Raw genomic sequence first — 72,089 nt, 5'->3', positions numbered from 1 at the left:
GGCTGGCTGTCCAGCCACCTTCCAAGGCAGAAAGGGAATTAGCTTTGCCTGCAATTTGTGTGGCTCTCCATGGTCCACTTCGCTGGCTCCCTGAAGGCTCGCCTCTTTGGCATGACTTGCATTTCCCTTTGCAATCAATTTGCAGTATTTTAGCACTGTATTGTTCACCATTTACAAAAGCAGACTCTCTGGGGAAAATGAATAAAGACTTGACCTTATGCATTGGATAGACACAGCTGGGAGGGTTGTTGGAATGAGGACTCATTCTTATTTGTGGTCAGCTTATTAATAAATATTTAATGTTTTGATGACTTTTGCTTTGCTAAGCAATATGGCAGCTTCAGGAAATGGCATAATTAATGTGTGGTTAACAAAGTTCTATTATATTAAATAAATCTGGTGGACTAAATTCCAAGATGTCCAACCTAACCCACTATTCAAAATTTAAAATAAATAATCAACCTGCTTGGCCATCTGGAAGAGTGGAACAGCCTCCCGTGGTCTCTCCAAGGCTGGAGACTGCCCCCACTGTGAGACTGGAAGGCGAACAAGCTTCTTAGTCTTCTCTTCCCAGACCTCAGCTCTTCCGGCTGGTGCTCACCCTTTATCGAGAAGCTAACTTTCCATCTCAGCGTGTCTTGATGACGTGGCCCACTGAGTAAAGTGCCAGCGATAGGGGCTATGGGATTCTTTTTGCCTCCTGGTATTGGAATGGACCTCATGACAGTCATTCCACAGAGAATCTTACTTATTTGCCTCCTAAAGTGGGAATTGGGAGGCTGGTTCCCATGAGAATAGGTAACAGATAGAGGCCACAGTAGTTAACAAAAAGGCATTTTTCTGCTTTCACCTTCAGAAGTTCTGGAGGATCCTAGTGTAAGAAGGCCTCCCTTGGTGGTACACTTTGGACTTGGATGGTTTGAAGGGCCACACCCCAGTTCTGGAGTTCCTAGACAGAGAACACATTCCCTCCTTGGAAAGTATGTGTTTTTCTTTAACTCACAGTCAAGTGGTCCCCTGGGGGATTTCCTTGCCAACCATCTCCAAACTCTGCGTCCCATTGGTTTTGCCCTAATTGTTACTTATTTAAGATATAAGAAAATATAATCCTTATGTACCGTATTCCATAAATTTAACTAATAAAAATGTTGTTTCATAAGACCCTTTTGAAGTCCACGAAAACTTTGGAATAATTTTTATGAGACTTTAAAAATCTTTCTTCTTAGAGACAGGAAGTTCCATTTTGCCAAGAATAAATGAACTCAAATAACAAAGGGATTGGCTTGACGTGAGATGCCAAACCCACAGTGTTTCAGCGGCTCCCTCCCAGGGCTGAGCGCAGTTTCCTGGCCTGAGATTCCGCGCTGGTGTCTAAAGTTTCAGGCGAACATGTTAGTACTTATAAGTCATTATTTTAGTATGCCAGTTGTTCTTAATGTAAAAAGTTTGGCTTCTTTTTTGAACCGATTTGATTCTACAGGCAAGAAGAGAGAGATTATTGATTTTACAAGTCATCCTTTTATTAGAGTTTGTTAAAGTTACATAGGAAACTGTTGAATTTAATTTCCTTTTTGGTATTTCCTTGAATGTTCTTACTTTCTTCCTTCATATTAATTCAAGATAATTTAATTTTTTTTCATAACCGGATTCTGAAACATTTTCTACGAGTGTTTCCCAAAAGAAAAATTATAATAAACAATGTAATTTAAGTTGGCAGCCATTAAAAAAAAAATCCATGGAAACTTCAAAGACAGCATCATATTATGTCATCTGAGGGCTCGTCATTCCCAAAGAAGTTTTTCTTTTTTTTTTTTTTTTTAAAGATTTTACTGATTTATTTGAGAAAGAGAGAAAGAGCACGTGTGCTCGCATGAGTGGGGAGGAGGGGCAGAGGGAGAAACAGACTGCCTGCTGAGCAGGGAGCCCAACACAGGACCCCAGATCATGACCTGAGCTGAAGGCAGATCCCTGGCTGGATATGCCACCCAGGTGCTCCCCAAAGAAGTTTTTCTAAGATGAGTATAAAAATCAATAGCAAATTCTTTTACCATGTTAAGACAAGTCACTCATTAGGGAAAAAGTATGTTGCCCTGTGCCCCTTTTCTCCACGTGTTGACCCTTCGTTTCCCATCAACACAATTGTATTTGCTTATTCTCTTTTTCTGCTAATCCTGAGCTGCCACCATTCATTCTATCCCAGTCTTGCTCACCATTATGGTTGTGGTGCCATTTTTTACCTTCCCCTTGTCATCCTCATCCTCATCACCTTCTCTGTGAGTTCACACCACCCCGCCCTCATGCACCGTGTCCCTTCCACACTCCTACACTCCCCATCTGTCTTCAGCCCTGTGTTCTCCTCGGGGCCTGTGTCCCGGCCAGCCAGGCATCAGATCACTAACTCTAGGTTTCCTGAACGCACCTCAGAGGAGGGCTCAGACACCTTCCTCCTTCCCAGAAGGACTCACCCTGGTCAGTAAGTCCGGACCGCAGCCGGCACTCGGCATCCCAGGCAACAAATCCACTTCTATCTGGTCGTTGTGCAGGGAGGGCGAACTGTGTGCTGGATAGGGGGCGGGGGTTTTGTCGGCAACGATGAGTACACAGGGGTGGATCGCTGTGCCGGGGGCATGGGCAGAAGCCCCCAGAGGAGGCTGGCGCATATGCCACTGCACATGGTTTGGAGGGAAGTCGTCCCCGAGGGACTGTGTTGCACTGGTGGACAAGAGAGGCCGAGCAAGCAAGGGAAGAAGACCACCTCACGCAGTAGCACTTACACGAGCCCGTGGAGCTGCAAACACAAGGAATCACGTCGAGGAAACACAAGTGATCATGTGCTCCAAGCATGCCGGCGGCAGAGGGGAGTCACCAGACAGTCTCCCACCGATCAGAAGCAAGAGTGATGTGACTGACGGGCTTCCTCTGGAGAGGGGGTGGTTGGACGGAGTAGGGAGGCTGCAGAGAGAGGGACTGGGACCACGCTGCCAGGGAGACAGAGTGCCAGACAAGGGGCATAGAGCCTAAGGAGTGACAGTGGGGAGAGGGAGGAGGGGCAGGTTTGGGTGTAATGACGGCGGAAGGAGCCATGTTAGCTCTGTGGCTTACAGGGAGGAGCATGATGGCAAGTTCTGCTGAATCGGATGATCCCAGGCCACAGTTGTATCCAGGCCTGGAGATGGATACTACCCTTTAGTTCTTGTCTAACTTCCACTTCCTCAGGACCGTAGGTCCTGTCTCCTTACCGAGGGCATTTTGGGCCTGGTTCTCTCAAAAATACACACATAAGAACATCTCTATACATATAAAACATACACAATATGTATAATGTGCACACATGAAACACTGCATGCCTGTAGGCATATGTATGTATAAAATACATGTGTGTGTGTGTATTAGGTAGGGCTTTCCAGAGAAACAGAACCATTAGGATGTGTATATATGTATGAAAGGGACTTATTTTAGTGAGTTGGCTTGTGGATTATGGAACTCACTACGTGTAAAATCTGGAAGGTGGGCTGGCAGACTGGAGATCCAAGGGAGCCAGTGTTACAGTTCAAGTCTGAAGATTGTTTGTTGCAGAATTCACAGAATTCATTTGCTGGAGGAGGCTTGTCTTTCTGTCCTATTCAGACCTTCAACTGATTAGATGTGGCCCACACACATTGTGGAAGGTAATCTGCTTCACTCAACGTTGATCATTTTAATTGTAAATCCACATCTAAATGATACCTTCCCAGCAACGTCTAGTCTGTGTTTGACCAAAAAGCCTAGCCAAATTGACACCTAAAATTCACCACTATAGACTACTTGCTTTACTTTTTTCTGTGTTCCCCATAATAGGGGGAGTTCAGGTGTGACAGACAATTGCACAATTCTACATACCCATGTTTGGCTCCTATCATGGCCCGAAGTTGCCAAACTCAGGTTTTGTTTTTTTTTTTTTTTTTTTTTTTTTTGTGCTGTGCAGTTCAAAATTTGCTTTCATGCACACTATTTGATCTTCTCAACCATCTAGACAGGTAGAGATTCTATTAACCCATGTTACAGGGGAGGAAACTGAGGTCCAGAGCTGTATTTCAACTTGCCTCAGTGGTTAGGGTCACACTTAGGACACTCAGCCAGGACTGTGGGTTCTCCTGCTCAGGCCTTCTCCACTCCCCCACCTCATGCAGGTCTGTCTAGACCCTGGGGAATTCAAATAGGCTTAATCAAACAGGGTTCCTGCCCTCAGGGAACTTGTGGCCCCACTCAAACATACATTTGTGTCCAACTACAATCTGACTTTAATTTTAATAAGGGCAAGAACAAAGGTTTTGGAGACTCCAAAGACGGAGGAACTCTATCTGGGACTAGGGAAGGCTCTCCTGGTGCTACAGAGTGAAGAACTCAACTCTTTTGGGTTTCAGGGCTCACTAGCGTGCCCCAAATCTTTGCACTGCTCATGGTGAAAAATCTAATGATTCAAATTCTTGGCCAAAGCCATCTGGGAGGAAGGGATTGAGGAAAGAAAGGAAGGGAAGAAGGAAGCAAACAGTTATGAAATCTTTACACCTTTCATTTTGTTTTAATCATTGAAAAGACAATTTTAAAAGGCGATTGAGGCATACTAGGAGATTTTATCTATATTACTGCATTGGACTTACAAAGAGTAGGGAGCCTTTTGTGTGTGCATATGTGTGTGCCTGTGTGTGTGTGTGTGTCCACGTGTGCATCTCACGGGGGTGAGAAAGTGACCCAGGACTGCTTGTCCTGATGAATTGTCCTCCAGAATCCAGACCAGAACTTCCTACATTTGTCTTGGTCATTTTGTGCTTACCTCTGATTTCAGACTTACTCTCAAGGTCCAAAAATCAAAGACACGTTCCCAAGAATGAGGGAATTGTTAGTGCTGTTGCTTCTAAGCCAATATTAAACATCTAAGCCGCATTTATTAATTAACTGCATCTTCCTAGTTTACCCTTCTACTGGAGTATTTATTAAGTGCTTTATCATTAGTAATTCATAAAGAATTATATCCATTTTTCTGGCAGTGATATTGAGGTTCAGGGAAACGACCAGATCTGACCAGGGTCCCTGGCTGTGTGTGGCAGAGTTTGATCAAACCCTTGTTTTCTGCTTTTATACCAAACGTTCTTATTCAGCCTCACAGCTGCTCCTGCTGATACCAGCTTCAAATTGCTTCTCTTTGTTCTCGACAGTTGGCAGTGTCTTTTAGGACTCAGGAGGTGTTTGTTTTGTATTTGCATCTTCTGGAAGCTTCTGAAGTAGCCCTTGTCCATTTGCCAGTCCTCTTGCCTTTGGAGTTCAGTTTAACAAATTCACTTGGGGAGTTTAATGATGCCTATAGGAAAATGAAGCTTATGCCCCAGATGGACATGGTTATATATCTGAGTACAGTGTAAATATAAATTGGGTGGTTAGATTTTGATGTATGCTATTTGAACTAAATTTTAGTAATGAGAAATAAGGAGAGGCTCATATGGTTTGGAACATAGGTGCCAATTCATATTTTATGATATCTACACAAAGCAAGGAAATTACCAAGGTGGATGCCCATTAGATCTGAATTGGGGAAATTAACTTTAATGTGCAATGTGACCTTTTGTGTACTGTAATCACCAACAGACTAAACTAGCCTGCATGAGGTCATGTTTCGGCAATTTGCTTATGATTATGCATCTTTTTGATGGGAATGGTAACAGTGACATTAACAATTGCCCTCTTAAACAAAACTGTACAGATACATAGTCATTACAGATAACATGCTTTATGGCTTAATTTCTGAAAATATTTTGTATAATATCTTCAGGGAAGTCTGAGTCAAATTCGTAATTTCTAGAAGGTTCTTGGAGAACTAAAACTAGATTTAGAACTAAAATTTTGAAGGATTAACAAATCAATGTGAAGGCCTGCTGACTATAAAAGCAAGTGAAAAACCTTTTGTGTTTAATAACCTAGAGAAAAGACAGCTCAAATATTTAGGGAGTCACATGGGTGCAGAAATGTTTATTTTAAACTTGAAATTTTATAACACTGTATATTATAGCAACTTCGTATTTTCATAATTGGTATAACTCATGTAGCAAAGGGGAGTTTGATTTCTGTTGCGTGTTCTATTGCAATTTTTAAGGATTCAAAGACGCTGTGGGGTGAATTGCTCGGATTCCATGAACGAACCTGTCCCAGAGTGAACACAAGAGGGCGCCAAGCCTCTATGCCAAAGATGCAGTAGCTGATGGAGATTTAATGGACGAAATAAACTCTGGCACTTAAAAATGAAGCCATGTTTATTTTATTCTGGGTAATATATTATGCACCTGCTTGTTTTATTTTTTAGACTGATTCGTGTCAAATGACTTTCCAGAAATATGACACGTGTGCTGGATCCAGGCAGAACTAATCTTTCAACACGCAAGTAGTAGTAGTATTTTGTACAAATTATATTCCGTGTTATAATGAAGTTTTACTTTATTGTACTCACTCTAAAGCAAATTAAGAGAATGTAACAAGTTGTCACATACTTTTTCAAACATTTTTTTCTCTGTAACTCATTAAGAAATAGTTTTTGGCCATAGGCTATTTACTACACACACACATTAACTTTCCTTTATTAGAGGCAAAGAGTAGTTCATCGCCGTCCAGGGGACTCAGTAGCTAATTTAGGGCTGAGATTTCTGGAAAAAAGAGGACACAAAATGGTACCTAAAAGAACGGGAGTTTGTTGTAGGCATGGAAGAAAACTAAGGCATTTTTGCCAGATAGATATTTGGCTTGTGTATTAGACAGAGCTGCCGTACCAAGAATCTACAGACTAGGCAGTTTTAAGCAACAGAAATTTATTGTTTCATAGCAGTGGAGGCCCAAAGTCCAAGATCAAGGTGTGGGCAGGGTCCATTTCTCCTGGGGCCCCTGTTCTTGACTTTCAGGTGGCTCCCTTGTCTCTGTGTCCTCACATGTCCTCTCTACGTGCACCCAGCCCCGGTGTCTCCTTGTGTGTCCACATTTCCTTGTCTTATGAGGACATCGGTCAAATTGGCCAGGGGCCCACCTAAACGGCCTTATTTTAACTTCCCCACCCTTTAAAGGCCCCGTCTCCAAATAGAGTCACATTCTGATCTACTGGGGGTGAGGGCTTCCACCTATAAATCTGGGGAGAACCCAGTTCAGCCCATCCCAACTTGACTTCCTATTTGTGTTAGTTTAATACGGAGATGGTAAGAGTCTTCCTTCTGAGTGTTCACTGCCCACCTTCGAGTGAAACCACCGCGGAGCCCTGCACGCAGGCGATGCCCAATATGCGTTTGTTGGACGAGTGAATTTCTGCCTTGAAAGGCTACACATTTTACTCTTCTCAGGCTTGCCTGAAATCTTCAACTGCCTGACAGGTAGCAATTAACTGCTGAAAGAAAGACATAAATACTTCCTTTTAAACATTGACATTATGTCCATCTGGTGAAAGAAAAGGATAGAGGCAAATAAAGAGAGTTCAGGAAATGCTGAAATTTCTTTGAAATAATTTCACGGAAAATTAACAAGTTGATTATTGTGAAAACAGTTTCCAATTTACACATAATGGCCAATCATCTAGCTTTCTTGGCCTTTGATGAAACCCTTCCTACCCAGAGCGATCTGCTTTTTACCCCTCCATAAACCTTATGGAGGGCCTCTTGGGTTAATTTGCCTTTCAGACTTCACGGGCTTCAAGATAATACACTTAACTCAATTACACGCGTCCGTCTCGGGCACAGTGAGGTTGCTTCCGCCCCTGCAGCCCCTCCCCTAACTCGAGGGGCGATAACCGAGTTCTTTGCAACTGGACAACTTGCACGGGGTGTCCCACACGCAGGGGGCCCCAGGGGCAGGAATCAGGGATTCTACATTCCGCGAGGCGCTTTGCTCTTTGAGGAAGAGTTTCTAGCCGCGTGGACCCAGGCAGAAGGAGGTCTCCTTGGTGGACCTCGGGAGGCTGGCGTCCGGGGGCAACCTCTGTGTACACTGCCTTGAGGGGGGGGGGGCATTTCTCGAGGATCCACGCGCGGCAGGTGGAAGGCTTGCCTGGTCCAGGCTCGGAGGGCTGGCCCGGGCACACCTGGTCACCACTTGTAATCTCATTCCCTCCCTCGAAGCACATTTCTGTTTCTCCAGTTGATGGGTTATCTGTTGATTTTCTAACTCTCACGGTCTTTAAGTGGAGGCTGTGGGCGAGGACGGTAAGGTGTGTGGTTGCCTTTGGGTCTGCAAAGAAGACCTCATCCTTCCAGCCTCCTCCTTAACGTTGCCTGAACCTTCCAATCGAGATCGCTTCTTCCTTTCGTCTCTTGAACTTCCCCTTTTCAGGCTACTGTGATGAAGTTCTTGATACTTTCTTTTACAAAAGCCTTTAAAAAAATCCTTGATGCTGGCAGGGAATTAACTCATGAATAAATGGATAATAATAGTGGCTGACATTTTTGGAGCGCGGTTTGGCAGGCGCTGAGCCGAGGGATTTGCTGGAGTTATCTTCCTTGATCCTCTCCGCGGCTGCACGACGAAGCCCACTGCGCAACAAGGAAGCCGAAGCCGAGGGAGTGCAGGAGCTCGTCCTAGGTCACAGGCTTGAGACGTGGAAATGTGGGATTCAGGAGAGCACAGGAGAAGGGGGGGGGGATGATTTGGCATGAAAATTCATGAAAGTCAAGAAGCTAATGTTGCTTACTTTGACCAAACAAAGGTGTGTTCGTAGCTTCTGAATACCCCGAGGCTAACTTCTGCCCCTGGGGAGGTGTTTAACTTGCTCCAGTGGCTCCCAGACTCTGGGCCCCGCTGGCAGGACCTGGGGATCTGTAGCTCGTGCAAATGCCCGCCGGATCCCAGAGAGTCCTGCAGGTGGCTAGCATGCAGTGTGAGCTGGACAGCAGGAGCGACTCCCGTGACCTTGAGGTGCCATCCAAGTTTGGGAGCCCCCGGGCTGGTCGGGGAGTGGAGCTGGCGGACGTTGTTGGCTGCGACGCGGAAGAGCAGGGCAGCCTTGGCCTGAGGGTTGGCATGTGCAGGAACTTCCATAATTCCTAGGCCGCTGGAATCCGTGCAGCGGACCCTCAGGTGGGCTCGTTTCTGCGTCCCGCACTTTGGTCTGGATGGAACAGACGCTTTGATTCCCGGAGCGTCTGAAACAATGGGTGCTTCGGTCCGTTTTCTCCTAGTCCAGGGTTAAGTAGAGTCTCAGCCTGGGTTTCTGGGGCCTCACTCTCTCTGCAGCCCTACCCACCCTGCATCCCCACCCCCCTGCCCCGCCACCTCGCTTCCCTGGGCGAGCTTTTGTTCTCCACTCTCACTTGTTTCTTTTTGCCCACTTAGATTTTCTCATCATTTGCTACTCCTCTTCTGTCACTCATCCATCTCCCTGATTAAAATTTGACAAGCTCAGTACTTAAAAAAACAACTTTTTTTTTTTTTTTTTTTTTTTTAGAATAAGAAAAGCTCAAGTGTCTTGTGCAACTCATTTGGTTAGGAAATTTACACGTGCTCTGCCTTCCCTTGGTAAAACAGTATTCCATTCACTGGTGCCAGTTTTAGTTTCTTGAGCTTCTGTTCCGACCTGGTCACCTAATTATTTTTCAGCCTGTATCTGTTGAGCTTTCTGTCCAAAGCACCACCATTCCTCTCTCCTTGGGAGTGTTTTAAATGCTTATGAGGATACAGAATTTTCCTCGCATATTACCATTACTCCATTTGGTGTTTAGCTCTACTGAACATATTGAAAGGTTGAAAGAGACATTGCTATTTTGGCTATTTATCTATTGCCGAATGTACATGAAAAGATGTAGCTTTTCTTCCAACGTTCATCAACAGCAGCTAGCATTTTATGGCTATGGAGATTTTTAAAGCAGTTATAGCTATTCATGTACATTTTTCTGATTGTTAAATTTTACTAATTTGGATGATGTTAGAAATATATAAGCATTTTTAAATATTTTATTTATTTATTTGACACAGAGAGAGAGATCACAAGTAGGCAGAGCAGCAGGCAGAGAGAGAGGGGAAGCAGGCTCCCTGCTGAACAGGGAGCCAATGAGGGGCTCCATCCCAGGACACTGAGATCATGACCTGAGCTGAAGGCAGAGGCTTAACCCATTGAGCAACCCAGGCACCCCTGAGGAGCCATGAAAAGATTGTTAGGAATAAAGAAATACTAGAAAAGGAGAGTGAGGATTAAAATATGAAATGAATTTCCCATAAATGTCACCTATGGTCCTGGGGAGATCAAATACAACAGAATGGCAAAGACACACACAGAACTGTGTAGAGAGAAATAATCCTTAGGATAAAATGAGTAAGTAGGCATAGGTTAAGGTAAAATGCCAGAAATTAAAGATAAGGGGAAAGGGGGAAAAGGAAATTAAAATAATTTAGCTGCTAGAAACAATCAAAGGGTTTTCTAGGGACATAGGTGTATTATACATCAAAAGACAAGAGAGAACTTACGTTGTCCCTGCACTGGTTACAAAGGCACAACATCACACTTACTGAAAAAAAGTGCTGTGTTTAAAAACCAAGCTGAAGGTTGTTCATTATCCGAATAACGAACTTCCAGCAGTTGGACAAAAGTAGAACATAGGAATTACTTTATTCCTGGAGCCAGGAGATGGCACTATTGTCAACGTTTGCAGGGAAATAGCCTTCTAGCTCTGGGGCCCCGATAAGGAGCACAATGTATCAAGCTGGTTTCTGTGTGGTTCTGCGCAACAGAATGTACTTAAGGGAAGATTTTGTGTAGGTTTTTGTTATCCAGGTTATCTGTAAATGACAACAAAATATTCCAAAGCAATTTGAAACAAGGAAGGTGAAACAGGGTAGATGTTTTAGATCCTTATGCCTACTACCTCCCTAATGGGCAGAGTAGTTAGAGTTTTCCATTGGCATTCTTTTTGGTTAGGTTTTCAGTTCATTTCTTCCAGAAAGAGCAAAATGTATTTCTAGCTATTTAAGAACTCGAGATAGACTCATTGTATTATATTTTTAAGTATTATTGGATATCTATAGAAATAATTGTATTGCTATTGTTTTAGGATATTAAAAAAAAAAAAAAAAAAACCAACAACAACAACGCCCAAAACCTCTGTTCTTGTTGTTTATTATCCCGTCTTCCATCTGTGGTTACTTACCATACGATAGTGGGGTATATTGTCATCATGCTTTGGACAAAAACTGTACAAGGACAGACACTTTGATCTCATTTAGAGTAAATCTGAAACAAAGCCTGCCTCACTGTTGACATTCCCTTGCATTAACACATTTCTTGGTTTTGTTCTTTCCAAAATTGAAATGAAATTACATACATATCAAGCAAGTTAGAATTGAGGAATAATTCCAGTACCTAAAAGGGCAACAAGAGTGAAACTCTCACACTGTATCTTTACTTTCATTTAAGGGTGCGTGTGTGTGTGTGTGTGTGTGTGTGTGTGTGTTGGGAATATAGTGAGGAGGAAAAATGGGGTGAGGTTTAGGTCAGGAGACTGGAGAGTGAAAAGACATTCTGGCTTTGGCTATTTTAATTCCATGTGCCACATACTGAATTTAATTGCGTTCTATGTGGGACTTTCAAGCTTCATTCTTAAAAGTCACACAATGCTTGAAAAAGAACATAGTTGAAAACAACTTTAAAAATTAATCAATAATTAAAGAATAAGGTTATATTCTGCCACAGCATGGCCTTTTTTTTCCCCCCCAAATCGCATTTGGTATTCTACCAAATAATTAATTCAGGTAAACTTCCTACATTTATTCACACAGGTGGGTACACTACATTGCAATCCATATGACTTAGACTTCTAAAAAGTAAAAACATGACATTTTTGGTTAATAATTATTTCAGCAACATTTCCCAAGCATCTTTTCTATCATAAACAACGTGGATCCTGATTCAGCTCTTCTGGATTCCATAATAACAGATGGATTGCGAGACTGTTTACTGCTGCTTCCCACAAACTTCCTCTTTGTAAACTACTATATTATTTATGAATCAGAAAAGTTTCAAAGAAGCCTCCTATCTGATTACTGCTTACTGATGAACTTGCATCAGAGAAAGTTTTAGTCCAATTATGCCAGTTTGTTATAAAGAACTGTTATTATTACAAAGTCTGAATTTGTTAACTGGTGACTATGCCTGCTTCTCTGTGCCATTTACTCACAAAGACCTTGTCAGATTGTTTTAACTCTATCCGCAGGCAACAAGGAATAGTGAATGTATCGGCATGGGAAAATTAAAGTAGGCTAATAATAAAAACTACTTCTAAGTAGCATTACTACACCAGACACCAAGATAGATTTAAAATATACTTTAGAAAATACTGCAAATAATTTTGGCTTTGGATTGGTTTATCTTCATCCGTGTGGGAAACCGTATCTTGTTTTCTGCAGTGACCCAGTAACAGACATTTATAGACATTTACGGGTATTTCTGGTCACCGGCCTTGACACTTAGAATTGTCGGTTTGAGCGCCAGGGAGGAATAAGTGTGGAAAAGAATGAAACAGAAATATACCTCTTTAAAGTTTATTTGAGCCATCCTGATTTTCCGATTTACTTCAGCAACAGAAGCATTTTCTGTGCTCATGTGAAGTGGGCACAAAGATATCCACACTCCTAGGATCTTAATTAGATGTAAGAGAGAACAAGACAAAACAAAACTAAACAAAGCAAAAATCCCCACTAAAATAAAACCTTGTGAATAACCCTAATCTTGCCTTAAAATTTCCACCCTCTGTGCTACCTACTGAAATGCAGTATGGTGATGATTAATTCATCATGACCTTGACAAGAAACATATTTACAGGGAAGTGTTGTCAATTACGATGGTTCTCAGGCTGAACCTGAGCTAGTTTATGTGGTGAGTGTGTGTATGTCTGTGACAAGGCCAGTTATGTCATCATCTGATCAAATATAAAATTGTCAATATGCCGATTGTGAACTGAGCGAGTTCTTGCCCTGCCCCTCGATGCTGTCCTCACTGGGGACTTTCTTTGCCTTCACGGGGACCTAATGTTGAGGCAGACCAGCTGCACAATCCCTAGATGCCAGACTCAACCAGGAAGGAGCCTGTGACAGATGCTTCTGCATTTTATGCAAATAGCAACTTCATGGATCAGTTTTCCTTTCCTCTGTGGAATATAAGCATCTGGAAAATAGAATTCCAAGAGCCTTAGCACATTAACACATGAACAGAAATGACCAAACAAAACAGGTAACAGGATTGAACGGGAATGTGAAAGAGGAATATGGTCCTTAAAGCCCTCGTTTTATTGTAGTATTTTTCCCCTCACACCACGTACTTTTATTACTTCCTACTACTTTTCTTTCCATAAATCTGTTGTTATTGAAAAGTATATTTTTTGTGTGTGTTTATCTGTCTCCCAGCCACTGTACCGCAGTTTTAAAGTATCACATAGGTCTGGAGCCACAGTGAAGAAATCCACACGTTGGCTGAAGATATGTTTAAAACAAATCTAAACAAAGGCAAAAGCAAAACCAGAACATTCTTTCCCAGAAAAAAAGTTTTTTTCCCCAAAGTAGAAATAAGTTTCAAAGCTTAAGCTTTTAGATATATTTACAGTTTTGTAAGTACTATTTTTTATATTACTGTGTCACTTAAAATATCCTTATAAAATATGATGAAGGATATAGCAAAATTTATGTATATTCTGACATCCAGCTTCAGCTTTCAAATACAGATTACTACCATTTCAGTACATAAATAATTTTGTAGTATCATCCACTTGCTTTAATAAAGCTTTCACATTTTACCTAATTTTATGTAAATGTTATTCAGATTTCAATCCAAGAGTTTTGTAGGGGAGGTTAAAGGGTGTTTATCTTGATTTGTTAAATGCACCATTAAAATTAAGCAGCGACAAATATTATGACTTTTTAAATTGTCCTAAATGGTTGTATTTGTTTATTAGACTTGTGTTTATACAAAATATTTAACTCTTTAAATATAACCTACTTTGATGAATTGTTCATACAGGAGCTGTAATCAGGAACTAGGTCTGGTAATCTTATAAATTCACCAATCAGTTTGATTTCTTAGTAAACCTTCCTTCATGAGTATTGTCTATTGTGATAAGATAGTATATATCACATTTAGAAAAATTAATGAAAATGAAAATAAATCAGAAAAGGAAGCTTAGATTATTTCCTAAATGCTAGCCTTTTTCTAGAGTCATAAAGATTTAGTGTTTAACGTGTATTTCTTGAATATACAGTTTTAACGTTTGGGCAACATATTTATTCAGAATAATTGTAATAAAAATAAATGCAAATTAGGAAAGAATATTTCATTAGTTCATTTAAAAGTACTGCCGAAAATGATATTTTAAGGAAAAAGAGAAAGTGATCAGAATTATCTCTCGGTAAGAATACGACTATTATATTCCTACATGTTACTTATTAAAAGTAATCAGCAAAGATAGCAGATAGATAAGACATGGCTCTAAATGTATCCGTAACCAAAAATTCAAACAGCATTTCAGATTCAAGAATTAATAGAATAAACTTAATTTTAGTTTCTCATAAATGCAGCTGCATTTTCCTATTTAATTACAGGTTTTCAACAGTAGTAATTTTTTCTTGACCTGCTCAATCTCAAAAGTCAGAAAATTGCTTCTTTTTAAAAACTGACAATGGCACGGTATGTTTCCAAAGAAAAAAGACAAATTACAGAAAACCATTAGTTTAAGCATATTTAAATAGCCAGGAAGAAGTTCTAATAGAAAACTTGGTTGAATAGGAGGGAAAGTTACGATTTACTTTTGTCGCATGGCATAATATGAATGTGAAGATACTATATTATTTTCTTCTTTTCTAAAAAATTAAAATAAAAACGTGCTGTATAATTATAAAAAGCCCAAGGCATTCAAGTAATGTTTCTTGCTCTTCGGTAAATGGAATTTTCTTGCTCTTCGGTAAATGGAATTCTTTACCATTGTAAATTCATGGATTTTTCAACTACAGCCTGGGTAGTAGATGACAGAAAAGGTATTTTAAAAGGAAAACTTTACCTTAGTAAGAGTTATGGAAAAGGATAGCAAGAAAAAATAAAAAGCAGAGCCTTAGTCTTTGAAAAGATACTAAGATCGAAGCTCAGAATTTACTGGCAAATACAGATGGAAAACATGTTTTTTTACCCAAATTGTTAAATTGTAGTGCAGCGTGTAAATATTCAGTGTTTCTCTAAATGAGAAATATTCCTGATTTAATAAACTAGACTTCTCAAACATGGAGAGGAGGAGAAGGAATGTTTTGTTTATTCGATACAGAGATTTCATTTAATATGTTCTATCACACTGTTGAGCCTTCTCTTGTGGCCAGGGCATAATCTGTGGGTGAGGGCTCCGAGTCTGACTGATTACAGAGAGAAACATTTAATGGTCAATGGATAATTACTCCTGTTCAAATTTCTTATGCTCATAATTTTTTTGTGTGTGTGCATTGAGATTTTCTTTGACTCTTTACGTGGAATTAAGAGCAAATTACATACAAATGAGTTAAATCTGGTAAAAAGAATATTCTTTCTAAAGCTGAGTTATTAATCTTCCTTTCATCACTGGTGGTGCCAACACAAATTATGTCTCCACGGCCAAGACATGGTTTCACTACACAGGTTAATTGAAAGGGCCAGGTTATAGAATCTGAACCATGGGTACCACCAGCATCTGTTGAGAATAGTACATCCAGCCAGGGAGTTAAGGGAAGCTTTTAATAAAAATCAGGGCTGTCAAGACATTCAGTGCTTTTATCTCTGCTAATTTTGATAGAGTTGATATGAGGGTAATGACCCAAGACCCTCTTCCAAGTGTGTTTCTGCCAAAATCCCAGGTTGCCTGAGAAGTCAGAGGCTCATGTTACTATAAACTTTATGTGGCAACACCACTGACATTTAGCTTATTTTTTTCCCCGAGAGTTTCAGATGGATGTGTTATATTTTTTAATTTACTTAGTAAAATATTTCTTTTACAATTTACCCTTGCTTGTGAGCAAGGTCCAATAAGGAATGGCACTCAGACGCTCGACAGATTCCTCAGAGGCTGTGAATTAACCAAAACTTATAGCTCAAAAAAAAATGAGGCTGCTTCACACTGGAGAAGAATTGAGAGTTGGTCAGATGGGTCAGTGGTGAAAGGTAATCACAACATTCATTTCTGGGATAGAAACTCATGTAAAAAGAAGTCTTTGGAGCAGAAAAAACCATGAAAATCTAAATAGCAAAATAAATACAGATTTACACCCAAATTCTTGTAAATTATCAGTCCGGAAGAGGCTGATGTGTGGGTCATAGTCAGTGACTAAAAATAACCTTACTAGTGGGTGACAACACATTGTATTGTCCTCATGAACAGTTGGGCAGTAAAACAAATGCATAATAATTTCGGATGCTTTTTTTATGGTGTCAGGAATTTCATAAGGAAGTCCTTACAAAGCATAGTCAGTACAGATGCAGTGTGGTAAATATTTACTTCCTAATTTATTGAGATAGAGTAAAATCGAAGTTACAGGTGAAAATGAACCATTGGTCTCATAGAGCAGTTTAACATATTTTCGGAGTCCCATGAGTTCGTTCTAGATCTGAACGAGTTCTCTGTGTCTTAGTTTCCTCAGATATCGAATGAGGATTTGGAGTTAGGTGATTTCTTGGGTCTGGACAAGCTTTATAATCCTATGACTTTTGAAATTGTAATAAAAATACCATTTGATTTTTCTTTTTTATTTAAAAGGTGCTGTTCATATTTTTCAGGTGATTGATACTATGCTACCTTCCGATGTTATATGCTCAGCTTTGGAAAATCAGTTAGAAAATGTATTTTGGCATGCACAAACAAAAGAGTCAATTACAGGTCATGCAGAGAATGTAGAGTAAGATGAATAGTAAAATGACTGCTGGGAGAAGTGGAAGGAAGGAAGTGGGCAGAAATGTATAGGTATTACCCCAGAAACAGATAAATGCTGAGAAGCCATCTCTCACTGAACAGCAGAGATTCTAAAGTAGGTAAAATATTTCCCCCTCCCCACTACCAAAAGAGAGCCAAAGCACAAGAAGAAAAGAAAGTGGGAAATGCTGACTATCCATCTTTGCATGGGAGATTTACCATAGGTGTCCTGTGTAGGATCAAGGGAGTTTTTAATCTCTTGATTACCATATTTTGTATCCACTAAAAATATAGATGCACATTATTAAAATGGTGAGGCACTGAGTTCAAAAACAAATTTTTTTTCATTAAAAAATGTAAATGACTCAAAATGAGTTCAAACAAGTGAGCTCACCACCTGTGAGGTCAGCAAAATGTCAGATAGATGGAGTGGCTTAGTGAGAATGTAAGGAGGAAGTTCAGTGGTAAGGAAAGTAAAAGGTGAGCCCAGCCAAGGGCCGGGTGATAGAAATTGCTTGATGAATAATTCACCACCTTAACTCTTCTTAGCAGTAACCTTAACCCTCTTCGCCTTTAGTCCTCTTTAACATAAAAGGAAAAAACCAGCCACAGCCACTAAACGGGTCCTACTGCGGAGGAACCAGCTGCCTGGGGAAATCCCAGTTGCCTTCTATACCCAGCACTTTAGACTCTAGAGACCTGTGGTATTACATCATTGGCTACCAGTGCCTGGCAGCCAGCTAGATATGACCAGACCCTCACCACCAGCTTGTGTTATTATTTATGTTTGCCAGAAAACATCGGTTGTCAACCAAGCATTATGGTGGATTCTTTTAGCTAAAATCTAGCTGTGAGAGAATCAGCTTAACCCTTTTCCACAGGGGAGGATCTCTTACAAGGCTGTGAGCTTGGACTAAAGTTCTCAGTGTCGAGCGATCACTGACTCTACTGAAGATGCGCTAATGAAGGGCTTGATTCAGGTATCTGATAGAGGCCATGCATGGGTGATACCCCAAAGCCCAATCAGGGAGGCAGGGGACCTAACCATTAAGCAAGATGGCCTTGAACTGTTCACAGGTCTGAGTTCCTAGCCTGTGCAGTGGGCTTCAGCAGCATGGGCTGGTAGCCAGCACCAACATACATTCCTACCAGAATGCTAACTCGAAAAGGAAATGTAGGACCCAGGAAGAATCCTTTATTTTTAGGAACAGGGGATGCTGTTATAGTATTAGTACTATTATTTAGATTAGTATTTCTCTTGATACATTAGAATTGCAGATAGTTTTTATAAGGGTAAAAAAAGGAAATTCAACTGAGTAAATTTTAAAGGTCTTATTGGCTTTATTCAGCAATTCATGAATGGGGCAGCACCCAATCTGGCAGATAGAAAGGACCTATGAAGAGCTTTACGAGGCAAGAGGTTTTAGGGGCAGAAGGCAGCTGGAACAAGGGAATTGCACGAGGCAAAAAGGCTAATGGGTTATTGCAAGGTGACTTTCTTTACAGAGGATGGCAAGGGATTTATCAGGCACATGACTTAAGTAATGCTGGGAAGGTGATTCCTGATTGACTGGATAAGTGTACATTTCTGGAACATCCGAAACTGTGCAATGACGTGAGGCTTAGCATAAGGGACTCCACTTTGGGCCTGTTGTCTTGTCTTTAATATAAGAAAAGATCAGAATTCAGAATTAATTTCTGAGTCATGTAGGAATATTTCAAAGTATAATGCTTATGTGATTTTTTGGGTTTGCTTGAACTTCATGATGCTTAGAAAAAATTAGGAGCAGCGCCTCTGTCTCCCTCTCTCTCCCTGCAGCTTCTCTAGTCCCTTCTCAATCCCAAAGTCACAGGCTCATTACTGACCACGTGTGAAAGGTCTGCTGATTGGCTGTACGCATCTGGGAGGTTGGTGTTCAATTTTCCTCACTTTTCCAGGTTATTCTTCTTAGTTGTCTAAACTTTCATCAGTTTGAGGTTCATAACATATTTTATTCCAGTGAGTCTTTTAAACGCAGGCATAGCAGCTGGATTAACTTTATGAAAGGGAAGACAGAAATATTATTTGGGGGTGATAACATTTTTGCAAATGAGATCTAAATGTCTCACGTGTTTAAGTTACAATTTCAAGAAGTTTTTAGATATAGTTCAAATATTTTTTTTTTCGGATTGAAAAATGTCTCAACATGAAGCTTTTATATTTTTCTCTTTGCTCTACCATCCCTACTTCTTGATTATTGACCCAAAACTAAGCCAACACTTAAATCCAGAAGCACAGTAACCTTGTCTCACATAGTGGTCCCTTGGAACCGGTTTAGTTTTTATCATAGGAAATTTTATAAAATTTAATACTTTAGCCTCATGACATAGTAGCTTTATTCCATTTCTGACACTTTATATTAGTTTAAATTTTTTTGTTAAGGAATCTGTATGAAAAGAATGATTTTGTTCTTTCACAGTATCCAAATGTTTATATAATCATAATTAGGATGTGAAAAATTAGTGTGTTTTTTTGAAATTTTGTAATGATTCATAGCAGATTCAAAAACTAACCTATTCTCATATGTCAAATTAACCATAGAAATGTGGCTTTTGGAATTAGATACTGTGAATCCTTTTCAACTGGTAAATTTGTCATTGGAAGAATAATAGCATAAACTCTTTCCTGATTTCTTTACTTGGTAAAGCTGTTGCTTTAAGTTCAAGTTGCTTTGCTTGTGATGGAGATGATCTTTAATGCCACTGAGATGAACTTTGAACAAATCCATGCAATCTTGTTAAAAATAGCAACAAACTTTGTGAAATTTAATGGGCATCCTGGGGTATTCATACATGTTTTTACAAATACAAAAGCAGGGCATAATCACTATTGCTGGTGTTACTACTATTTATCATATAATTTCCTTTCATAGAAGGAAAAAGCATGGGGAAAATTTAATGTAGGACTTTGGGGAGGAGGCAATAGAGTCTGTAGACCGGGGTTTTGGGTATAGGATTATGTATAGTATTATTAAAATAATACTAAAATTATTTTGGTATTTCCTCATGGTTTTAACTTTTTATTAAATTTCATACTTCTCATTATTTTCTGTGGCATGAAACATTGGGAGGCAAGGAAAACACGGTCCTGGAAATAAAATCCTAAATGCAGTTGCCTTGTACCTAAGTGATAAAACTAATGTAGGAAAAGAAAAGTGGCCCAGAGACCTCTTTGTGTGAAGTAACTCAACATATTGCTGTCTGTTATATTGTACCGAACACATGCACTTCTGTTTAGTAATATTTTGGGGAGCTGAGATTTAGGGCAGGAAAGACTGGAGCATCTCTGCAACTAATTCTAAAATTTTATAGGGCTATTTATTTATTGGTAGTGTGATGAACATGCATTATTTGTAATAACATTTTTAGTTTAACATTCCTTTTTTATTTAACTCTGATTTTTAGACCTTCGAGTTTTTCTTTGCTTGAGCTTGGGAAAACCAAATAAGTGCAAGTTTCCTCCAAGACACCTCATGAAAACATTTTTTTTTTTTAAATAAAATCAAGAGTGAAACGAGTCTATATTTATTTGGAAGATCATCTGACTACTGCTAAATGGAGTATCTCAATCTGAAAGTGAAATCTGTTTCACTGCTAAAAATTGCCAAGAGTTTTTTGACTGAGATTTGGGAATCTGCGGAAAATGTAAAAGTTTTTTTTTCTACAATAATCTGTTCAGTGAACAAGCTGTGAAAAATAGTTCTGTATTTTGTCCATGTGATGCAGCAGACGGTAAATTTCCATTTTAAAGAACGATATGAGTAGCTTCTGGCACGCATCTCTATTGCCTTACTCGAAGCCACTTACACTGAGTTACAACAATGCAGTTTATTACTTCTTTAAAGCAAAAAATCAGAGGGGATCTTATATTCTCTTCTTTTTCTTTCTTTCTTTTTCATTTTCTTTTTTTAACCCACAGCTCAGCTCTATTCCTTTCTCTGGGATCAGTGATGCGAGGGCACTGGGAGGCCTTATCGAATGCGCCTTAAATATCACAATTGTATCGAGAAGATACGGTTTCCTTGCACTGAAGGCTTCGCATTTGAAGAGCTTTAGAATTAATTTACTGTTTCTTTCCAAACATGTTCTTTTGAGGAAGATGGTCCCAGAATGGGCATTTATTAAAAACCACTTAAGGGAGATATATATATTTTTTAATGTATCATTGTGATTTTCATATAAACACAAAATGAACATGTGCTTAAAGGTTTTATTTATTTTTTAACTAATGAGAGAAGCAGTAAGGTGTTATAACCTGCTCAAAGGAAAATTCAGATTTGTATTCACATACAGATAGGCAGACGAAGAATGTTGACAGAAGTGGACAGACATGCGAAACTGGTCAGTATGTTCAGGGCAATAATCAGCTGCGTTCTAGAGGTCCTAACATTTCTATTTCTAAGGGCCAGAGGAATTTTCATTATTGTTAATTTTCTACAACTCATAGAGACAAAAAGCAGTTCAAACACAAGGAAAGGAAGAGACCTGGAAGGATATTCTAGACAGGGCACTTACCAATCTTTTTGATTTATTTCAGAATCTCTCCCAATTTTTACCCACATTTCCCATTAAAAAGTACTTTGGACATTTTCCACACAAATTAATTAATTTTGTTTCCTGGTTCACATCTCCTTTTAAATAAAATGCCTACCTAGGACAGTGTAGGTGACACATGGTAAATGGTTCTTTTATGTTTGTTGAATGGATAAAATTTTACTTGTATTTTCTGCCAGACATTTTTCAAGTAATTCAGTAGTACAGATGAGTGTGGTCTTTTGTTCCTGAATCTCAAGGATGTCAGAAGGACTCTGAAAGAAACTTGGGGTAGCCTTCAAGGCTCTGGTACATACCTTTCTTTCACCTTTGACCATTTTACACTCAGTGATGTATCTTCTGAGAGAGCATGAGACCAGTGAAAGGAAACCAGGCATCAGCTGCCACTGGGTTCCCAGTACCCCCTGGCAGAAATACCAACTTCGGTAGCTCAAATTAACATCAAACTGGCTGCAGGGTGAGTGGCTTCAGAGAGCAAAGAAATCTTACCTCTCTGAGGACCCCGGTGTGTCATGCTGGCTTCTGATTGTTGTGGACCAATCATCACTAATTGGATTTTGACCATCATCAGTTGTCCTTTGAATTTACTTTCACGAAGCCTCAATTTATTTCAACCAGCTGATAACCAGAGGAGTTTGGTTTCAGGGTTTTCATGAGATCTTCAGTGTCACACAATCTTCTTCTTCCTCACTTGTCTGATGCCTGAAATTCTGCCATTGTTACTTCATGCCTTGGTCATACCAGTTGCAACGATTTCAGGGAGGTGTTCGTCCATTTTCTTGGGGGAGGTGCAGTCCTTACCGTTTTCAGTGTTTCGTACTTCACTGGGAAGGAAAATTAGTGATCAGGCTGGGATTTGTTGTCCTATTAAGATTTTGTGTGTGGGGGAGAGGGAAATGAGAGTGTAAGACAACAGCTACCCTATAGGGCTGGGGTACAGGTCAGAGAGAGGTGAAGTCAGGAATAAGAAAGTGATACAAGGTAGAGCTCAATGTCTTCAATGAATGTACCAATGCTCTTCCTGTGAATGTCTCCGGTGTTGGTTTGCAAAAATATCCTAGTGTCAGGAGTAGCATTGCAGAAGTGGAGGGCATTCATTTCACCATGGAAAAAGGCTAGCAAAACTGAGCGTTTTTCCTAACAGTGGCTATTTTCAATCTTTATTTAGCCACTGGCTTTCTTTGCTACTTATTAAAAAGTGTGTGAACTTCTCCCTTCACATATTGTATTGTACTTACCCCTGGTCTACCAGACATCTGGATACTCTTACAGTTTATGAAAGCATTTTCAGATACATTATCTCATTTAACCTTCACTAGAGTCTTGTGGTCCTTGGTTGTGAAAGATGATCGTTAACTCAAAAGGTGTTTTTTCCCCACTCAAGGCAGACTTCTCTGTGCGAAATAAATGATGGTAACATAACTGGATTGTTCCCATAATGAGAGGTTAGTGCCCACTAATGATTTCTGTTGTGGTGGTCCATATCCTACGTGAAGCTAACAAAACAAAGACTCTAGAGCCACAGCCTGATTCATCTGCCATTTATAGGTGTGGTTTAGTTTCTCCTTCCCCCCAGGCCTTGCTGTTACCGCTGAGAAAATTAGTTCTATAAACACTTCCAGGCTTGACTCACTGTCACTTTGCACTTTGTCATCCAATATTTTCAGATACTATAAAATTTGAAGGAGGAAATCCTGGAACCTAGGTTACCCATTATTTTCATCTAGCTCTCTATTAAAGTGAGAGGAGAGTTGGAATGAGAGTTAGACTTTGAAAAATACTGTAACTTTTAAAGATAAGCATGAATGGTCTGGTAATTCCCGTTCTAAATACCTGGTGTGATTTCAGACAAGTGACTTAATCATCTGGAGTGAAACGAATAATACTTTCTGTTCAGGGTCTAGAGGCATGTGAGGATTAGGGACAGTGAAATATCTTGAGTTAAAAGATGTATTTTAATGCAAGTCATTATGACTATGAAAAGGAATATAGGATATAAGTTATGTTATGGTTAAATTCGCTTTTAAACTCTTGAACCTGAAAAACAAAACCAAAACTAAAAACAAACTCTTGAACCTGAAAACCAAAACCAAAACCAAAAACTCTTGAGCCTGAAAGGCCCATGAAGTCTGCCCTGGTGTATGCCACTCTGTGTGTGACAGATGTCCAACTCAAAAACGACTCTGGCTGAATTTTCGTTAAATGAATAGATAAATTTCCTTCAGTCTACTTAACTGGCTTTATTCTTTCTAGAGCAGTAGGGAGTTTCTGAAAGTTTGGGTGGTTCAGGCTGTGGAAAGAGATAACTCAGGTGTATCCTTAAATAGTGGTTGAATTCAAATTCTTAAAAACGGATTAAAATTTGGGAAATCCTTAACCTTAATGTTTTTCAAAACATCTTTGTGCATTCTCTCCTTACACTCAATATAGCCCTTGTCTTATCTACATTGATTCTAACATTTGTCAATTTTTAGCTGCCCCAAATCTCTACTATTTCTTTAAGCACTTTCCCCTCCTTTTGGGTACTACAGTAAGTAGTGCTGGGGTGAAGTTGAATTTTCATCCAAGGGATCAGATTCTGTCTTTCCTCCTTGCTACTTCTGCCAGGGGGTGAATGACTATCAATTTTGGCTAATTAGACACCCACTTTGGGAACATCAAGTCTTGAGGAAATGATAAGGTCTGGGGCATGATTAGAGACTTTCATACCAGCAGCAGAGGCAGACAGGGCTGCTCTGGTGGTGATGTATTCTGACCAGCAATTCCAGTCATGAGCTGGGTGCTGTGATTTCTGCTTCCTTTTTCTTTGTCCTTTGACGGACCCTTGGATCCTGCCCTATAGCCATTCTTCCTGTTTCCTGTTATTTCATGAGGTCCACAAAATCTTCCCATAGACTTTTTTTTTCTTATTCTTCTTCTTTTTTTTTCTTCTTCTTCTTTTTTTTTTTTTTTTCCCAAAGTAGCTAGACTTGGTTTCTGTTGCTTGCATCCAAGAATCCAGACCAAAAGAGTACATTTGCGCTTCGGAGGAATAGCAAGTTAATACAGGAAAAGTGCTTCAGTACTACTTGGTTCCAAGTAACTGTGGAAATACTGGTGACTCCTTTATCATTACTCTTCTGACACTGTCATATGATAAAGTAACTTCTTATTTAGTTGGTCAGTCTTGTAGATTGGAATGCAAGCGCTTTGTCCTAGTTGATTTTGCATCTATCTCAGTAATTGGTATATAGTTGGTATTCGATAAACAGTTATTGGTTGGACTAAAACAAAGAGCTAAATTTTCCTTTATTAAACACATAACAGACAATTATTATGTTTGATTAAATTCACCGTTCAGTTCATTTGATTCATTGAGCCCTATTGTGTCTGTGTTACTCTGAATGATATGAAGATGAGTAAGTCATGCACTTTGCCCTTTTATCTTTAATAAATTTGTCATTTCACAATGAAAAGATAAAATAAGAAACTCAAATTCATCCATTGTTTTGTGACTTTGATGTTATAGTATTGCATAATATATTCAAATCTTGCCTTTAAGACTAGCTTCTCTCAACCATGAGTGTAATTTAATGCTAAATATGCTAAAATTGATTACAAAGTCAAAATGTACATATTCTGTGATGTCTGGTGGTCTGGATTAGAGTTGACCCATTACCTCCATAACCAGGGATAGCTGAAGTTTTACTATATTTAATTAACATTCTGATTTTAATTGATTCCATTGAAAGTAGAAACAATATTTTGTGTCTTGTCCTAGAAGCATATTTTATTCAATAAATAACCATGCACAGTATGGTCATTCCTAAAACACTGAGAAATGAATAAACCTGGGAATTGGGCTCAGTGCCAGAAAAGATTATTTAAGCCCATGTGTATAGGGCCCATATCAGAACACCCAGGAAGAACTGGAGCTGTATTTTTACACTTTAGCATATAATTGTAACCGACAGTTAAGACAAGGATGAACAACATCCTCAGGATCTCTATTCTCCAGGGTCTGACTTTATAGTGACTTCCCTGAGGGAGAGGAGGTTATTTTATAGGAATCCTAACTCTCATCTCAGTATTCTTAGAGCTGGATTTTTTCCAAGTATCACTCCTCAGAGTGTGGAACGTGCATGGGTGTCCGGGTCTGTCCACTGTTGTCTGCCCAAGACAAGAAGCTTGCTCCGGAATGGAAATTGTCTTCACCAAACGCACTGCTAAGCTCGATTAACTTTTAAAAATTTTTGGTAGCAGAATTTTATTGATGAACAAACCTGGTCATCCATCTCTGGTCTGACCTGAGTTCCTCATTTCATGGTAGACTGAAAACAAACACTTGGTATTTTAACCACTTTGAGCAGTACTGGTTGATATAGTAGCACCTGGGTTGCTTGTTGGATGTGGTTTTGGGACCACATAGAACCCCTACTGAAACAGGCATTTGAGAGGGAAAGTCACTAGGAAACTTCAGTTTCACTAAGCTCTGAAAGTCATCTTTCTTTCTTTTCTTTTTTAAAAGATTTTATTTATTTATTTGACAGAGAGATTGAGAGTACAACAGGGGGAGAGGCAGAGACAGAGGGAGGAGCAGGCTCCCTGCAACGCAGGGGGAGCCTGATATGGGGCTCGATCCCAGGACTCTGGGATCATGACCTGAGCTGAAGGCAGAGGCTTAACCAACTGAGCCAGGGAGGTACCCCTGAAAGTCATCTTTCTGCATTCACAGTTTGAGAATTGCTGTTCTAAATAAATAGCACGGTCTTCCTCAGACCATTGTCAAGACATGGGGCAAAGTCCATTTTTAAAAAATTTTCCAAAAATGTGAAATTATATTATTTTGCATATTTGCGTGAAAATAAGATATATAGTCAGTCTCTCCAAGGTAAATACTAATATCTCTATGGTTTAAGCTGCATTTTTCAGGTTTGTGATGTTATGCATACTAAATGCTGATGTCCACTATGTAGACATACATGTAATTGACTTTTAGAGTTCCTAAATTTCAGGGAAATTTTCTTGCTTTCTCTCACATCTTCGTTAATTCCTGGTGAGTGCTGTGAAGTGTGTAAGCCTGACGATTCATAGACCTGTACCCCTGGGACAAATAATACATTATATGTTAATAAAAATAATTAAAATTAAAAATAAATAACACTGCTATTAAAAAGAAAAAAAAAGAAAAAGAAGGTCTTCACTACTTAACCTAGAGGGGAAAGTGCAAAAGTCTAAATTAGATTCTTATAAAATCTTATTTGAGTTGAATGAGGAGCTTTCTACAACTTTGAGATAATAGTCAGGGCTAAGTTTTATGGAAAATAAAAAGGAAACCAAATCTCAATATCTCCTTTCTGATATTTGAACTGTCTTGGCTCCTGAGGTTGGATATATATCTGATTAATGCTGGTTCACAGGAACTGAGAAGGTTGACATCCTATTTCAACTCTGTATTTTGGCGATGTCAACTCTGTATTTGGAGGGTCTGTGGGAAATCTCCTCAGAGCTTTGGAAGGCAGCTAGACTACCTGAACGGAGGCTCCATTCTTGGCCATGTGCAGTCAAAGAAAGGAGTTAAAGTCTTTCCTGCATTAAAATAGGTAACTTTTCTTTTGTCAGGAAAAGTTCTGAGTGTGGAGCAAAAGGGAAGAAGCGGAGTAGATGGTGAAGCAGGGTTTCTTGAGACAAGTGATAAAGGAAGTTGGAACTATTGTTACTACTACTACTACTATTATTATTATTATTTTATAGATTTTATTTATTTACTTGACAGAGATCACAAGTAGGCAGAGAGGCAGGCAGAGAGAGAGGGGAAGCAGGCTCCCTGCTGAGCAGAGAGCCTGATGTGGACTCGATCCCAGGACCCTGAGATCATGACCTGAGCTGAAGGTAGAGGCTTAACCCACTGAGCCACCCAGGCACCCCTAATTTTTAAAGATTTATTTATTTATTTGAGAGAGAGAGAGTGCGTGTGCATGCTATCATGAATGGGAGGGGCAAAGGAAGAGGGAGAGGGAATCTCAAGCAGACTCCACACTGAGCACGGAGCCCCATGCAGGGTTCAACCTCACCACCCTAAGATAATGGTCTGAGCAGAAACCAAGAGTCTGATGCTTAACCAACTGCACTACCCAGGCGCCCCAAAATTATTCTTATTTTTTAATAACTCAAGCTGTTTCTTTGGGAGAGATTGGGATTTAATGATTTCCAGTGATGTTACTAGTGCTCATCTGTATCTGATTCTTCCCTCCTCCCTGATGCATGGATGACTGCAAGTCTTGGGCTCTTTGCAGTTGGGGCTGACATGTAACTAGTTCTGACCGATGCGCTGTGAGTGTCAGTGATGTCACCTCTAGGCTGAAGCCTGGAAATGTAGGTAAGAGGTCTCCAGGGATTCTTCTGCCTTAGCAGTTCCTAGGATCTCCTGTTGTGAAGACAGAGCCACAAATCGAAGTAGCCTAGATTCTCCAAGTAACTGCATGGAAGGTAGGAATGCTGCCTGAACTCAGAGGAGACTTTGCATAATTGAGTAATGAGCCTTGGTAGTGTTGAGCCACTGCGACGGTGGGGCTGCTTGTTACCATACTATAGCATAGCTTCGCTGACTAATACTGCCTTGGACAGCTCAATCTTTACATTTTAGAATTGTGAAAAGGTCATGAAAAACCTGGTTCATTCAGAAGAGAACAACTTTTCATTTGTCTTCTTTTATTAACTTGTTCAACTGCTTGGCTAGGTACCCATGTAGATTGTACGTCAAGCCCTGAGCTCTGCAGAGGGGAGCGTAATATTGTGATTCGTAGCACGTGCTCTGGAATCACTGCCTGAATTTGAATCCCGGCTCTGCTCTGTGCGATTACTGTCACGTCTTTATTGTCAAGTCTTCCTGTGTTTTGGTTTCTCTATCTCTTCGCTTATAAAATAGCAATGATAACAGCATCTAAGTAATGAGCTTCGTGAAGATAAAAGGCGGTAACACGGGTAAAATGCTTGGCATTGTGCCCCACTGAGTAAAGGATCAAAAACTTTAGCTATTAGTTGGTAACATCCCTGTCTTCCAGCAGCTCTCATTCCGACCAAGCACATCACAACCTGGGGGTAAGCACCATTCCCATTAATAATTCCTGTTTTATATTTTTTATCAGTGCCATGACATTACCACAAACCTAGCACTTAAAAATGACACAAATGTGCTATCTCACGGTTCTCAGGACCATGAGCCTGGGCGGATTTGGCTGGTTTCTCTGCTCCTAGTTTCAGGAGGCTGAAATCAAGATCTTTTTTTTTTTTTTTTTTTAAAGATTTTATTTATTTATTTGACAGAGAAAGCAAGAGAGCACAAGCAGGCAGAGCAGCAGAGGGAGAGGGAGAAGCAGGCTCCCCACTGAGCAGGGAGCCTGATGTGGGGCTCGATCCTAGGTCCCTGGGATCGTGACCTGAGCCAAAGGCAGATGCTTAACAACTGAGCCACCCAGGTGCCCCTGAAATCAAGATCTTGACCAGCTGACTCTTATTGGAGGGGCTGGAAAGAATCTGCTTCTCAGCTCATTCAGGTGTTGGCTGATCTGGTTCTTTGCAGTTTTAAGACTCAGGCTCTCACTTCCTTGCTGGCTCTCGGCTGGGGTGGCCCTTCGCTCCCAGAGGGCTTTCTCTGTGTGTGGACCCCTACTTCCCCGAGCCAGTAACGGCGAGTCAAATCAGTCTCCTGCTTGGAATCTTGTTGATTTCTACCCTTCTACCTCACCGGTCTTCCGCCTCCAGCTGGACAAACTTTCCTGCTTTTAAGGGCTCATGTGATTAAATCAGGCTTACTGAGGTCATCTAAGATAATTTCTCCATTTTAAGATTTTTAACCTTCTCTACATCTGCAAAGTCCTCTTGGCTGTGAAATGTAACATTCACTGGTTCCAGGGATTGGAGCATGGACATCTTTGGGGGATCATTATTAGGGGCCTCCTCCGGGCCTCTTGGGTCCATGGTTGGTCGACGCTTTCCTGAATCTTAATCATTAAACTACCACATATTGGTGCTTTCTGGGTGTGAGATCAAAACTATGACTTTCTAATTCCCCACAACCCTGCAAGCAAGTTATTGGTATTATTTTTTCTACTTTAAAGACCAGAAACTGTTGCTTAGGAAGGTTATGAAAGGTGCTCAAGTCACAGATTTACATAGCACATATATGGTAAAGAAGGGATTCCAAGTCCCATCTGACAGCCTCCCTTAGAACGTCTATGGCATGACACACTCGTCCTGGCCATGGGGGCCCTTTTCTCATCCCTGCTTGTGCAATACCAAAGGGCTCCCAGATGAGCAGCATTCAATAACAGAAGTTATACTCTACTCTCTAAAGCTATCTAAATGTTTCTGTGTGCCCATAGTCACAGATGTATTTTGCCAGTCTCTGGTACTTTGGGTCAACATCAGGAAGAGAGATGGGACGGTGCCAGGGGTCAGGGGACCGACGCTATTCATATTGCAATAATGATAATAATGGCTGATGCTTCCAGAGGACCGATTATGTACTGGGCATCGCGCCAAACATATCACAGGGAGCCTTAGCACTCATTTAATTCTCAAAACAAGTTTACATGGTCGGTGCTATCCTCATCTCCATTTTACAAAGCGTGAAACCGAAGTCCAGAAGCCCATAGAGAGTTTATGTAACTTACGTGAGGTCATACGGCTGGGAAGTGGCAAAGTTAGAATTGATCCCAAGTCCTAGAACTCTCTCAGACCTGGCTGCTGCCCTAGAAATGGGAGTAGGTTTCAGATTTCCTCTGCTTTAGTTTGTGATTCCTTCTCCGCCCTCTGGCCTCCAGTGAAGGTGGTAACAAGAGGGTCTGTTGTCAGGACTGGGGCTGGGGGTGTTGGTCAAGGTCAGAAAGATGAAGACCTAGAGCAGAGGGGGTAGCCTTGGTACTGGGTTTGAGTCTGGCATCTGGCCTGCCGGTTCACCTCCCCAGCATGGGAGGGAGTGAGTCCCAGGGCATGGGACAGCTTGGGCTGCTGTTAATGTATCAGAGAATCAAGAAGAGAGACCCTCTCTGACACTGCTCTGCCACCACATTCCGCAACCCTTTCAGAGAGTTACCCTTCTCCAGCCCAGGAACGTTTCATCTGTGTGGATGGTTTGTATGTCATTATAAACAACACTTCTTCTTCTTGCCAGATTGCTGTGCTGAGCAGCTGCTTTTCCTGACCTTTATTCCCTTCCCTTTCAGAAGTGGTAACATGGTAAAGCATATTCCTCAGTCTCTACACTTTTATTTATTTTTTGGTTCTGCTCTAGGATCCTTTCACAAATATCTTGAAAACATCGTCTTACATATGTGACTGTTTTAAAATGCTTTTGAGGAAAGTTGTTAAAGAGTGATAAAGAGGTGTGTGTGTGTGTGTGTGTGTGTGTGTGGTTGCAATGCAAAAAGCTCTCAGCCATAAATTTAAAGAACAAAAAGGAAGATTAAGTACATGTTTTTGAAATTATTATACTCTAGAGAAAAAGGATGTAGAGGTATTTTAGAAAGACTTTCATATCCTCTATAGCATTTTCAAATTTGTTAAAAATGACATTCTACAACTTAGGAGGATATGTTATGAAGACAATGACAAATTTGGCCATAATGACAGAACGTGCTTGCATTTTTTGTATCATAGAAAATATCCGTAATAGTGATATTTGAGCCGAACTGAGAATTTCTTATGATTTTATACTGTAATACAGGAAGAACTCAGGAGAAGTGCAGACAACTTTACATACTTTTGTGGTCTAACATTCCCATGAAAATATGTTTTAACTTAACAGTGACAAACAATGACAATTAAAATGTATTCTTAATTATTGGGCTAGAAACATACATATGCTACAATTATCTTTACTGGCTTTTTCTTCAAGAACTACAGGTATCTTGCAAGATCCATTTGCAAGACTAGAGTTTAACTACCTTTAATGTAACCAGCAGTAATTTTATCCTAAACATTTCCCACGGCTGGATCAGCTATTACTTAATTTGACATCATACAGAAAAATACGAACTTCAAGTGGATAGAAAATGATCTCCAAGGTTTGATTCATTTTCATTAATGTAAAAGGAAATTCTGTGATACAAAAACGTTTCCTGAGCTCCTGCCAATTAAAAAACACGTGAGAAAAGTCATCTGAAATATAATCAAAACTTAACACTCAACATCTAAAGCCTGCAATTTGAAAACTTCGAGGACCCTGTAGCGAGGTGAAGTCAATTTCACCTCTTGACAGCAAAGGAAATGTGTCACAGAGGTTTTCAAGTTGTAAGATACGTTCTGGTTCCATTCTAAAATTAAAAACTGTTAACTTATTTTGGAAACTGACGCATATTCAGTTTTAAATTCTCCTTTGTTTAATCATTTTAAACTGCGATGAAGACGCTCTTTTTTCTTTTCTAACTTTTATGAGGGATTATTAGATCAAGGAGGGCTGGTCCTATCATTGAACAAAATTGTAAAGCTTTCCTTGGAAGAAGCAAATTTGGGATTCTTTAGTAGACTTTTGGGTTTTGATAAGACATTGTTTTGCATTTTTCATGACCTGGAAAGGTTTGGTTTGCTGTTTATACAACAACTGCAGGCTGAGGGTGCCGTTGTAGATTTCAGCAAAGTGTAATGCTGTTTTTGAACTTGGCAACCTTACTGTATGGACTTGAAAGAGATCCTGAAACTGTTTAGGAAAGTGTTTTGAAACAAAATCCTTCCATCTCAATTTCTTTGCATTTTTAGATCTCTAATTTAATACACCACTAGATGCTTAGTAGTTATTAACTTACTATTTCATTAAAGATCAACGGTTGATAGACATATTGTAACAGAAAACAAGATCATTCACTTATCCACTCAGTAAATAGTTATTGTGTAAAACATGGGCTGAGTCCTGGAGACGCCGACATGAGCAAAATAGTCTTTGCTGTCCTGGGGCTTCCAGGCAATGAAAATAAACCCCCTTCCTTTGAGGGCAGCACGTTTCATTGACACTAATGAGACTCTAATGGCACTAATTTTGAAAATAAAATTATGTAAGATAAACTCTAGCTGATTTCAAATACTGACTGGTAATAGACATATACTACTATTTATTTTATTTACTCTGGTCAAGTGGCTTTTTTTTTTTTTTTTTTTGGAAAATTAACAGATGATTGTAAAACATTATGCCTGTGCTTACCGGTATGCCATATCTGAGATTAGCTCCCCTTTGCTGCAATCTTTTTAGCCTAAGGTTTACCTACGTAACAAACACAATCAAAACTGTAGGTAATACCTTTAGGAGGACATGGTGACCTACTCTTAAATTCTTCCTCTTTGGCTTCTCCCAGTGTTTTTTACTTGGTTATGTAAACTCTATGTGGGAAGGAATCCTGCTCTGATGAATTTTAGTAGTCCCAAAGTTATTAGCATAATCCTTAGGACACCAGATAAAATTATATAACAATAAGTCACATTTATATTACTATGTGTTTCATTGTATTAAGCATTTTACATGCTATGTTGCATTTTATTATTGCAACAATTCTATGAGGTAGTTACTCTCACATTTTACAGATAGGAAGACTGAGCACCCAGAGATAACCTGGCCAAGATCACAAAGTTAGAAAAAAGTGGGAAAAAGGCTTGCCCCGCAGCGATGATTCTCACCAACTCGATTAAATATTTATTGGGGAAAACTCTATTTTTTAAATGATTTTATTTATTTATTTGTCAGAGACAGAGCACAAGCTGGCAGAGCTGCAGGCAGAGGGAGACAGAGGCAGAGAAAGAAGCAGGCTCCATCCTGGGACCCTGGGATCATGACCTGAGCAGAAGGCAGACCCTTAATGGGCTGAGCCACATAGGTGTCTCTGGGGAAATCTATTTTTATAGCTCTGGAACTTCTGAGATGCAGGAATATATATCAGGCACATGAAATAAATAAATGTCTCTCAGTTGCAAAAATATATAGCTGTGGCCTTCTTGTTGGAGGAGCAAGACTCAGGGAAGGCTCTTCTTTTTTTACCTGTCAAACTTACTAATACCAGCATCTCTAAAAAGCATTTTAAGGTTGTTGTCTTTTTCTTTTCTTTTACAACAGCTCCAATAGACCCAGCAAGGTTAAAATTCAACTCACTAAACTATGAAAGCTGTAATTTCTATACTAGAAACAAATACAATAATAATAGCTAACTTAATAACTATATACATTTATTTTATTAGGTTAACCAACATAGTCACCTCGAATAGTCATAACAACAAAGGAAATGCCAGCATTTTTTCCTTTTCTCCTCTCTACCTCTCCAAGATTTTAACGTGCGAGCACGTGCGTGTGTGCTTGTGTGTGTGTGTGTGTGTGTGTGTGAGAGAGAGAGAGAGAGAGAGAGATTAGGTGGTTCTGTGCATAAAACACAAGTCTTTAGGTCTTAGTGCTTTGAAAGTGGAAAGTTAGCTAGGATTTTCTCCATAAGAATTTTCCAATAGAATGAGAATATAACAAATCTTAAAAAGAGTGTTTCCTCCTGATTTCAGTAAGCCCTATTTGTGAGAAGCATAATAATGTCTTCATTTGTTGGAAAGGTATGTTTAAATATCATGCCATAATGAGTTGTGAATTTGGTTACGAGATAGAAAAGTTTATTATAGTGGTGTCATGCCTTGATAATATGACTCTGCCTCTAGACGCATTTGTCACCTGCGTCTGTGACCAAACTCTTGGACAAAAGGAAATTATTAGAAGTTTCATTGTAGTGTATGGGATGGTGTCTCCTCATGGATGTGTGTGTGTGTGTGTGTGTGTGTGTGTGTGTGTGTAAGGCAGTTAATTAAGCCAGGGTAAAGCAGCTCCTGGTCCTTCTTTACACTCCGTTGTCCTAGTCCCTTGAGAAGGAGCAAAGTAAGGAGGCTGCTGGTCAGATCTAAAGCCAGTTTGAGGAAAAATAGAGAAACCTACTAACTCACGTTGAAGGTGGCTCAGTGGGTTAAAGCCTCTGCTTTTGGCTCAGGTCATGATCCCAGGGTCCTGGGATCGAGCCCCGTTTCGGGCTCTCTGCTCAGCAGGGAGCCTGCTTCCTCCTCTCTCTTTGCCTGCCTCTCTGCCTACATGTGATCTCTGTCTGTCAAATAAATAAATAAACAAAAATCTTAAAAAAAAAAAAAGTGCTAAGGGCTTTGACTTTAAAATGGGGCTAGGCATGGGGATTTAAGAAGCTCTGGGACCAAAGAGCTTTACAAATGCCAAGCATGGGTGTTGGTCATTCCTGGTACTCTCAAAATGTCAGTGTGCTTTTCTTCACGGAGATCGTAGTTGCATTTAGTTAGGAATCATCCAGGGTGGGGGGGGTGGGAGAGAGGACACAGCATTTTCATTAAGAGCACTTTTCAGATAGAAGTAGAGAGAACGGAGATGAAGTAATTATTAGTACCGCCCAAGACTGAGGGGGTCAGATTAGTTCTGCACGCAAGCCCAGGATGTCTCCTGGGCCCCATGCTGACCTTGTCAGGCTGGCGATGCCATCTACTGTCTTGGAGTGAAGCTTGAGTTTTAAGAGCAAAACGGAACTGCAGCTTCTTGTCTTGCTTTGGACCAAACTTCGGGACGTATTAATATCAGAGGCTGTTTAAACAGAGCAATAAAACGGCAACGCACCATTTTAACTAAGCCCAGCTTGCGGGCTAATTTTAAGGCAGCCCGGTTGGAGGAAGCCCATGCATTAATTTACTCTAATAGCAAGGCGGGGAGGAGAGGGGGAAAAGAGGTTGAAAGGAATTGTTTAAAAAAAAAAAAAACCAAAGAACTCATGCTCAATTTCTTTCTATCTTTTTTTAAAGGTGTTTAACACTTGTACAATTTGGTCAAATTATGGGCAGGTCAGCAAGAGAAGCTAGTCAGCTTTAAAAGACAGAGAGCCTGAGAGACAGGACATGATTACTTTGCTGAATCCCCACTTTTTTTCTCTTCCAAAAGAGACAAAGGGAGATACTTAAGAACCAATAGTGACAGCAACGAAGTAATCATTGAGTTGCAGGATACCTTTGTCTCTCGGGGGCACGCAGCAATTTTTATGCGTCTACCACTGAGTGTCAAACCTTTCCTTTTCTTCTTCTTTCCATTCTGGATGGCCAAACTGATTATCTAAAATAGAAAATTAGCACACAATGGGTTTACTCTGCGATACCCCTTATGCAACTAATGGCAAAGCTTGTTAATTGGTTGTAAATGCCAGCAGGTTGCCAGGATAATACTGCAGAAATAAGTGGGTATTCTGATAATTACAGCAATCTTCATCTATAAAAGCTTAAGTAGATGAAGTAGTGGCTGGCTTAAAACCAAGATTTATCCCGCTGCACTCACATTAAAAGAAAAAATAAGATGAAAACAATAATGTAACAAAACAATTATATAGCAGGAAGCTTTGTAGGTTTTAGAGATTGTCAAAACTCAGAAAGTAAAACAGTGCTGTAATAACCAGTTATGGAAAAATAGGCCATTTACATTTGTGTATAATTAAATAGTAGGCTATGCAATTTCACTTTTTAAAGTAAACTGCCTTTTCCTTTTTTTATAGGGCAACGTAGCCATAATTGCTGCATTAAAGCTTTAATGAAAGAAAAAAGCAGCAGATCAAGATGACATGTAACGTCTACATTTGTACCGTGGCGTTCTGCTTGTTTAGTAATGGGAAGCTACTGACGAGATTAAAATTGCAGAATTCTTCATAGTTTGTTCTAAAATTGCTATAGGAAGATCATTCAGGGTCTAAAATACACACAATTTATTTTTCCACCTTCAATCTGCAAGAATTTAATGGCTTTCGGAACTAGTAGGTAGTCAAGGATAGGTTTTATGTTAGAGAGAGAACTCCTTTGGATCATAAAAATTATTAGAAGTGAAAGGATCAGGATTTAAATCTTATAGGCCTTCCGTAGTGCATTACAGTATCATCCCAAATATTAGATCATAGTTCGGGTTTAACTTAGTGTAGGAGAAGGAGCTTTCTCGTTCAAAATATCAACAGGTTGGTTTGTAATATTATTCCTCTATATTTTACAGTTGTTTTTTTTTTTTTTTTTTTTTAATCTCCCTCTGCCCCAGCCTAACATCAGGAACTGGTGCAAAAGGCAGCCAACTCATGGAAGGAGATAATGTCCTGGTAAACTGTTAACTGGCATGTGGGCCCATTTAGTAGGAAAACAAAACAAAACAAAACAAAATCTCTCCTGTCAGCTTTTTTCTTGTAAGTTTGAAATATTTCTCAGATGTTATACTCCATATAGGTTGGCTGTGTTTTCTGTAAACCATCCCTGGCAAACAGTGTCGGCAGAGACTGGAAATGATCATTATATGTTACAGGACCGAGAAGAATGACATGAAAGACACATCAGGCAAGAGAGCTGGGAGAGGGCTACCAAGGACTGGGTGCCAATGGCTAGAGCAACAAAAAAATGGTCTTAAGAGAATTTTTTTTTTAATTTGTATAAAATCGACATGATTTTATTTTTCCTTCTGTGGAAGAAGAATGCAAAAGCAACTTTTTGTAAAAAAAGAACCCAAGGAAAGGACACTCTCAGGGCCTAGAAGTTTAGCCTTTGGGTTCTCACTGGAAGCAAGTGATTCCCTCTCTCCAGGGGTTTGTTTTGGTGTTTGGTTGAAGAAATGCATCTTCATCGACCTTCCATTGGTTTCCTCCATTGGTTAGGAGTCTCCCATGGCTTTTCTCTCCCTCTGATGAGTTTGCATTGCTGGAGGGGAGGTGGATTGGGGGGTGGGGTAATTGGGGGATGGGCATTAAGGAGAAGATGTGAGCAGAGGAGCACTGGGTGTTGTAGGCAGCTGATAATTTACCGAACACTATACCTGAAACTAATGATGGATTATCAGTTGGCTAGCTGAATTTAAATAAATAATTAAAAAAAGGAAATACATCTTACTCTATATGCACTTCTGGGTATGGAACATTTTAAATACATAGCGTTCTGGAGTGGCCGGCTTCTGCTCAGAAGTCAGAGTATGGTATTGGCTTGGGGGCAGGAGCTTCGAGTTGCAGAGCTCTCCGAGGGCAGGGGCACCAGGCAGCGAAGCGTGCAGGGCAGAGCACCTTCTTTCAGGCAGGACAGGCCTGCCACCGTCCCAGAGATGGCACATCCACAGTAGCTTTCCGTGCAAATGCTACCTGAAGGGAGAGGGGGAAAAGGGCAAGGAACAAGAAGGGTCTTCAAATGCGTGTGGAAGTAAGAAGGGATCGCAGTTGATTGAAAGTGCTGTACTTAGAAGTACGTCTGTTCTCTGTGCTCTGCTACCCTCTCCCTACTGCTCTGACAAGATGTGGCCGGAAGGGCCTTGTACCCTACCATGTCCCCAGGAGGCAGCCAGATGTCACAGCACTTGGGATGGCGGCCAAGAAGGCATTGGTTTTAGGCAACTGGTAGAAGGGGATTTTCATTGACCTCTTCCCTGTGATCTGAAGGAGCAGAGATAATAGTGGAGGGAAGCCTTCTTTCCAATGAGTAAGCTTTTAGGGAAAAGAAGCTAAACAACCCACATGAATGATTCAGAATAAGAAATATGGGAGTGGGGTCTAATCTAGGATTGTTTTGTTTTGACTCTCAGAAACCTTACACACAACTTTCCTCATCATGTACCACAAACCTTGAGAGGTGTCAGGGGGACATCGCAAAATGAATCCTGTCCACATCCAGGAGAGGAAAAACTTCCTGAAAAAAAGCAAAAAAAAAAAAAAAAGGTAAAAAAAAAATCAAATGAAATTTAAAGCCAAGGGTACATGCCATTTTTGCCAATGTGAGACTTGTAGAAATCACTCATCTAATACCGTTTTGCTTTTTCCGAAAGAAGACAGTATTTGTAAGTCAGTTTCACGCTTGGCTCGAATTCTTTATTGTTCTCAATGCTATGACATAGTTTTCCACACATTAGTGAAATACTCATAGTAAGTTTCCTGAAGGACAGATTAAAATGAACAAGTTGAGGAATTCAGTGTTTCGTCGATTTGTCTTTCGCATGTAGGTGGGATAGTATCTCTTCCTCTGATGCTTGAACCCTTTCTTGGTGTGAGTCACTCATCGTTGGAGGTCCCTCCTTTGAAATCCTTGAGAACCGTTCAGCGTATGAGTCCTTTGCATGATCTGATCACTTTACATGTTAACTCCTGCACGCCACCAGCCACCAGCTTATTTTCAACTTGTCCCTTATGCTTTAATGAAGTATGTACACTACACAGAGTAGGCACTTGAGAAGTATTTGTGAATGAATTATTTTTCGCAAAAGAGTGGAATGTTTGTACTTCTAATGATGAACACGTTCAGTTGCTAAGCATTCCTGAAGAAATATCTCCAAGTCCGTTTGAGGGCTTAGTCTGACCGGGCAAAGGTCTTTGACGAGAATCTTCTCCTGGAAGTGGGACATATTTTCTGTACATACAAAAAGTGTAGTTTGCCATCTTGATGGCGCTCCTGTGTGAATCGTGTGTTCGTCCTAACAGTGAACATTTTCACTGTTTCTGTGTCAGTTGTCACTAATCAGTTTTGCATCTGATGTGCAGATCCATCAGGGAATAGAATTGAAGTCATTTTGGCTTTAGCACATACGATATGCTTGTACAGGAGTTTACCAAAGCCCCTTCTGATACATTTTCAGAAGGGGACGTGCATATGTTAGGGTACCTCTACAGCAGCAGGGACTGAACTAGCTGACAAGTGACAGGAGGTTTTTTCCCCTCTTTGGTATTTCACGAAAGTGTGCACAAATCATAACAAGTTGCCTCTCTCTTGTAAGACAGGGAACATTTCCCTTAAAGCGCACATGGCTATATGGTGTGTTTGTGTACATGAAAATTCATACTGCTATCAATTTTAATTTTGCCATTTTTGTTGTTTTTAAATTACAGGTTTGAGGTTTTTGAAGACATATCAATAATTTCTTTTGATTTCATGTCGGCTGATTTATTTTTTTTTCACTCTGTCATGTTCTTAGTGAAAAAGTAAAGTTCTTTACCGTTGGGAGAAACTGCAATGTACAGGTGACCCATTTCCCCGGGGCTTTGGTTTTCTATATTTCTCAAGAAAATATGATAAGTAGTAAATAGCTACTGTCTGCTGGGAAGTCTTCTGCTAAATGACTCACGGCAGGCCATGGTTCCTAACATCTGTCTGCACCCTGACCCATGCTTCAAAGCAGGGCTAACAGGGACAACGACACTCAACGTGTGAGCCCTTGCTTTGCGATGTCTTAGCTGGGTACTAAGCTCTGTGATGTGAGAAATCCTTTGATAACTGCTTTAGGTGTACCTCAGCCGAGATGCAGTTGGGGGGAGCGTCGCTGGTGTGGTGAGGAAGTGTGATTCAGCATCAGCAAGAGCTGGGTTCAGATTCAGCCTTGAGCACTTGTAAGCTGTGGTTTTCCCTAGGATCCTCACCTGTCAAACAGGGGTGCTATGGTGAGGGATGGATGTGAAACTCATTTACACACGTCATTGACATGCAATGGATGCTTCACATACATTTTGTTCCTTTGAGCTCCCTTTTCCCTTGTGATCGCAAAATAGAGAGGGACCCGATAGAGCTTTCCCTAGGTAAGGTAGATTGCTAGCTGTGTGTTTTATTTTAAGGTAAACTAAGATCATTAGTGAAGAGGTTCCTGGGCGCATAGAAGCGGACTGTTTGGCTATGACATCTAAGAGAAGTGCCAGGAAAATGATCTGTGCCACGTAGCTAATGCATGCATACTTAGAGATGGGGTTTTTCTTTTTCTCTGGTCAGCGAATGTATTCTTCTTAGATTGCTCAACCTTTCTATAATTATCTTAGAGAGTGAGATGTACCCAGAGCACTTGAATGGTAGTTTTCAAGTGCCACAAATGTTCCCTTAAATGGAGAGACACTCATTTAATCCCAGGGAATTCAAGGGACAGAAAGAGGAGAGGCCAAGGGGAGAATTTGCCCTGAACCCTTTAATGATCCATGGATAATCTCAGGGCCCTGAGGTTAGAGGAGGTGGTATTCTTTCTAAGGAAAAGCCTATTCATACCCGTGTCCTAACCACATAGCACGTTATGATTTTCTGTCATGAAGACAATGAGAGACGTGTTAGCAAACCTACCAGAGGTTCTTATTCAAACTTCACTGTCCATGCCATAAAATCATGCATGGGGACGTCCCCCTGTTCGTCCTGCCTCTCTGTCCCTTCGTACCTGCTCTGTTGCTCACCTCACTCTTCCTTGCGAGGATGAGGAGTGTGAATCCGGGCTTTTGAGATCTTGAGGAAGCATCTTCCTTTTTCTTTACATATGAAGTGGCTTCTTTTTCTGTTTATATCTTCATGTGAACATTCTGGATGGTAAGAATGACAGATTATTGGCTCTGTCACAATTTGCCTTACACATACCCTCCCTGCCAATTTTATTAAAAAAAAAAAAAGATGTCTTCCTTTATGGAAGAAATAAGCTTATCTTGGTTGTGGTTTAAAAAAAAATCATCCAAAAAACTGTTCCACGAACCACAATCTTCCGTAAAAGCAAACACACCTGATTTCTATTGTAAAGCCTCAGATGCTGGGGCCTGATTTAACCTGTTTCTTGCCCTACCCTCTCACGTTGTCGTCGTGATTTCAGGACAGTCTCTAACCTAATGAGAGCGAGCTCTTTTGTGCAAAATAATGATACTGATGATGGTAATAATAATAATATCATCTTACAAGGGTGCTTCCTTCCTTCCTCCAGCCTGAGCGGCAAGCCTGTAACAATGTTAGACGGGGAGATGATACCGCACAGTCAACGTGGCCATGCATTATTTCATCCTCAACAGGCTTAATTAACATAAACTTGTCCAACCTTCTTTTTGCAATGACTCTGAATGAGGACGATGAATAATTTGCTAAGACCCCAGAGGAGAAGACAGTAGGAAAATGAAGGATTTTAATTCAGGTGGTTTGGTCTCATCCTCGTGCTTATTTAATGAAGCTCTATTGGGAAGCTTCTTTAAACCACAAAATACAATCGAAAAAAGAAGAGATGTTAATTAAATTTCTGTATTATTTAAACAGTTTAATGGAGAACACCAAATAACTAGCTTATTCATGATGAGGAGTAATGGGGGATGGGGTGAATGATAAGCATTTATCTCGTGGTGTGCCTCTCTTCTTCAGAGGTTAGTCTGATTTAAACAGAAAGATGATGTTAGCATTCTGGAGAAGATCTCAGCTTCCTGGGGGCTAGCTTTTACTCGACGACCCTATTGTGCACTTACTGTGACTTTTATCATTGCACGAGAGTGTGCTGTCCCTTACCAAACTAAACGGCAGTGACTCCGTGTCACCGTATGATCTGGGGTCGTGGTCTAGTTCTCCTCAAATCCAGATGGAAATTTGAAACAAAATTTTCATCCTCCGAGTTTTAAAGACATCTTTGTTTTCTGAAGAGATGATCATCTTGTGACTGATGATAAAGAGGAGAAAAGGGAATTAAAAAAATATATTGTTTGGTTTGAATGCATTAAGGGAAACCCTTTTGAGATTACGGCGTTGACAGAGTTTCTTTTCATGCGGCTTTGGGCCTCACTTCGTTAGGTACTTCAGGAGCAGAGTAAGAGGGGATTTACGGTGACAGAGGTGTTGAACTCTAGATGTTGTAGATGACTGTACTTTTCATCCTGAGTACGCGCTGAGAAGTTAATAGACCTCTATCACACATACAAATAATGTTAAAACTTGTAAATCGTTGGAGATATCTAGGGTTTACTTATAAAACAAGATGGGATATTTTGGAGGATACACCATGCAATATTATGGGCTGACTAATGCGTTAGGACAGACAGAGGATCTGCAAAAACAGACGTTTCTGCTCAAGGCCATAAAGGACGCCAAGTGTGGAGTACTTGGCTCTAGAGGGTGCCATGTATCTTTAAGGCCCTAAAACCCGTAAGAGGTTTGAAAGTGATGATGTCATTAATTAATAACCGACTGCATGCCAATCAATACAATAGGTACACGCCGTAATGGCTTATAAGCATGATGGCTTTTCCATGGCTCATGTATAAATGTTAATTGATTTAAAACAAAAGGAAATTTCTGTCTATTGGGTCAATAGTTTATGGATTATGAGTGCCTTTTAGTTTGAGATTGCTAATGAATCTTCCTTCCTCCTCCCTCCTCCTCTACCTACCTAGTTCTTTTATGTTTTTTAATCAGGAGTGCCTGTAAACAAGATATATCAGAACAATTTTTGGGACTGGAACCCAGTAACACTTGTAAAGCTCCAAAGGCTTCTGTAAGATGCCCTCTGGGGCTTCCCACCATACATCTTATGACATGGGATACATAGGACTCTGTGGAAAGTGCTGTCTGTGTTCACTTCTTTCATGATATATTTTACACAGAAGATATAGTTCCTATACATATGAAACCCTTGATATACTGTCAAGGATTTTGTATTTGAATTTTTTTTAAGTGGATTCTTAATTCATAATGATTGTTCAGTCCTTTATTTTATTGAAGTATGGTGGACACACAATATTACAATATTACAAAAGTTGCAGTTGTACAACATAGTAATTCACCCATTTTTCCCATCCCTCTCCATTCTGACAACCACCAGCTGTCTGTATTAATGGGTCTGTTTCTACTTTGTTCATTTGTTTTGTTTTTCTTATATTAAACTATAAGTGAAATCATATGATATTTGTCTTTGACTTATTTCGCTTAGCATGATACCCTGTAGCTCCATCGAACTTGTCACAAATGGCAAGAACTCATTTCTTTTTTTTTTGTGGCTGAGTAATATTCCAGTGTGTGTGTGTGTGTTTGTGTGTGTGTGTGTGTGTGTGTGTGTACCCATATACATCACATCTTCTTTATTCATTCATCTATTGATGGACACCTGGGCTGTTTTTTTATCTTGATTATTTAAATAATGCTGCAATAAACATAGGGTCCATATATCCTTTTGGATTAGTGTTTTATTTTCTTTGGGTAGATATTCAGTAGTGGAATTACTGGATTATAAGGTATTTCTATTTGTAATTTCTTTTGAAATTTTTGATACTTGATGTATAGAGTCAAGGGAGCTATCCTAAGTGACCTAAAAGATAAGGCTGTGGTACTTATTCTAACATCTAAATTAAGAATTAAATAGAACAGATTTAACTTCAGAAACAAGAATTGGCAGATGGAATTTTACCTAGGAAACTCCCACTGGCAAGCACGGCAGTTGCTCACAGCAGACTGGTGAAGACCTGGGAGATGGTTGTCGTGATACGGCTTTGAGCTTAATACCAAAGGGGTGTGTGGGTAATTCTTTATCATCCCGGACAGCAGTTATTGCTTCGTCTCCTCCTTCAACTGCCATGTGATCATTGTCCCCCCTTCTCTATTGCTCCATTCTTGGAGGTCTGTTTTGGAAAGAGTGCCAGCGATCTTTTATCATTTAGGCAAAGTTTATATCAAAATACTGATTTTCCATATGAGGAAACTGGTGGCTTTTGAATAGTATCCCTGTTGCCTTTTATATGAATGTGCACAAAGTTTAAAAAGACAAATGGTATTAGAATGGGTATTGTGAGAAACAGCAGTTGTCTGTCTAGTCGTCTCTGACTTCCTGTTGTTCTCACTCTTCTGAGAAGCACCACTGACTCTTCTAGCGGACTTCCTTTTTCCTGGTGTTTATTTACATATTTAAAACAATTCACATTACAGAGTCCTTATGTTTCAGTTTTGGATATACCTACAAATTTCTTTGTATGGAAGATAGGAATTTAACACCTTTCTGTCCTCCCTTCCCCAACAATGCCCTTACTGAAACCTTCTTGGACAGTCTCAGAGTTTATCTTTTTTTCCGTATTATTATCTATACCCAAATTTTCATAAGTATAAGTCTCCTCTAACTATGTTCAAACACCTCAGATAATCTGCCCAAGAACAGTAGGGAAAGTGAGACAAAGGGTCTCTTTTCCTAGGTGGCTGTGTGTGTGTGTATGCATACGTGTGTGTGTGTGTGTGTGTGTGTGTGTGTGTGTGCCTGCGCGGGCATGTGCTTGGGGTAGGGCACTAATCCTAAGGGACCAACTGAAGAAGAGGGCTAGTGAAGGAGACTGAGGAGAAAGAGTCAAAGATATGGGAGGAAAAGCAGGAGAAAATGGAAGACGAAGGAAAGAGTGTCAAGCAGAAGAGGGTAAACAAATGTCAAAAGCCACAGAGAAATAACGTAAGAGGAAGACAAAAAGGCATCTAGTGGTGGCTGCCAGAGTATTGGGGTCCAAAGCCTCAGTGCAATGGGAACTAATACATAACTTCACATTATTGACTTGAGGAGCTTGGTTCTGAAGTGAAGGAGAAGGAAGGCAGTTAAAAATAGCTAGATGTGGGTAAAAAATTAAGTTTACATTTTGTTTGTTTTTGAGATGGGAAAGACTTTGGCATGTTTCCAGGTGAAGGGGTAAACTGAAAATCTGTAGGTGACCGGCCGTCTTTTCCAATCATGTCTTTGACAATTGTATTATAATTTAATGATGATATTTTCCTATGTATTGTACCTTGTAATGTTGAACGGGCTGTTAGAAGGATTATCCTACTTGATCTGTACACACACACATACATGTTGGCAAGTGGTTGTTTAGAGGAGGGTAGGCCCACTTTGTAGATTGGAGCCAACATACCGCCTCCCCCTAGTCCAGACCCCTTGCCACCACTCTGCAACTGCCCTTTGAGTTTTTCCTTTGCCTCTTCGTTGATCTTTGCTGTGAAGAAGCTCCTCTAGTCTTGCTTTTTTTTGGCCAGGCTTGTGTGTCCATCTGTCTGCTGCTATCATTTCCTTCAAATCCACAGCTATATCCTGTGTTGACTAACTTCATCACACCATGAAGCTGCTGTTACTATTCAAATCGTACACAGACCCAGACATTTTGCAATGGGAAGAGATTCCCTTCAGTCTAGTAACCTATTTTGAGGACATAGTTTTCTATGACTGTCACTAGGAACACCATTATCTTAAACAACATGTGAACTTCAAGCCATACATCGGGAGAGATAACAAAACTGCTCTGTGTAATTGGAGTTCAACCTGGACCCCGATGGTCTTCGGGTGCCAAACCGACCTGCACATCTCACTAGGAGTATTTGTGCTTCTCATTGGATGGTTTTATTACTTTGGTCGACCAGAGCTCCGAAGGCTGGTTTATTCAGTGGGTACAAAAGGCAAGTGATGGTTTTCAGTTCGGCAATATGATTGAAAGTATTTGGTTATGTGCAGGTTTCCCAGGTGCAGGATAGCACATTCCTTAATAATTCACTCATTCAGTCAATCAATAAAAATTTCCTTTGAGTCCATCTCCCAAGAACTATGCCAATATATCCTGCTTTGGAGGGTGGTTTCAGTTTTATAAGAGAGACAGAAAAATCAGTATATTATGAGAATATCATATGATGAGGGCAAGATGTCTCCACAGTGAACGTTGGGCTCTTGGATTGTTCTGGAATCCATCTAGGTGGAGTACCGGTTCCAAAAGTGTTTTCTGGTGACAGTGGCATGAGGAAGAAGGATGAGCTTAGAGGACGAGTAAGGAGAGGGAGAGTAACAGAGAAGGAAAAGAAGACTGCCAGGCAGAAGGAAAAATATGCGCAAAGGCTGAGAGGCACAAGCAAGCAGTAGAAAGCCTGATGCATTATGGGAGCATTATGGGAGGAGTCAGCATGTCATATGTCTGGAGCTCAGGGTGCATGTGGAGAGTTTGGCGAGTGGGAATGCTGGGGAGGCCTTGCTCTTAAGGAGCTTGGATTTTAGGAGAATTTTGGAAATTCGCAGATGGTTTTTGAGGAAAAGAGTTATGTAACGCCATCAGTTTTTTAGGAATACCAACACTGAATTAGAAGGAAGTGTGACTGGGATCATGAGACCAAAAACCCAGGTGACAGATTCTGCCCCGAGCTGAGATTATGTGTATGAATAGGAGAGAAGAGGAGAGAGACTAGAAGAAGAAAGTATCGCCTAAGCTCCATGACCAATTTGGTGTAACATGGAGGGGAAGCCTTGTGAGTGGTCATGCTTCCTTCTCAGTAATTCCTACTTTGGATTTCTAGAGCTAATGGTACTGGGATGTGCGTCGTGGTAACTGGAATAGCTGGTTTATACACAGGGAAGCATTTAAAAATTCCTGAATGACAGCGTCCCGTTGAATGACAGTGTTCAGTTAATGACAGTGACCAGCTAAAATTTCTTAAATACAGTGTATTAAAAAATTCCCAAATATGAGTGTTATTTAGTGGCATCTTTTTAGCACTGTTGGGGACCTAGATTAAAAAATCCAGGGCACCTGGGTGGCTCAGTCAGTTAAGCATCTGCCTTCAGCTCAAGTCATGACCCCAGGATCCTCAGATGGAGCCCCTCCAAAGGCCTCCCTGCTCAGTGGGGAGCCTGCTTCTCCCTCACCTCCCTACTCAGTCTCTCTCTTGCTATCTCTGTCTCTCTCTCTCAAATAAATAAATAAAACCTTTAAAAAAAATTCTCAGCCTCCATTTATATTCTATGACACATGATTAACCATATACAAATGCTAATGCAATTCTAAAATGAAAATGTTCTGAATTCTCAAGGACGCTTCTCCCCATGCTACAGAAAAGTATATAAAGTTGATATAAATGTCAGGCATTTTCTCTTTTTCCTGGGATTATATTTGATCCTAGAAATTTGAAAGTTTTCATAAATTATGAAATGTGAATACTTCAAACTCACTAAGAAACCCAAAGAAACCTCCCTTTTTTTCCATTAGCCAATTGGCTTTGGTATCCTGAGACCTGACGCGGATGGTTCTATTTAGTCTTTGCATCTGTGAGAGTAAAATGGCTTTTATATTTTTTTAAAGTGGAAAATATTTACTTTTGTGTTTGCAAACTTCATAAATGTTCACTGCGAACAATAGAGAAACAAAAGAAAAATGTTTGAAATAAAAAATCAGAAGTGCCATGGAGTCTATCACGATACCATCACTGAAACAATGGTTAACATTTTGGACTTATCTTTCAGTTACACACACATATATTTTTTAATGCTATTACATTAGTTTCTGTAACCTTTTTAAATTACCAATGTCATGAATATGTTTCCATGAAATAATATGTGACTATCCTTTGTGTTATTTTATATATATCTAATTTCTTTATCGAGTTCCTTCTTAGCTTTTTCCCCTAAATTTTCAACTAGCTGTGTTGCTATGAATACTCTGGTACATATTTATTTATTATTTTTTCCATTCCTTCATTTGAATATATTTCTAAAGTAGGACTATTGCATCAAACGTTACATATATTTTAAATTTGGGTAAATATTTTCAAATTAACATCTCAAGTTCCACTAAACACTTTTCTCCACATACTGTTACCTACCTTGTTGTAATCAACTTTTGATTTTTCTTTCTCTAAGAAGCAGGAAGAACAAATCAAAACTCATAACTACTTTAACTTAGATACCTTCTATCTTTAATGGGTACTGTTTATCTCATGTTTATCATTCTTTTACATATTCTCTATTACAAACTACTTGATAAAGTTCTTTGCTGAATTTTCTGTTGTGTTCCCCTTTGTTTATTGATTATGAAAAGCTCTTCCTATGTTAAAGTCAAACTTTTTCTTACAACTTAGGATTTGGAGATTTGCTAAGAGAGCCTTCCCCTTCCTCAAGATTATAAGTAGAGTAAATTTTCATCAAAACCAAAAAACTTAGGGATAAAAGATCATGTTAAAAATTTTAAAAAAATCCCAGAGCTTACAAACAGAAAACAGGGAATTGCAAAAAACTGTGGGATGATTAAAAAAAAAAAAGACTGTGGGATGGTCTCTAATAAAAGGAGAAACTTGTTAATTTCACAATAAAGTGGAAAAAGGACTAGGCTACAAATTGCACGAGGGTGGGGAGATCTGTCTTATTTACTGCTGTGTCCCCCTGTGGCAGCACCTAGAACAGAGATGTTGCTTAATATTATTTTTGAATTAAAGAATGCATGCATCCAAGCTTGCCTGAATGAGCACGTGAAAAGTTGAATTAGGAAATATCTAAAAATCAGTATTATTTCTATAAGCACCAATAAGAGAGAGAACACCAATGTCAACTTTCACTCTCACTGGGAAACTGGTAATTTAAGCTTTAAAATCCTTTTGTTTTTTGAGACTTTTTTCCTTGCCTTAACATCCCAAATTTTAGTCTTTGAGTAATATAATGCCAAAGAGGATAAGAGAATTAAAAAGGAATCAAAACTACATTAGAGAAGTTAAAACTGGGCTGACACTAGAATATTCATTATTTGTGCTTTACCCACAAACGAATGACAAAAGACATTTTGGAATCTTTTTCATTTGGAACTCTTGAGCAAAGATGTCTGACAAAGATGTAAAATATATAGGGAAAAGTGTGAGAGATAATCTAAAGAATTAACCTCCATTAAAAAAAGACAGGAAAATGACTTATTGTTTTCACTGTAACCAATTGTTTAATCATTTTAAGGTTGGGTTATATATACAGGCTAATATCTAAATTCTGAGTTCCAGTTTATGGAATAATACAATAAACTACCCCCCCTTTTTTAAAAAAATAATTGAGATACTTTCTTGGATGATTAAAAATAGATTTTTATAAATTGGGTTCTCTAGCATTTTTTCCCTGAAAGAATAATTCTTTTTTATTAGTGTAATAGCTAATTTTAATTCTGTGTCATACAAACCCCCTTAACTTTATATGGTATTTTATATAGTAATGTTTATTTCCTATACAAACTCTCTAGAATGTTTTATCTGTTTTATATCCCATTGAATTCTCCCTGAAACTGCACTAGTTTACAATAATTTTATTACTTTATTAATTAAACGTTTTCCAACAAGCTAGCTATGGCATTTCTTATCATCAAGGGTTCCATTAGTTTTTAATGGTGTGAGACAAAATTACCATTTACCCACATGCAATTTAAGAAGCATCATTAACACAGGAAAAGCACCAGGTGGGATTTCTAATAGTTACTGTTTCTCATTTTTGTTTTTATTTAAAAGGAATAACTGGTTTTGAGGTTTTTTTTTTTTCTTTTTGCTGCTATATTGCCAAATCTTCACTTGAATTTTATGATCGAGATAATTTAAAATAATGTTCTTCTATCTCCTTAGGCACTATTCAACAGTATTTCACTGATGTGCACACAGATCCAGTCTAGCACTTTGCCCAAACAGTCGAGTGACTGTTGTCTGTGCAGACGACAGAACAAAGAGAGTCCCGTGTAGACTCAGGCAGAGGGCGCAGCCGAGGGTGTGGGCAGGACCAGACCAGCGGCCACAGAGCTGCCTTTGCTATCAGGGAAGCAGAAGCACTGAAACTGAAAAGATCCAGTGGGTCCTGAAAACCCCAAGAAATCCTGGCTAGGTCTCTTGCAAGGAGTATACTCATTTTTCTTTCCTGCAGATCATATCAATTCTTAAGACAAGGTCACATGTCATAGGACAGGTAATGCTTGCCCTCTTGGAGATGGAAAGTATCCATTCTTGTAAAACAAATTTAAGAGAACCAATCAGGATTACTCAGGCTTTGAAGTCGGTAACAACATAGATACTTTCAAAAGATGAGAACATAGAGCTGTCTTGCAATTCAGTGTACTGTAAAACATATAGAGCATGTTACAGACCCCAATTCCCTGCAAACCCTCACTTGAAGTAGGCATTTATTCAAGTCTTCAGCAAAATGCTTGTTGGCTATTAACAAAAGGCAAAGCTAAAACCAGATATAACAAAAGAGGTGTTATGAAACCAGTTTGGGCAATCATTTCAGATTTTGCTTTTATGGGATAGTCACTGTTCTAGAATATAAAGGAATTGGAATAGTAGAGGAAATCAGAGTTGTAGAAAGTCAGTTTTGGCAAAGATCCAAACTCTTTGACACAAAATAGATAAAATTTAGTGAATTGACCAGTATTCCAAGATATTTTTCATCAAAGAGTGGAATGTATTCAAGAATAATGTCCTTGTTTGACTCAGGAAAGCCAAATTAAAACATCTTTAATCATCTCTTAAAAAATGTTTTATAAATCTTATTACCTGAATACTCTGTTGATATGTAAAAAGTGTTGGCTTGATACCTAGTCTGTATGTCCTTTCTTTCAAGTGGTTTGTAAAGGAATAGATGTACATTAGTACATTATAGAGGTATGTAGTTTATTTATAGAGTGGTCAGCTCAAGGATTTTTATATAAAAGTATTAAATGTCATTTGATTTGATAAATATTGATTGCTTATGACAGGTTTATCATATGATACATATTATATCTTGTTTAACCCACTACCTTGCATGACAAATTTTTGTTCCATTGCAAAGATAATCTCTGTAACAGGAGTATTTAGGGAAAAAAGTAGAGAGGAAAAAATATGAATGAAATAAAGTCTTCTAAATGTGGAAGTTTTGACACCTAAGAAGAAATAGTTTACTTCCTAAGATTAACATATTTTATATCAAGCCAATTCTACACTTCCCTCTTATATCAATCCACATTTTTATTTAATTGCCCAGTAAATATGTGTCTGGATACAGAAAATACTTAGGCTTATTCACAGCAGTATTGTATGGGTGTTTTTTTTTCTTTGTCGGCACAAGGGTCATGTGCTAGATGGATCTCCTCTTAGTGTATCAATTCTATATTTGTGTTGCCTACAAAAGAGAAAAATCAACAAAGTTATTGATGAGCTTCTGTGATGCGTTTACTCTCAGAGTAGTACTCCTCTATTTTGAACTTGACCTAAACCAGTTATTAAATTTCAAGCAAGTCACTATCACTTTGAATGAGAGATATTATATTGCTTGATTGCTTTCAGCATCAGTATATAGGAAGACTCCAAAAATTCTTCCTTGAAGTGATTAAATGATTACCCAATTTACTGGGTAAGTTGTGTTGTATTTGGGATGACACTTGCTAACACTAGATTTCCAGGGATCCGGTAAAACATTTTTGGTGCTGCTGGATTCCTAGCATTTGCTCTATTTCCTTTCAGTGTGCTTTTATTGTGCTTGAAGCTGACAGAAAATTGCTATAGCCAATCACCAAAAAGTGCTTATTTTTTTATGATCTTTTATTTTCATTGCTCAACATTAACATAATGAAACTTTAGATTTTTCTATTAAAACAATGCGGTACATGTGAAGTGTCATGATGAATGACAATTTCTTGTGATATACATTTTGGCGCTTGTAAAATAAAGATTGACATTAGAGCTTCCTGGATTGGATACCCTCCAATTTTATTTAGAGGCTATATAAAAGGCAAACACATATCTCTTTCTCTCTCTCTCTCACACACACACACACACGCACATGCACATGCAAATGTACACACACATAATATTCCTAACCAGAAGAAAAGTAATAAAAATTATTTATTGGAGCATTGCTATTTCTATAAATATTATTATTCAACATCTACGAATGTGACAGAAATTTTTTGGAAGTAGTGAGCCACTGAGAAAATTTCTTAATTTTCTTTTGTGTAGATAGAATAAATTTGGTGAACTTAAAAAAAAAATTTCTTGAGTGTACCTGTAATGAGCTTTGACTGCTTTTGTTTAGAATCATTTTTGTAAAATGGCACAGAAATGAAGATATCTACAATGGCAGGAGAAGACCTGTAATGAGAGTCTGAATTTAAACTCCAGACTGGGTGGGACATATACTACAACCAAAGAGTGGTGTATGTTAGGAAATTGGGTGAGGAGATTTGGGTCAGGGGGCTGCTGTCACTTTGCTGTTGTGTACTGTTCCCTCTCCAGATCTGGGCACATGCTAGAGAAGGAAAATAGCAAAGTGGTTTAGATGCAAAGGGTTTTGGCGTCAGACACCTTATATTTCCTGTCTTGTCTCCAAGTGATCTTGGGCAAGTCACTTCATCTCTTTCAGACCTGGTTATGTTTTCTCGACTGAAAAAGAAGAGGGTTGGATGGTTTTAAGAGGCAGGTTGATTAAGCAGCAAAATCTCTGACCACAACGCTTGGTGCCCAGTGCTGGTCAATAGTTACCATCCTACCCATCATATTTGTGTTGCTTCTACTTGCTGCAGAGACATAGTGACCCATGAGGTGGTTTTATTTGGGACATATATTTCTTTATCAAATTTAATTGAATAGCCAGGAATTTGGTAATTAAAGGAACCAGTCTTAGAAATAATAGCTGACATTGATGAGCATTTACTATGTGCCTGGCATAGCATTGGGCATGGATGTCTTGATGTACATAAGCATGTGCACTTGCATGCGCTTACACATGTGTACACACACACACACGCACACGCGTGCGTGCGCGCGCACACACACACACACACACACACACACTATTTTATTTTCTCTGAGCATCTATGGAGTAGGTACAACTTTATCACCATGTTAAAGAGGAGGAAATAAAGGCCAGGGAGCTTCAGTCTCTATCCAGTACCTCTCCCTTATTAAGTGATGGCAGTGGGAGGCACATCTAGGTAGTCCCAGAGCTCAGACTGAATGTCAACACAAATAATTCCCTTCAGTGATGAGTCACAAAAAAGGTAAAACACTGAGAAAGAAGAACCAACAATAAACAAAACAAAACACAGAAATCAGTGCTTTAGAATGTAAGGTCATTTTCATGGACAGCAAATATTCTCACCATTTGAAAAATACATTTACAATGGCCATGATTTGGATTTGTTGAAGTTTTTCTTCTTTGAGGCTCAGTTTTCTCAGTTGGAAGTGACATTGTTGGAAAAATGAACTCTCAGGTTCTTTCTTTGGTTCTAATGTACGTGTTTTTCTTCATGAGTTCTAATCAGCTATAAATAACATTTCCCACTTCTCCATGTGTCACTCAGAGGGGGTCCCATCTAATGTCTGGTCACCTCTCATTACATTTCAGAGCTATAAGTTGACAACTGACTCCACTGCCTGTCAGTTTGCCAACATGTCAAGGTGTGGGTTGGTGGTTGGCGGCGGTATGGAGGGAAAGAAACTGGGAAACGTGATGACCAAAGGGCTCCCTTATTAGCAGCGGAAGCAAATATGGATGTCATGTGGGCAGAATTCTCTCTCACACATAAACACATCTGTGAATATCCAACAAAGAAATCCATGTATGTAAATAGAATCTAGTGCCATTTAATATTTTAAGCCAGCGACTTAACTTGTACCCTTAAAATTTTGTGTTTTGTGCTACCAAGGAATGAAGGGTGGGCTAAAACAGCGTCTTTTAGCCTTACCTGAATGGGTAGTTGAAGTGTCTGTCCAGAAGAAGTATGGTCATCAAAATCTTGTTTTTTGAAGCAGTCTATTATTTCAGCCTTAATGTCATTCTCAAAAGAGATACTTAATTTTGGCTACCCTAGTGGTGCAATATGAGATGGAGACACAGCAATGAACTGTGTGAACATGGAACTTGGAGGCAGGAGCAAGAGGTACCAGGTGTTCCTGAGGGAGTCATCTGATAGGTAGGCGATGTGGTTGAGTGGACCAGGGATAAGACAACTGGGATTCTAGGTATGACTGCAGCCCTCAGTACCATTGCTGAGCCGCAGTTCCCTATTCCCAACATGGTGATAACTCTTGACACATGCTATGAAGTACCACGCGGTATCATGGGGCTGTTGAGGAGTGAGATGATGTCATGGAAGCACTTTGGGAGCAATAAATCACAGATGTGAAGCAGTTCTGTGACTGGACTCATTGTGAGAGAGCTTAGTTGAAGGCAGTTGTACACAACGGTAGCAGCATTGCCAAAATAAAATCTGCAGAAAAGCAGGATAAGTTTTTGTAGAGATCCATGGACATAAATAACAAAACAAGGAGGCAGGGTGTACTGGAATTTAAGTGCTGGAGAGGTTATATGGTATTAAGGAGGAAATTAGCCGTGGAGTTAGGCATGGTCAGTTTCGGTATCTACTAAGTTATTTTAACATTTTCACAGCTTGGAACTGTGGAGAATGAACTGGTTAATAGAATTTTGGAAAACAGAAACTTAGGAAACATAATTACACCAGAAAATGTTGGCCATTTTAAATACCTGATTTTTTAAATGCATGCTTAAAACCATGTACTTGTCCAAGTTACCATAAATATTGCTTTATGGTAGAAATAACCCTAGAAAATTCTGATGTCTTCTTTGTCTCTTGAATGGCTGTCATAAGTAATCAAAGTCAGGGACATACATTAGCTCATCTCAATGGTGAACATTACTGGTCAAGTGCCTTGATAATATGACTCAAAGTGCCAAAGTAACTTTACAGCAGTGTTTTTTAACCTCACCATTGTCAATATTTTGGAACCCCTAATTCTTTGTTGGGGGTCACTGTCTCATACGTTGTGGGATGTTTGTTAAGCACCCCTGGCCTCCAGTCACTAGATGCCAGTAGCAACTTTCAGTTATGATGAGCAACAATGTCCCTTGATGTTGCCCTGGGGAACAAAACTATCCTCATTCCTCTGTAGTGACTTGAGAGCCTTCAGCTTTCATGACACAATTTCAAAAACTCTGGGATAGTAAAATTAGTTAGATATAGATTATAGAGAATAAATGCATACATATTTAAATGAGACTCTAACATATCCTTCATGCTAACACACTCTCTTGTGGTTTTGTTAGGAAGATGTATCCTATTCATGGTCAGACAGGGTGCTTCTGAGGGTGGGGACTGGGTTGTATTTCTAAGGATCTGTATCTTTTTCTCTTCCAGCTCTGCAGTCTCTTGCATTTTCGTTCACCTTCTGTGTTTCCTTATTACATCTCAGACGACTCTCAAAGTAGATAGAAATATGGGTGTGTTTGCTTGTTCCTCCAGCTCTGGAAATGACTATTATTCCCACTTAGCTCACCTTCCCCTTGCATCTGTGCCTCCTGTGTCTTAATTTTTTTTTTTTTCCTTACTAACTCATCTTCTAGGTATCCAGGCACAGTTTAGGGTAAACTTTATTATTTTTCCTTCTTCATTTCCTCTACCAATCAATTAAAGGTTTTATTACTTCTAAATCTATAGTCTCTTGATTCTTCTTTTCAACAATCTCTCTGAGATACCCCTAGCTCTTAGCTGGACAATTGTCACTGTCTTCTAAATGCCCTTCCTGCTTCCAGTCTTTCTTCCATGTGTATACTTTACAGTGTTAGGTTTTCATCCCTGAGACACACTCTTCCCAACAAATCCTTTAGCACTCTAAGGACTAAGGACTGACCCCAGTTTACTTCTTCAACCCTATTTCTTTTAACTGGAGCTAAGGATTATTTCTCCTTAAACTTTACTTCTTTAGGAGCTTATTAATTTCTTTGAATTCTTTCATTGTCTCTAAATCACTTTTTCTTTTTTGTTTTGGATAATTTTGATTTAAATGTGAGAAAGAAATATAAACCCCCCTTAAAGTCTGAAGATATATATGGGAACTGGAGACTCTACTTCTACTTAAGTACTTTAAAGTTACTTTAAAGATTATTTTAGAGAACTACAATATGCAGATGGTTATAAAATACTTTATATAGAATTCATGCATCCCTGATGTTGATACTGTTTATTTTTCTTCTTGGAATTTAACATAGAGCAGGCCTTCTTTACCTCCTCATCTTATGGTGGGACATGAATATGCAAATTTAGTTTCTATATTAAAAAATTGTACATGAATCTTAATCTGCATTCCAATTCAATGGGTATTAAAAATACTTGCCTAGGAGAGGCTGACTCTACAAAGTTCAAATATGAAGGTAGCATAGATAATTAGAGAGAACCGTCATTTTCTAGTGGCCCTTACAGCGACAGCCATGGATCCATTTATTGGAGGGGAGTGAACACCCATGGAACTTGCTGTTTGTCATGAAGGATGCTAATAGAGTTATGTGGGAGAAGGCCTTGGCTTAAGCCCAGGTTGGTAGTAAATATAGGCCATTACTAGTTGATGTCTGTTTGATGGTCTGTGTGAAATGAGTCAGTGGTCTCAGTCCAGTTATTAGAAGACAGGTGTCTACATCTCAAAACATCATGACAATTGGCACTAATTGGCACCCCTACTGGGGTCTCAGCACAGAAGCAGAGGAATCAGTCAGGGGAGAGGAGAAATTATTATTGCCCTGCCCTTCAAAAGTTTCCTTTCCAACAACAGATGATGGAAAACTCCCCTGCTTTAGATTAGAAAGGCTTTGGGGATATAAGCAGAAAATAACAGTCACTACTAGTTGAAGGATATTTTCAGAAGAGTGAGGTATTTCCACTATTGAAAGAAAGGTCTGTTATTTGTCCATCATCATTCTCTTATTTCCTTTTCTACTTCCACATCCCTTTATGTGTTAGACTGGACTTGTGGTCTCCTTTTCTGTTCTGCATCCCAGGGAACATGTTCTGAGTTGAAAGAACATCTGCTTGGGTATCTACTCTTTTCTCTTATCAGTTCCTCTGCAGAGTTCTTTGTCTCCCCTGGTTATCTTGCTGATTTAAGGTACCTTTGTCCTCATGTGCATAAGACTACTGAGTGTCTTGGTTCAATGGCTACCCATTGATGCATTTTTTTCCATGACATATTTAACTCAGTTGTATTGGGATACAAGTTCTTACACTTTCTTCTTCAGTCTTTCCCACTGTTCTGAGCTCCTTGAGAACAAGATACTTGCTTGATTCATTTTAGCATCCCTGAACTTGGTACCTTGCAGGGCACATATCAGATACTCAGAAAACAAATACAAGAAAGAAACAATGTGTGAATGAATGAATGAATTAATGCATTCTTAGCCCGTTGGAGACATACATTGACATGTAGGAATGAAATGAGGAGTAAGTAGGAAAGAGACAGATTTTAAGAGATGGAGCAGTAGGAATATGTGATTCTATTCTATTTGGTGCCTTTGAAATTCTCACACTTGCATTTTGAATGGTTGCTTAGTGTTCCAATCCATGCAAGCCATCCTACACAATTGCTTTGTAATCGGTATAATTTAGCTTTGTAACTGAGAGCCTTCTCCAGTGTATGTTTATAAGGGGGGCGGTTTCTGTGTTCTCTGTTAGAGTTTATAGTCTCACCACGGCTAAATCCAGTATTCTTCATCTCACGTGAATTAATAATTTAATGACAATGATTTTGACTATCCTAATCATTGAAATCGCTTAAGACAAAAGGGAGAATTTCATACACATGAAAAACCATGTCTATATTTTGGTACTGCACATAAATATATTACAACTGTTTTACTCAAATATATTAGAACCAAGTAAATGTTCCCAAGTGTTCTGCTTTTGTAAAAAAAAATAATTTATCTGCCCCCCAAATTTTAAAGTACTAATTTTAAATTTTAATTTAAATTTTAATTTTAAAATTATAAACCTAAAAATAGTTGTCAAAGTGTCTAAAAAAGAGAGCTTAATTTGATTGTTATTTTGATTATTCACTGAATAAATTACTGATGTTTTTAAATAGGACTCTTAAATGTAGAAATGATGCATATAAACTGGTATGTGTCAAAAATATGTGATAAAGTGCATAGACTGAAAAAAACATAAAAATTCTAAAATTCCTTTTTAAGATTTTTGACTAGTTAAATGCTTTTTCCTCTGGTTGTGAATTCCGACTAGGGTAGTTTCTTACAGAATTTTATGAGAAAAAAAAATGTGTCACCTGAATATTGATTAGAAGCAACCTCACAAACATGACCATTTTCATATTGTCATTTGCAGTGATGTAGTTCCCTAGTTCAACATTATACATGCTTGTCTTGAACGTTAGACTATCAAGCACCCAAAGAGCATATCTTTACAATTTGTCTTGGTATCAGAACCAAATAACTCTTGTATTGGTTGTCAGGAGTGTGCTGTATTTTAGGTGGAATCACCGTAGCAAAGTATTTATCCAAGGAAAGGGGAAATCAGATGTACAGGTTTGTGACATAGGACCATATACATTTGAAACCAGGGAAAATCAGTTCAGAGATTACAATCTCTAATAGCAGAACAAGAAACACAGATGGACCATTGCCTTCATTCATTCTCTAATTTTACAGGTAATTTAGAATATCTTCAATTACAAGCCAAATGGTACATCTTGTAAGGCAAGATTCCTACCAAGATTATAGCTTGTGCAGAGTTCACATGCATAGTAGTGCTGCGTTAGATAATTCAGATTAGTTTCAAGCAGCAGAAGTTTCTGCTGAGCACTTACCAAAGATTATTTTCAGTAAAGCATGTGACAGTGCAGATCCAACATAGAATTTCTATTCACAATAATCAATTTGTCAGCTGATCGATAGGATTCGCAGTCTAAAACATTTCAATATGTTATGCTTTCATGCCTCTTGATATCATCACTAAAAATCTCATTGGATTTGTTTCCTTGATGCTCACTGCAACAGTCTTTAGAAAGCAGAGCTCATAGAATGGTTTTAAATTTCATCCCTTAATTCAGTTTGAGGAGCCTCACCTTCAAAGTTTTCACGTTCCCTTAAGACATATTTGTGCTCGCCTTTCTTTTTGATGGAGTTGTAATTAGTCCTGGGGAGCAGTTGTTTCCAATTAGCCAGGAGGAGGAAATCTCAACTGAAGTTTTATAACAAATCATTAGGCATTTTGATATCAGACCAATATATTCTGAATTCGGTGATATAAACCTGTTATGGATCTTAAAAATAATCCTGCTGATTTGTATCTGTGATCATTATATTTCTGTTTTTATTGGCAGTTTTTGAGAAGACAAATATCTTGATTTTGAGCTGCTCAGAGGGATAGAATTTCTACCATGCACATACATAGCATTTGCTGTAACTCACTTACTTCACACAAACAACAAAATGCAAAATACCCATTCTAACACAGTCGCTTGCATTTAATAGTCACAGCATTAATTTATTTTCGGCTAACATACTTTTAAATGAAGGGCACCTAAGTACTCTTTTAAAAAGGTAAAGAAGGGGGCACCTGGGTGGCTCAGTGGTTAAGCCTCTGCCTTCAGCTCAGGTCATGATCTCAGGGTCCTGGGCTCGAGTCCCACATTGGGCTCTCTGCCCTGCAGGGAGCCTGCTTCCTCCTCTCTCTCTCTCTCTGCTTGCCTCTCTGCCCACTTGTGATCTCTCTCTGTCAAATAAATAAAATCTTAAAAAAAAAAAGGTAAAGAAGGCAGCTTTTTTAATGAAACAGGTATCTGATTTCATCTCACAGCTGATGACCTCATCCTACCCTTTTGAAGAGTGATGGTGTCTGCCCCTGTCACTTAACTTCAAAAAAGTATTGCAATTACAGGAGTTTGGGATCCTAACATTCAGAATTAAAATATTTATTTTTGCATATGATTCTCTTCCTGTATGACTGCTAGTTCATTGTAAATAACAGTAAATATACCCGAGTAGTAAAAATATGCTATAACTTACCTTCGATAATCATAAACTATTTGGGAAGAAGAAAAATGAAACCTGTCATCTAGCATGAAACAGTTTCTGATAAGATACTGTAGGATATATAAAGATGGTTTCCATAGGTTAGTATTCTTTCATGGTTAAAATACACACATACACAAACAGATGTAAACTATATATTTGATATGCAGCTCATGTTCAGGTCTAAAAGGTGGGCCCTCAGGGTGTGATTTAATCAGAATCCAAAAAAAAAATTCCACTGAAGCTGAGGAGGGAAGCTAACGTTTCCCTGAACTTGGACTTCATTTCTGACTTTTACAATACACAAGTTAGCATTATGTAATGAAATTGTATCAGTAAATTAGCATGTGTTTTTTGTGTTCAGGCTCCAAGTAAAAATGGAACAATCTTCGGGTGAAGAGAGTGGATGAATGCTGTACCACTTAGAAAGCACTAAGCCAGGTTAAGCATGTCCTTTGCTATTTAGGAACCAGATCAAAAAGTTTTTTGAGGGCCCTTATTTAGTGTGTATTTTTGTGTCTGGGGAAGGGGACGAACCGGAGTAGAGGGAGTTGTCAGTCAACTATTTCTGCAACATGCCTCTCTGATTAAAAAATGCATGTGGAGTATTACCCTGTTTTTTGTCGGATAGATTTTCCTTCCACACGCAGCAAAAAAGTTTGCTTGGTGTCTAATCAAGCAACACTGCTTTTTCAGATTTGAAGGAGAACTCAGAAAGTTAGTGTTTTTTTTTTATTCTTCTCCATTTAAGTATTATTTTTTAATTGCAGTGTATTAAACATAAAATCTGGTACAATCTTTAAAAATAAATAGGACCTAACTATAAATGGGCCCTGTTGTGTTTTTATCTTTGACAAGCAAGTAATTGCTTCTCAAATTTATCAGTTTGTTTATGCAAAAACCATTTACCAAGCCTAGCTCAAAAGCATCAATTTCATCATTATCATCTTATTAATTTAGCCAAGCTATAACACAGCTGATTATTCCTGAGTAATATCCTCTGCAGCACATCATGTGTGGCAAAACCATCTGTACAGTACCTATTTAATAAATAAACCCTCGGCTAAATGTCTCTGTTTATTGAGAACTAATGTTTATAGAAAATATAATGGAACTGAATAAATAACTCAGCTTCGTCAACCTGCATATGAATCAGTGTGAAGAACGCTGACATCATCACCTTTCAAGTACCAGAGAACGCAGAATTACCCCAAAGAGCTATCGACTCAATATTAAGGCATTAAAACTGCAATGAAGGCATATTAATGCTTAAAACTTCATTGTTGGCAGTGGAATTGGCACAATGGACATATTTTATAACTCTAGGAATACTTAGGCTTTATGGCTGCTTCTTTGTTGACTGCCTTGCACTTAATGTAGTTTTCCACTTTAAATAAAAAAAACCCTCAAGATCTTTAAAAAAAAAAAACAAGAAAATTGCTGATTCTAAGCATTCATTTTTAAAATAATGCAAACTGCTGATTCCAATTGTTCAGATTTAAGAAAAAAAAAGCCAACTTCTTTAACTCCCTGCTTCCTGAATTCATATCAGTAGCAACTAGATATTTTGAGGCAAAGGTTTGTTTAAAAAGAAAGATATTATCCTGAGTGATAGTGGTAATACTGACAATGTGGGAATGATTAAATCATTTTGCAAAGAAAAGTCAAGTTTGCAGGTTTGGAGCCATTATTATTAGTCATATAAATAATAATTTGCATGCCCCAAATTAAAGGGTACACAATGGTTTAACATATGCACATTGACTCTCATAGCTAGGATATTAATACAATTTAGATTAATAGGTTGAAGTTTTATGCTAGTAAAAATCCAATGAAGGAAAGTGGATTGTTTTAAAATAGTTCCAAAAAATGGGTTCATTTCTTATAACTTGTTTTAAGTCTGTCCACGCTTTGCTTTCCAAAAATAAAGTTTCATGAAAAAAAAAAAAACAAACCAACAACAACCCAAGGTTGTCTTTATTCGTATCTGAGGAATAACCTTTATTGATCTTTGAATGGAACTCTACTTTTGAGCATCAGTATGGCCCACTTCCATGTTTAAGCTTCCTTGTCAGGCAGCTTAAAAGCCTCTTTCTTTCTCTAGTGCCCATGGGACTTGAGGGTTTCACCAAGGCTCAACCCTGATGTAATTTAAAAGTGAGGGGAAGACAGGCACTGACCTGTTGCTGTAGGCATGTTGGCTCATTCTCTAGGACTTTCTTCTATTTCTGCTCATGCAGCTCTGGGACCCACCTGGCATACTCTTTTCCAGGTGAAGACTTATGTGTTCACACATGGAAGATGTTTCCTCATGGCCACGAGATCTGTAGGAGTTCAAACAATAAGGGCACAGAGCTGCCCATAACACCTTTTAGCTGTCAATCCAAAAGCAGAGCATTTTTTGTTTTCTTTTGCTATTGTTCAAAACATTTACTTATGAGTCTCACCAGAGAAGGAGGCCAAAGTGCATCTAGGAAGGAAACCTGATGTCTGCAGATTATAGATGGGTAAAATCCCATCTATAATCTGCAGACATCAGGTTTCCTTCCTAGATGCAGGTTCCATTATTCTGGATGTGCAATTTCTCTCTCTCTCTCTCTCTCTCTCTCTCTCTCTCTCTATCTTAGGGTTTCAGTTTATGCAGTGGGCTCTGTGGTTTGCACAGCGACTACCCATTCCCCAAACCTAGGAGGGTTCAGGGGTAATCCTAACAGAATCACTGTACCTCCTAAATTAGGCAAATGCCTCAAACAAAATGAATACCACATCAAAAGAACAGAAAGATAGTGAAATGGTGCCAGTAATTGCCTTGTGGGGCAACTCAGCTTAAACAACTTAAAGCTTGCAAACACTGCACCCACACTACCCAGAAGAATACTTTTGTTCCAGGGTTTAAATTGCAAACTAGGGAGCCAACAAATCTAAAACCCTTCTGTTTGGGAGCCAGAGCACGCACTGTGCCTCTGACATATGCCTATAAGTAAACCTGCGTCTGGCACATCAGCAGTTTTGAATTGCTTGGGTTTGGTGACCAAAGTCAACTTCCCACGTATTCTGTCACAACCGGGCCCAGATCAGCAAAAGAGGCTGTTGGATTGACTAATTATATCTACTTTAGGGTGACCTGTGGTTTAAAAACAACAAAAATAGAGGAATGCCAGCAAATGAGCTGCGTACTAAGTGGCAAACACCCGGAGGGCTCCCGAGATGAAGCAAAGTATGTTTTTATCTATTTGTTCTGAGTCTGCTTCATTGTGTGTCCGTTGTGTAATCCATAAAGTCACTTTCATCCATTTTAAGAAATCAATTTTAGATATTTCTGATGAGAGGTGATGTCAGGCCTTCCCATTTTGAGGCAAGAAATCAAAATACCAATTCCAATCATCCACCCCACAGTGGGTAGCAATGAGGCTGTGCATAAAAGAGAGAGAGTGGGCCTCCCATAAAACGTGAGTAGTTTGGATATTTTTTAATGCATTGGCCTGATACAGCTCTTAAATAGTCTTGATCTTGTCCTTAGGAACCATTTTTTTTTAAGATTTTATTTATTTATTTGACAGAGAGAGACACAGTGAGAGAGGGAACACAGGCAGGGTAGTAGGAGAGGGAGAAGCAGGCTTCCTGCTGAACAGGGAGCCCTATGTGGGGCTTGATCCCAGGACTCGGGGATCATGACCTGAGCTGAAGACAGACGCTTAATGACTGAGCCACCCAGGTACCCCAGGACCCATTTTTGAAGGAACGGTAATTTAGATTCTATCTGCCAAGAACCAATATCAAGGGCCACGGAGCATGACCGACCACAATTCAAGGTTATAATAATATGCCCAAGCCATGGATGCAAGGGCAAACATTTCCCACAGGAAAGGCATATTTTTGGAAAAATCCAGGAATTGGTAAATCTGATGTATATCGATAGAAAATTCTTGGCTTGGTACAGAAGAGAAATTATGAAAGAGATGGCACTGTTTTAGCTTTCTTTCATCTTTAGAAGCAGTGGAAGAATTTAAAGTTCCAAAGATAATATTGCAATAAATGCCAATAAGGAGATGGTAGTTTCATTTGGATTATTTTGCCATGGTAGAATATATTTGTTTGTTCATTCATTCAATCATGCAGTGGTATTTATCAGGCACCTACACTGTGCTAGGCATTGGGATAGGCATTGGGATATAATAGCATGAGGAAATGTTCCAGTTTCATGGAACACACAATCTGATGGAGAATTGAAAGGTCATAGAAATAAATGCTAGATTCAACCACGAGAAAGACCATATAGGACAGACACAAGATGGAGGTGGGGAGAACATTTCAAACAAAGGAAATTGCCCCTTAACATCCCCGCAGTGGTAAAGGAATCAATGGCGCATGCAGAGAACTGAGAGAGTAGTGTGGTAAGATAACGGCAGCAAAAGAAATCCGGTAACAGATGAACCCAGAGAACTTGGCAGGGTTCGGTCTTCAGGGCAATGTCATGGTCAGTCCGTATCACCCATGCATGACGCATTATTTGGAGAATTTAGTAGAGTCCCATGACAAAATATTTGCTATCAGTTGGTGCTAAGTTATCATTCATTCCTTCAACTGATGTTTTGTTAAACACCTATGCCATGCAAGGAATGGGCATTGGGAATCTAGTGGCGATCTATATGGACATGGTCTCTGCTCTCCTGGAATTGTGGTCTCTCAGGAAAGATAAACAATAGCAAATACAGAGGCATCAAGTGTTATAGAAGAGGAACCGCAGGGGTTAGGACTGCGGAGCCATTTTAGGGGGATGATTCCCTGAGAAGTGATTTCAATTGACGCACCAAGACGATCTGGAGTTAAGAATCTTTGGATAGCCACTATGGACCATGGGGAAGAAAGCAGCAGGGGTGAGCTTAAAGACAAAGAAGATGTAGGGCTTGAAGCCTTAGCGGCTTTCTAGAGGACAGTGAAAATGAACACGTTTTTGCCCAACCCTGGACAAGGTGGTTCCCTTTTCATATTTCTCCTCTGCAGGAATGTCTTCCACATGTATTGTGGAATGAGGACTTCTTCGTGAAATAGCTCCTTCTAACGCACACAGTGTAATCTGGGCCAACTCCCCGCCCCCATCCCAGGCCCACCTGCTGTGCAAGGGCCACTGTGGCCCTTCACTGGGGTTCTAGGGTGGGTAAGGATACAAAGACCTTTGAAAGGCCATCTTGGGTCCTTGTGTCTCCAGTGAAGCAGTGGGATTCTGCCTCTGGGGTCAGGGCAATCTAAGCAGGGGGTGTAATAGGGCCAATGACCTACCTCTTCTTTTCTCCTTTGTTCTCATTTTCCTCTTTTTGGGAAACTGGTGTGAAAATACGTAGACCCTCTTTCTCCCATTATTCTCCCAGGGAAGGAAGGAGAGGAAGGGACTGGAAATCCTGGGCTGAAGCAGGCAGAATGGTGGACTGAGCAGAAGTGGGACTCACTGTAGTTGACAGACTTCCCAAGTTGCCAGCCTGCTCCATTCTGACAAAGAGTAAGTTGCTCAGCGGCACTCTGCAACCTCCATGTCTCCTGGGTTGCAGCTCTGTTTTGTACAGGAGCTCAGACCAAAATCATAGCCATAGGAAGAGGTGTTGGAATAAGTGAAAATCAATCCAATCCTGCAGAATCTCGAAAACTTTATGTATGACAAGGCTTACATATCACTGGATACAATATAGGAGTTTGCCTTTTTGTTCCACATCATCTGTCTAAAGGAAGTAATTCTGTATTTCACAAATGGACATGTTTATGGCCTAAACGTCACACTGTCCTAGACCTTTGTCTTAATATATCTATTATTTCTGCTTTGTACTAGTTATATGGAAAAAGATAATTATGTTAAAGCATATATTAAATTAATTGTGGCCCAGTAAGTCAAAACTATTGAAACAATAGTTTTAAGGAAAAAAAAAAAAAACCCACACTCTTTATACAATTCCTTTTACATTTAGGACCTTTTAGTTTCTTAAAAGCTATTTATTATTTTTAAAAGTTTTTAGTTTTTCTTTTTTAAGATTTTATTTAGTTGACAGAGAGATCACAAGTAGGCAGAGAGGCAGACAGAGAGAAAGGGAGAAGCAGGCTCCCCGCTGAGCAGAGAGATGATGCAGGGCTTGAACCCAGGACCCTCAGATCATGACCTGAGCTTCAGGCAGAGGCTTAACCCATTGACCCACCCAGGTGCCCCAAAAGTTTTTAGTTTCACACAACTCTTCACACTGCTGAACTAAGCAAAAATGAACATCACTTTTTCTTGCAGAAAGGAGAAAATAAGATTTATAAATATTTTCTGACATTTTTCATAAATTTACAACATCATTTAGTGAAAAGAGACATTTCCTACTTAATGCATTTTAAATTATTTGTGTTTATTTTAACCTCTTTCCTATAAATCCGTAGTTACTATGGCAAGCCAAACTATAAGCATCTGAGAGTTATTGCTCATTAGGAGGGAGACAGGTTTGATTAGAGGGGGCAGTTTGGGTGAGAAGGGCCATTCCTTGTACAGTGATAGAAAGCTTGTTGAACTCTATGGCTCATCACTTACTTGCCATTTGGTGTCATTTTTGACTCTTCTTTTCCTGATAGAGTTTCTCCTGATGCTAAAGATTGATTTGTCGGGCTGTACTCAAATTTGCAAACAAAGAGCTCTATCAGGTGCATTTCATTACCAATATATGTTAGAACAGGATAATCCTTTAAAGATTTTGCACAGTCATGACAATTCATATAAAGAAGGTAGAACTCAGTTAGTGTCCCTCTGATTTAGTGCTCAGATGAAGGAAAGAGCTCCTAAAATCTTGGGTTGTTATTGTTTTTTAATTGCTTTTGAGTAATTTTTATTTCTTTGTCTTGCAAGTATAAGAAAAGATCAAGAATGTATGTAGTTGTAGGCTAAATCTCACTTAATTTTTTTAGAACTTTTTGTTTGCTTCCTTTGGAATGGGGCTAAGTTTAGATTATATAACTGTATTACCATGACAGTTTGATTTTTTAAAAAAGTCATTTAGAGAAAGATAATCACCTAGTTGGTCAGAATGTCCTCAGTGTGATAGAGTATCTGTTACCCATAGCCAGCTAATATAGATGATGTATCTTTAAATATTTTGGTCATCTGATGTCACGTAGAACAATATTTAACTGCAGACCATTAATGTATATAGCTGAGAATTATGTGAATACTCTTATTGACTATAGGGAAGTTTACAGTAGAATCAGGAAGTCGTTGGTGAAATTATACTACTTCTTCCAGTAAGTTATCCATTTCTATTAAACAAATACTTGGAAATACTACTCTGCTTATGTTAAGGGAATCTTCAGGTTAAAGTTAAAATGTTCACCAGGTCAGTGATTTTCAAATATATGCTCCCTTTTGACAATATGTATTTTTGATGCTTGATTTAGTAATCAAATGGAATTCACAGATAATACCTACCTTTAAACATCATTTTTTAAAAAATCTGCAATGCCATAATTATAATACATAGGAAGTACTAAAATATAAAATAATAGGTATGTAGTCTGTAAATGTTCTGACACCACTCTGCTCATTAACAGAAACACCCATCAAGAGGTCCAAATTGCCCTCTAGGTGGTGAGGTCATCCCTCCTGATGTCCACTCTGGGAATCACGGAGTTCCCAGACATCTGGGAACATACCTGTTTTATTGTCTGCTCTATATCCAGTTCTAGACATGGCATTTGGCATGGACTAAGTGGTCAATATTTATGCAGCGAATGCTGAATGAGCAAAAGAAAAGAACAAACCCAAATCCAAGCCTTCTCCTTCAGGAATTTATCATCTAGTTGGAATGGCAGTTCACTACAGTAATACACACAGCAAGGCGTTGGCTCCCCACGCATTCCAAGAACTGGTTGCATGGTGAGTGCTACAAGAATTTAAGGAAGAGGGGACACCCTCTGCAGAAGTGAAGGACTGCTGTGGGTCTCAGGCATTAGGGCAGTGGTGCAGTGATATGCAGTTAAACTGGTGTCTGCTCAGAGCAGCTCTCGGCCAGGTGCGGGGCCAGGTGCAGAGGGAGAGCAGGTTAGGAAGGGCCCGTGTTCCCAGAGCTTCCATTCTAGGGCATTTCCGGCTTCTGTGAGTGTCAGAAGCCCTGGAGGAATGGTTAAATGCATATTCCCAGGCCCGAACTCCGGTATTCCAGTATGCGTTTTCAGCAAGTGTTAGAGATAAGTTCTAATATAATTCCCGAGTCTCACTTTCAGAAACAACAGTATGGGTGGACAAAGAACACAGTGTGTTTCTCCTGAGAATTTTCAGCGCTTGGAAAATGAATGGCAACCCTTGGGGGAATTTTGAGATTCATCTCGAAAGGGAACTTCTAGTCATTTCAAAAATAAGTGAATGTAAATGATGAGAGAATATATTTTTTAAGACACCATAATAGAACTGATGCTCTTGGTAAAATATTACTGTTTTAACATTCTTGTGACAGTAAAAATAGTCTTGGTTATAGGTGGCGTGATTATAGTTTTCTTTTGCTGATATTAGAAATGGAAATGTATTGGGGATGGAAATATGTTGAGAAAAATAGTTGTTCTGTTTTGCAAGATAATTTTTTTTGGGGGGGAAGACATACTTAAATATTTAAAAAATTGAGTTTTTTTGTTTTGTTTTTTGGTCTCCTGCTCCCTGCCATCCTCATAAAAACTATTTGACTCAAATGTTGAAATGAAGCATTATGTAATAAAACAAATGAATGATTTCTATCATTCACAATTTTAAAAGTTGTCTTTTTAATACCATGTTATACTAAAATTATTTCTGGGATTTTTTTTTATTGCCTTACAATTTCTTTTTTAAGAAACACTTAAGGATTAACCAAAAGTGTTTACAATTTTTCTCATGAGGTTAATATTTTATTTTCATTAACTTGAAGTTTTTAACTACAGTTAAAATCATAATGTCTCTCATGACACATACCCTTCTAATAGGATACATCTGATAAAATTTTAAATATGGAGTAACTGCCCTGCTTACAAAGAGAAAAGCTTAATTCTTTAAAAAATATATATTTTTTAAGATTTTATTTATTTATTTGACAGAGATCACAAGAAGGCAAAGAGGCAGGTGTTGGGGTGGGGAAGCAGGCTCCCCGCTGAGCAGAGAGCCCGGTGTGGGACTCCATCCCAGGACCCTGGGATCATGACCTGAGCCGAAGGGAGACGCTTTAACCCACTGAGCCACCCAGATCAAAGACTAATACAGGTTTTTTGACTTCATATATTTGATTCTAAATATATGATAGTGGCTTTTAAAGATAGTGGCTGGAAGCAGAATAAAAGACTTTTCAAGTGTTATTAGAGTATACCATGTAGCCCAAAACAAAGGGAAAGCATAAATAAAGACCCCCCATTGTGGATAACAGCATTACCCCCTCCTTCTAGCACCAGGCCCCCACCCCCCGAAAAAGCTCCCTGCCACACCCTCTCTAAACTTCATCCTTATGAAAATGAATCAACCAACCACAGAATTCTAATTTTGAATTACAGATCATCCGCCCTTTTTTTAATAATTGATTTTTATATATAAATCAATCACAAATTCACAAATCATAAAAAAACCATCAACTGATAATCAATAGTTCTGTTTGTGTGACACTTAAACAGTTGAGTTTATTAACTTTTTGACCTGAATTTTGTTCTTTTTTAGCTGGTTTTAGTGCAATGAACACCCAGCTTATTTGTTTAGTGAGAGAACTTATAGAGGCCTGAAGATTATAGCTTTCCTTCTTTTAAAACTAGTGATTCTCTTAGCATATTTCAAGTAAACAGGATGAAAAAACAAATGTTTGCTTTATTGTTTTAAACTTACAAATGATAGGAATGTTGCCTTTTTATGTTTTGCATTGGTTATTAAGCATAAGTTATTAAGATCAACTTAAAATGGAGAACAAGGGGCATCATCATTGGGACACATTTTTCTTCAAAAAGTTTGCCAAAGATAATTTGTATGGGGAGAATCTTTTGCTCAGATGTATTTATTTTGTAGGTATAAGCTCAATTGGGTAAAGAATATTCTGAATAATTCCTAATTTTCTGTTGGATTTCCATATTTTATATGTGAGCACTGAAAATCTATAGAACAAAATTTGATTTAATTTACATTTAGAACTTTTCCAAGGAGACTTAGTTACGGAAGTGAGCAAAAGGTCACATTGTGGGAGGCCCTTCCTCTTTCATACGTACTCTCAGACTGTGGACAATTTAAAAAAAATGACCCTGCACATGTTATATTCAAATAGAGAAATGATTTTTAACATCAACACATGTAGATTTCCTTACACTTTTTAATGTTCACATAATGAGTGAATACTCAAGAAATTAGGTACAATCACACACAGACCCGCACACACAGGGGACTGAACCAGAGCATTTGACGGTGCTGTATGGGATTGACCCAAACTGAATGGATAACCCAGTGGAAATGTGCGAAGGTTCTGCATTCGTGAGATCGACCACAGTTACACCAGATATGATAATAAGACACAGGCAGAAGTCCTCCTGCCTTGTGTCGCACTAAGAGTCCAAGAAAGTTTGGCAAGTAGAGCCCCAAGTCCTGTCCAGAGAATCCAAAATCATCACCCATGGAGCTTAATTCTGAATTTCCGGCCCAGACAAAACTCCGATTAAATTCAATGAGTGTTTCTCATTTTAGAAAGCTGTGCATGTGCATGCCATGTTCTTTTCTTAGATAAAAACATACCCACAGCTCCTTCCATACAAAATGAAACCAAACACATTTAGAACACATGTAAGCCATTTCTCTATGGGAAAGGCCATTTGTGGTTAACACAGAAAGTATTTATGGTTTCACTGTTAATTGTGGTTTCTTTGTATTAGCCAAAAAAGGTAGCGTTTTTCATGGTAGGAATAGTATGAAAGCAATAGCCTTTCTAAAAAATGTTCGAATTTTCTGGGGCATGAGGAAGTGACTGAATTTATGATCTCTTCTAAATACCGAGCGAGTATACACAACCTACAGTTATGTTTTCAATCTGAATAAAAGTTTATTTAAAATGGTCTTAATTGCTCTTTGGTACATTTCCACAAGTCGAATCTGTATAAGCAACATTATATAATATTTAAGGCTCGGATACATTTTAGTTTCTTGTTTATAATTGTTATCCAGGGACATTAAAATTTCATCCTGGATCAGTGCTATTTCTGGACATTTTAAATTTCAATTTCTTCTGGAAATTGTTAATTTTACAAATGTTACCTTGTTAACGTCAATTTTATTTAATCAGTCCCTGGGATTTATTTCTTCTTTCCATCCTTCCTTCCTTCATTCTTTTTTTCCTTCCTTCTTTTTGAATTAAAAACCAAAGAATCATTGCAGTGTTGAAATATTTTAATTATTTCATATTACAAAAGAATCATTTTAATTTCAAACTGCATTTTGGCAAGGATTCTGTAAGTGGGTGAGTGAATTCAAAAGAATAGTTAAATATGAAAGCAGATTAATTCATTTGAATGTACATTTGTGGGGCTATATACTGATATTTTTTAGCAGACATTTCCACAAATGTTTTAACATCTGAATGCATCACATATATATTATTACAAAGTGAAAGAGACAATTGTGATTGTTAGGTCAATAACCAGGATACTTAGGAATATTTACATTTAAAGCAGTTTTTCTTAAATAATGGAGCTTTTATTATATATGGGAAATAACATATTTGAATAACTTCACCATTATACAATTTTCTTTATAATTTTAGAGGAAATAATGCTATATGGATATTAGATTGAATTTTATTAAGTTCCTGAGGAAAAAACAAGTATTTAAGCCATATGACCCTAATTGCCTCTTTCTGAGGGTGAGAAATATTCTTTATGAAAATGCTTAAAGTATAATTTATCAATTTAATCACATACACTTATGTATATCTTGTGAGTATATGTGAAACCCAGTCTAAATGAACATTTTATGAGGTTAAATGCAGTTTTCCAAAGATCCATATTTTTTCATAGATCATGTAAAAGGCAATTAGCTTTGATAAATATTGCTGTGTTTTTTGCTAAACATTTGTATAATTCTGGCTTTTAGTTTAACAGTTTCAATCATCAAATACATTGATACACTTAGATTATATCTATGTTAGTACTCAAAACATTTCCATTAAAAATTTTCAAAGGTTTTTGTATGTTTTGTCTCTCCTTTTTCTTATGAATGGAAATTTAAACTGGAATATATGATCATATATGAGAAGTAC

Source organism: Lontra canadensis, unplaced genomic scaffold (genome assembly GCF_010015895.1).
Source record: "Lontra canadensis isolate GAN:19392208 unplaced genomic scaffold, GSC_riverotter_1.0 scaffold18, whole genome shotgun sequence".
Classification (NCBI taxonomy): domain Eukaryota; kingdom Metazoa; phylum Chordata; class Mammalia; order Carnivora; family Mustelidae; genus Lontra; species Lontra canadensis.
This window is presented reverse-complemented; position numbering follows the sequence as displayed.